The sequence below is a fragment of the Rattus rattus genome, chromosome X (assembly GCF_011064425.1).
Source record: "Rattus rattus isolate New Zealand chromosome X, Rrattus_CSIRO_v1, whole genome shotgun sequence".
Lineage (NCBI taxonomy): Eukaryota > Metazoa > Chordata > Mammalia > Rodentia > Muridae > Rattus > Rattus rattus.
In genome coordinates this window covers 98,072,905-98,144,993 of record NC_046172.1, presented here as the reverse complement: position 1 = coordinate 98,144,993, position 72,089 = coordinate 98,072,905, and the positions used below count along the sequence as shown (strand labels likewise).

Sequence of the window (72,089 nt, the reverse complement as noted above, 5' to 3'; positions counted from 1 at the left end):
AGGCCTTTCAGGTCACATCCTGCTTGGGTCCTTCAAATCCTGTGTCTGAACTACATGGTGTCTTTTGCAAGAAGAACTTACCATCAACTTCTTTGAGGAAGCCAAGGGTAATACCAATATCCCATGTCATTCTGGGACTCTCTTGGACTCCTCTTATCAACAACACAGCAAGGACTCTCTCTCTCTCTCTCTCTCTCTCTCTCTCTCTCTCTCTCTCCTCCTCTCCTCTCTCTCTCTCTCTCTCTCTCCTCTCTCTCTCTCCTCTCTCTCTCTCTCTCTCTCTCTCTCTCTCTCTCTCTCTCTCTCCTCTCTCTCTCTCCTCTCTCCCTCCTCTCTCCTCTCTCCCTCCTCTCTCCTCTCTCCTCTCTCCCTCCTCTCCCCTCTCTCCTCTCTCCTCTTTCCTCCCTAGGCTCTCTTGTCTCTCCCATTTCAATTTCAGGTAAATAATATGAATCATTTTTATAGTTAGGGATCACAGTGTCAAGGAAATAGCATGACCAAATATCAAGTTGGGGAGGAAAGGGTTTATTTGGCTTACACATCCACATTACGCTTCATCACTGAAGGAAGTCAGGGCAGGAACTCAAACAGGATAGGATCCTGGAGACAGGAGCTGACGCAGAGGCCACAGAGAAATGCTGCTTACTGGCTTGCTTCTCATTACTTCCTCAGCCTGCTTTCTCATAGAACCCAGGACCACCAGCCCTTGGATGGCACCATCCACAATGAGCTGCCCACCCCAACAAACAATAAGAAAATATCCTAAAGGCTTGCCTAAAACACAGCCTTAGGGGGCAGTTTCATAATTGAGGTTCCCATCTCTCAGATGACTCTAGTATGTGTCAAGTTGGCATAAAACTAGCCAGTACAATCGTTTGACTTTTTCAACCACCATTACTGTTATTTTCCTCTTCTTTCCATACCTATTTGTACTGACCAACTTTTCCTCCCTCCAATGAAAGCCCCCCCCCGTTTTCTCCATTCTCCACTTGAAAAATCATTTGTATATTGTTATTCTTCACTCTGGTGCTCTTCCCCACACCCCTTCCCTCTGTGGTACTTTTTGGTTTTCCTGGTTTCTGCAGGTTTTATTCACATCTGAAGATTTGGAGCTAAGAACCACAGAAGAATGAGAACGTGTGCTATGAGACTTTCTGGGTCTGTTTCCTTGCTCAGTGTAATAGTTTCTAGTTCCATCCATAGGCCCCCAGGTTTTGTTTCTGTTTATAGATGAATATTATTCCACAGTGTACATATACCACATTGTTAACACCCATTCATCAGTTGAAAGATGTTTCAATTATTTCCTTTTGCTACTGATGCGAATAGAGTGGCAATGAAAAAGACTGAGGAAATAGGGTGGCAAGCCCTTTGGATGTATGCCAAAGGACTGTATTGCTTCGTCATCACGTATGTGTTTGCCTGCAAGTGTGTATGCATATTACATGCATTCCTTGCCCACAGAGATCAGAAGAGGTGTCAGGTCTTCTGGAACTGCAGTTGTAGAGTGATGTGAGCCTCTCTGTGTCGGTTCTGGGAATTAAATCTAGGCTGTCTGAAAGAGTAAAATAGGTGTTCTTAATCATTGAGCCATTTCTCTGGCCTATTCTCTGCATTGTCTTTATTGGTAATTATATCCTTTATAATATTAAGGAAGAGTTGATTTTCTCACAGAGATGCCAAAACTAAGAGGATCTGAATTCAATCATAATTTGCCATTGAAGTAAAGTGCAGTGTACATGTAGAGATTAACCTTTGACCTGTTAGCTGAGGACTTAGGGAACTTTTCTTCTTAAAGTCCAGCCATGTACTAGGGCTTTGCTTCCAGATAAATGAGTGCACAAGCATATTCATTTCTTAACTGTTATGACTAAGAAATGACAGACATCATTTACACTCATGTTTTCTTACTGAAATTTAGATTCATAATTCTACCTAATTGGGAGGTTACTGGGAAATTGCTACACTATGAAAAGGAAGCATAAATATTTCTCAATAGCACACCAGCAAGCAGTAGGTTACTGTGAGTACTAGCAGTATCCTTCTTATTTCCTTTCTGTTTTCTTACATTTTGACCTGATGACTTTTATTTTTGTTTGTTTTCTATGACTTGCTCATTATATGTATGAATGAAAGCAGCAAAAAGAGTATTGTTGTTTTCTTCTTTATTTTAAAGGAAACATTCAGAATTGTTTCTTATAGGGTATGATAGATGACTTTATTGGGTTAGCAAAGTTCTTTTATTTAGTAAGATTTTAAAATCATTTCTGCCATATATATATACATATATACACACATATATACATATATACTTACACATATATACATATATATACATATATACATATATAATACATATATATACATACACACACACACACATATATATATATATATATATGTATATTCTACCTCCCTTTTCTCCTTGAAAATCTCCCATGTACCCCTCCTAGTTCCCTTTCAAGTTCTTGGCCTCTTGTAACACATATATCTATATAAACGTATTTCTAAATATAACGTGTTCAATGTGGATAATGTTACTTTAATGTATGTTTTCAGGGATGAGTGTTTGGCATCTGCTAGCCAATTGGTGTGTTCTTCCCCCGGGAAGACTATTTCTCTTGCTTTTAGCATCCCTTAGTCACTTGTATTTTTTGGTATAGGATTGATTCCTCCTGAATTTCCCCTTTCAGTAAGATTTTAAATAAGACATATCTGATGAAATGATCATTTTGTCTATTTTGTCTTTAATGTCCCAAAAGGATGAATTCTATTTATAGGTTTGGTCACATTAAGCCAGTTTGGCTTTGCTAAGACAAATTTGACTTTAGTGATGTGTTTTTATTTTTATGTGTAGTTTCTATTTCCTTTTTTCAAATTTTATGTATTTGGCACATTTATAAAGGGGTGTTTTGTCTGCATGTGTGTCTATGCACTAAGTGAGTGTCTTGGGTCCTTGGAGGCCAATAGATGGTGTTATATCCCTGGGATTGGAGATATTGATGATTTTGAACCTCCAAGTGGGTACTGGGAATTGAACCCTGGTCCTCTGGAAGACCAGCTTGTGCTCTAGGTACTGAGCAATATCTCATATGGGCTAGTTGCTAATTTATCTGTGTTCATTCATGACACTTGTCTATAAATTGTCTTTTATGTCAAGCTGTCTTGTTTTAAGCTTAGGATTAAATTAATCTTTTGTTCTCTGGTATCTGGAAATATGAAATGATATTTCAGTAACTCTCCCCTGGTTAGTGGGACATTAGATATCAAAAATAATCTAAGTCCACTATTTCCTTTATATGAAAAATTCAAAAGTGTTTCAAACTTTTGATAATTATAGGACAATTCAGGCTTTCTATACCATATTAAATTGTTTTGGTGAATTATAGTTTTGTATGTAATTAACAACTGAGTCATCAACAATACTGGAATAGGATGATTTATTCTATTACTTTTTAAGTTTCTTTTTTAAAACAAATGTTAAGTATATTTAAACAAATTATACTGATAAAGTTTGCATAAAGGGCTGGGGAGATGTTTCAGAGAGTAAGAGCACTGGATGCGTTTACACAAGACATGCATTCTTTTCCCAGCTCCCAAACGGTGGGTCTCAACCATCTTTAACACCAGTGTCAGGGGATCCAGTGCCTCCTTCTGGACTTGATGGCCATTGCATGAAGATGACGTACAGACATACTTTCAGGCAGGCAGTCATGTAAAATAAAAATCTCGAAGAATTTATATGAACAGCACAGATAAAGATCACTAATTCAAAGTGTATAGTTCAATAGCTTTTGGTGTATGACCTCAGTATTCAGACATTGCAGTAAATTCTATAACATTTGCATCATGCCAAAAGTAAATTAGCAGCCATTCCTATTTTTTCGGTCCCATATGCCTATCACTCTACACATTATCTCTGTGATTTATCTACTGCAGACATGTCATGTAAATGCTATTATATAGCATGTTGCCTTTTGGGCTGGACAGATTTCACTTATAATGAAACTTGCAAAATACATCTGAGTCGTAGTATGAATCAATACTTCATTCCTTTCATAAGTGATTAATATTCCATTGTCCATTGTTTGCATTTACTACATTTTGTTTATCTGCTCATCAAATGATGAACGTTTGAGTCATTTTCAGTTGTTTATTAGAAATAACTATGCCTTCTATAAACAAGTTTTCACTTGAATGCTTGTTTGCAGTGCTCAAAGGTGTGCATACAGATTTGTATTCTGTATCAGTACCATATTAAATTGACCTATGTAGGTTTTTGTAGCAAGATTTTTTTTTTTGGTTTTGTTTTTTTTTGGAGCTGGGACCGAACCAGGGCCTTAAGCTTCCTAGGCAAGCGCTCTACCACTGAGCTAAATCCCCAACCCCTGTAGCAAGTTTTAAAATCAGAGATATGTGTCTTCCAATGTTGTTTTACATTTTTGTTTACTCTTTGGTAACTCAAATCTGCTGTGGTACCACTTCTGTGACTTTTCCATTTAAAGTATTTTCTTACTGCTAGATTTCATAAGATCTCTTTCTCTTAACTTCTTTAAAATAATTTGTACCTAATTTTCAGAGCACAATATCCTCTAATTCTTTGACCATATTTGACGTGGCTTGTTGTAACAGTTTTAGCAAGTATGTCTAGCATTTGTCTTCGTTAGGAATAGTTCCAATAATTTCTTTTTGTCTTGAATATGGGCTATACAGCTTTTTCTGTTGTTTCTTTGCACCTTGCATATATTATTCACCCCAAAATGGACACGTTAGCTAATATTAATGAATGTGTCAACACCGGAAATTAGATTTCTATCCAGCTATAGTATTTGTCTGTTTTGATTTTTCCTGTCCTTGCTGACTCTTTCTGAAGAGTGTGTATTCTTTGCTGTATGTAGTCTCTAAAGTCTCTTCTCACTGAGCTATAAACTGACAGACAGAAATTTCCTTAAGTTCCTGGAACCAATTATTCAGCCAGTTGTTACTGAGCATCTCTGTTTGCATTTTGCTGGAACGCTTAAACATTACTCAGACAGAAATCAGACGATATTGCTCAAATTTTTTACTTCTTATTTGTGACTTTTTCAATTCCTATGAATGTGCTGTAACTTTTCAAATCCCTTGTGGGGACATCACGAATTTTCAGCTCAATATTTGCCCCAACAATTTTCAACCTTCTTGGGCAACCTAAAATGCAAACAACTACTCCGGAATGCTTTCATTTGACTTCCTTGGGGGAAAAGTTTTAGCTGTAGGCAAGCCCTGAACATGGTCCAATAAATAATGCAATTTTCAACGGGGTGTTCTGGAGAACTACCAGTCACATAAAGCCAGGGCATTTCTTGGGGAATGAGGCTTTAAAGTACTTTCAGTCCTATGTTGTTTACTCAGTGGTTGCCAGGCTGTTGGTTTCCAACATGACAGCTAACTATTAAAAAAGGGGTGGGAATAGAAATACTGTAAGTAAAAAAGTACTTTTCACAGGAGCCAACTTGAAACCCTCTCCTGAACGGCTGTCCATCTGTGATTTTGCAAGAGATCTGAAAATGCTGATTTTCATTTTTGACAGTTTTCTTATTGCTTTACAGATAATTTTTTCATGGTGTTCCCATCTAGTTATGTTTTCTAAATATTTTTCTACATTGTATCTTTGATTATTTTAGTCCTTTAATTATGGAGTTTTTATTGGATGTTTTTCTTTTTTATGGGACATTTTTAAATTTGCACTTCAAATGTTATTCCGTTTCCTGATTTCCTGTCCATAAGCCCCCTATCCCATCCCCACTCATCCTTCTTTTGTGAGGGTGTTCTGCCATCCAACCACCCACCCCTTTTGGCCTCCCCTCCCTGACATTCCCCTACACTGGGGGGGGGGTACAGCCTTGGCAGAACCAAGGGTTTCTCCTCCCATTAGTGCCCAACAAGCACATCCTCTGCTGCATATGCACCTGGAGCCATGGTTCTGTTCATGTGTAGTCTTTGGGTAGTGGTTTAGTCCCTGGGAGCTCTGGTTGGTTGGTAGTGTTGTACTTGTGGGGTTGCAAGCCCCTTCAGCTCTTTCGATCCTTTCTCTAACTCCCCCAATGGGGACACCATTCTCAGTTCAATGGTTGGCTGCAACCATTTGCCTCTGTATTTGTCATGCTCTGGCAGAGCGTCTCAGGAGACATCCATATCAGGCTCCTGTCAGCATGTACTTCTTGGCATCAGCAGTAGTGTCTGGGTTAGGTGACTGTATGTATATGAGCTGGATTCTCAGGTGGAGCAGTCTCTAGGTGGCCATTCCTTCAGCCTCAGCTCCAAATTTTGTCTCCATATCTCCTCCTCTTAATATTTTTGTTCCCCTTTCTAAGAAGGACTGAAGCATTCACACTTTGGCCATCCTTCTTCTCAAGCTTCATGAGGTCTGTGGATTGTATTTTGAGTAATCCCAGCTATTGGGCTAATATCCACTTATCAGTGAGTTCATACCATGTGTGGTTTTTTTTTTTTTTTTTGATTGGGTACTTCACTCAGGATGAGGTTTTCTAGTTCCACCCATTTGTCTATGGATTTCATGAAGTCATTGTTTTTAATAGCTGAGTATGTTATCCCCTTTCCTGGTTCCCTTCCATAAACCCCCTATCCTCTCTCCCCTTTCTTCTATGAAGGTGTTCCCCCACCCATCCACCCACCCCTTCTCACCTCCTGGCCCTGACATTCCCCGACACTGTGGGGTCCAGCCTTGGCAGGACAAAGATTAATTGTGCATCTTTTAAATAGCTGAGGTTTGCAATCTTTCAAAGGCCGATTCTGAACTGAGGGACAGGTATGCACTGTTTTGTACTTAAGAGTGTCTTTGTGAAACAGTTATATTTTTAGTATTGAAATATATTTTTTATTCTCTTGCATTGAATATTTTATTAATTAAATTGCATTCAATATAAAAATTCATTAGTTATTTTAATCTATTTTGCACGTTGCTATTTACCTTTAAAAATTGGCTTTGTAAAGTTTAATTCACATCCCTTTGCAAAGTGTACTTTGAAAAATACAATTAGATAAGGCTTAAAATATTCCCACTCATGTTAGTGCATTATGGTAATCTTAGCACTTGGGAGACTGAAGCAGGAGGATGGCCGTGAGTCTGAGGCAAGTAGTCTTGGTTTGGTAACCTTAAACCCTTCCATCCAAATGTTTGCACCCGTGGAAATGCCATTACACTGAAGATATATTTGTTTTCATTATCCTTAAATGATTCATTTTGATCTTTTGCATTCAGACTCTTACACCTTCGTGAACCAGTGGTACCCATGAATCTATATTCCCAGTTCCATTATTTTTCTTTTCAAAAAAGTTGTTATAATGGACTGTTTGAACACACTTTTTTTTATTAACTTGAGTGTTTCTTATTTACATTTCCAGTGTTATTCCCTTTCCCGGTTTCCAGACAAACATCCCCCTCCCCCCTCCCCTTCTTTATGGCTGTTCCCCTCCCCATCCTCCCCCCATTGCCGCCCTCCCCCCAACAATCTAGTTCACTGGGGGTTCAGTCTTAGCAGGACCCAGGGCTTCCCCTTCCACTGGTGCTCTTACTAGGATATTCACTGCTACCTATGAGGTCAGAGTCCAGGGTCAGTCCATGTATAGTCTTTGGGTAGTGGCTTAGTCCCTGGAAGCTCTGGTTGCTTGGCATTGTTGTTGATATGGGGTCTTGAGCCCCTTCAAGCTCTTCCAGTTCTTTCTCTGATTCCTTCAACGGGGGTCCCGTTCTCAGTTCAGTGGTTTGCTGCTGGCATTCGCCTCTGTACTTGCTGTATTCTGGCTGTGTCTCTCAGGAGAGATCTACATCCAGCTCCTGTCGGCGTGCACTTCTTTGCTTCATCCATCTTGTCTAATTGGATGGCTGTATATGTATGGGCCACATGTGGGCAGGCTCTGAATGGGTGTTCCTTCTGTGTCTGTTTTAATCTTTGCCTCTCTATTCCTGCCAAAGGTATTCTTGTTCCCCTTTTTAAAGAAGAGTGAAGCATTCACATTTTGATCATCCGTCTTGGGTTTCATTTGTTCTAGGCATCTAGGGTAATTCAAGCATTTGGGCTAATAGCCACTTATCAATGAGTGCATACCATGTATGTCTTTCTGTGATTGGGTTAGCTCACTCAGGATGATTTTCCAGTTCAACCATTTGCCTCGAATTTCATAAAAGTCGTTGTTTTTGATAGCTGAGTAATATTCCATTGTGTAGATGTACCACATTTTCTGTATCCATTCCTCTGTTGAAGGGCATCTGGGTTCTTTCCAGCTTCTGGCTATTATAAATAAGGCTACGATGAACATAGTGGAGCCGTGTCTTTTTTATATGTTGGGGCATCTTTTGGGTATATGCCCAAGAGAGGTATAGCTGGATCCTCAGGCAGTTCAATGTCCAATTTTCTGAGAACCTCAGACTGATTTCAGAATGGTTGTACCAGTCTGCAATCCCGCCAACAATGGAGGAGTTGAACACACGTTCTTTTGGATCTGATAAGTATAACTTTCCTTGCTGAGTTAGAGATCGATCTACATTATCAATGTACTAATAGTTTTTAAAAGTATTTTCCCATTGCTAATATGCTGTGTTATCTTTTTTGGTGTAAGAAAACCCTGGAGTTATTCTTATAATTGTTGGTTTGGGCTCATTGTATTGAGGGGTTCAATCTACGACTGGCATCTTGATTTAGACCTATGGTGGCACCTTGTGACAGTAAAACATAGGGAAAAAGTCCATTTACCTCATGGCATGGGATACAGTAAAGAAAAAGAAAATTAAGAAACCAAGCCTCACAATCCCCTTTAACATAACCCTCCCCTCTGATTAGAAAACAACTTGTCTAAATCCACCACTTAAAGTTTCTACTACTTTTAACATTACCAAGTCTGAAAGCAACTTTTAAAACTGGGAACAACTTCAGATTGCAACTATAGCAGATACACAATAAATTGTTTATTTTTGCATTGCCTAGCAAGTATATTGGTTGATGGTGCTTTTGGCTGTTAAAAACAGTAGCAATAAATATTCACCTGCAATTAGTTTAATACACATGATTTTGTTATTCAGTTAAGCATCTTGGAGTAGATTTTAGAGTCACATGGTAAAGGTATGTTTAACTTTGTGGAAATAGCTCATGGGTTCCCTAAAAGATATATAACATTTACCATTTCCATCAGTGCTTTGTAAGAATTCTAGCTGCTCTATATGGGTTCTTGTGTCAGTTTTATCAGTCTTCCCAGCTTTTCCTGTTCTGATACTTTTTAAAAATTGTATCCTTATCTCTATCTTAAAATTTGATTAGTACTGAGAATTAGGATTTTTGTGTGTTTATTGGCTATACATATTTTGCAAGCACAGTTATTGAAACCTTCTGTCTACATTTCTATAGTCTACCTAACGCCATATGTAATTTATTATTAACTGTATATATTCTTTATACATATAAATAAGAGTTGATTATCTGAAGCAGAAATTTCTGGTTTCTTTGGAGACTCAGTTGTGCCATGCAATGATTTTCTGGAAACTGTCTAGTGAAAGGTTGTTTTACTTAAGCAGACACATGGGAGAATACTTTGCTGAGAGCAGAGACAAGGTGTTTGGCTGCAAGCTTTCTGGATGTTTAGCTGGAGTAGATGCTTGAGAGAACACGTGATGTTTACAAAGGGTATAAATAGAACCCAGCAGACAGTAGACGATGCTCTGTGGTACTGGTTGACCTTTCCACTGTTTGCTGATGGTTGTTTGTTGTGACTTTGTAGGGAGAAATGCATCAAAGAACTTCTAGTGGTGTTCCAGCAGCTTCTGGCTGCTTCTACCAACTCACGCCAATTGGCAGAGCCTCAAGGATTCTTCCAGATCGAACTGGCATTGTTGATTACTGAATGGTGTTTTTGAGTGGATCAAGCTGATGCTGCTGATTCCTGTGAACTGAACTGCTGATATCCTCACAACAGAGACGGGATGTGCTCCGAAGAACTAGTTCTAAACTGGTCCACATCCTCTGCTGCCCTATTAATCTTCCTTTCCACTACCTCTGGTGGGTGGTGGACTAGAAGCAAGGTTAAAACATCTAAGTATACTTCAAGTAGATTTTACAAAAATATAAGCCTACAAATATCAGTCTTATGTATTTAAGATATCAGTAATCACACACATTGTTACATGACATTTTGTCTCTTTTTGATAATAATAAACAGATATTCTTATATTTATTGTTATTTATTAGTCATTGCCTTTTTGGAGAGTATTTTAAACATTCTGTCTTACATATGATATGTTGTCCCAAGATCTGTGTATTAAGTATTAAATGCCACGTCTAGTACTTTGAATGAGACTAGCCCCTTAAGATCATATGTTTGCATGACCAATACACAATTAATAAACTTTGAGAAGGATTAGGAAGTGTGGTCTTGTTTGGGTAGCTATATTTTTGTTGATGGAAGTGTGTTAATGGGGGTAGGCTTTGAAGTTTCAAAAAAGCCATACCAAGTCAGTCTCTCTCTCTCTCTCTCTCTCTCTCTCTCTCTCTCTCTCTCTCTCTCTCTCTCTCTCTCTCTCTCTCTGTGTGTGTGTGTGTGTGTGTGTGTGTGTGTGTGTTGCCTACAGATCAGGAAGGAAAGCTTTCAGCCATGCTCCAGCACCGTGGCTGTCTGGTTTTTCTACATGGTGATTATGAACTAACTCTCTAAAAATCTAAGTCAATCTCCAATTAAAGGCTTCCTTTTATAAAGTGGTCTTGGTCATGGTTTCGCTTCACAGCAATAGAAACAGTAACTAAGACACTTCCACAGTAGTATTCAGAGTTGAAGTCTTTGGGAAGTCATGATCTCTTCAATGGATTAGTCTGTTGATGGAGTCACAGCTTATTATACTATTGAAAGACGGGAGAAGTCTTGGTAGGTTGGGCCTCCTGGCTTCAGGGGAAGTGATTGGGAATTCCCCTTTCTTTCTTTTCTGCTTCCTGGTTACCATGAGCTTGGAAACTTCCATCTACTACCTGTTCTTCAGCAGGAATTTCCGCCTTGCCTCATGACCAGAAGCACTGAAACAAAATAGAGCATGGTAGTAAAACTTTAAATCATGTACTAAAATCAATGTAACTTTGTCCCTCAAGTCGATTGGGTTTTTAGGTATTTTTTTTTTATTTGTAGTGAAATGCAATAATGATTAATAAAATAACTTTTCTTATTCACAGATCTGCAGACTTACAGCTACCTTCTCTATTTTCATGATTTTATATTTACACCTACAGGATACCTAAAATGTCCCTAGTAATATCAAGTTTGTCTTGATTTTCATGTTTTTCTGTTTAAACTTATCTATTAACATCACTGAAAATATATTTCAGGGATTTTGAGGTAATTCAGCAGGTAAAGGCTGGCTCTTGTCATTGTCTTTCACAACACAAGTTCAATCCCCAAGATAGGAAAGAAGCAACTTCTTCAAGTTGTCCTGTGACCTGCACACACTTGTAGCATGATTTACACACACACACACACACACACACACACACACACACACACACACACACACACAAACACACAGATGTGTGGAAGGAAGCTGTATTTCTCTTCATTGTCATCAGCGTGATAAATAAGGAACTAGAATGTATGTATTTTGGATTTTTAAATTCCACTGGTATATTTGCTATTCTTAAAAAAGCACACTGTCTTAATATACAGCTTTATGGATTTGGACATCTGATTGTGTGAAGTCCAGCATTGCTATATTTCTTCTTTTGCTACAAGAATTCCAATTTCCACAAAAGTATTTACTGAGAATTTTATTGGGATTACTTTTGTGGGAGACAAGTGCCATTATTATAGTAAAATAATAGTACATTAATTGATTAATTATTTTGTATTTTCTGAAATAAAGTATAATTATTTATCCTAGACTGTCCTTGAACATGCTATGCATGCCTTTTTGATCTCAAACATAACTTTTTCCTGTTTTAGCATTTTTAATGCTGAAAATATGAAGATGTATTGCTATATTCAGTCTTGAACTTTCACATTTTTATAGTTGTAGAATTTTGCGTATTGTTCCTTTTGTTTGTTAGTAAGTGCTTGCTAGAATTTTTACATTTTAAAAATTTGTGTGTGTGTGTGTGTGTGTGTGTGTGTGTGTGTGTGTGTGTGTGTGTGTTATAACATAGTTGTGGAGTAAGAGGATAATGTTAAGAAAGACAGTCAGTAGTCAGGGTTCCAGAATTGAACTCAGGGCATCAACATGGGGAGAAAGGACCCTTACTTGATAAGCCATCTTGCTTGCTCAATTTTCTTATTTTCAATGTCACTGCCAATACACGTATTACTTTTTTTTACTACATCTGCTTTTGAATTAAATCAGTGCAAATAATTTTGTCTTGATTTACTTTGAAGACTGTGCTAAATGACCAAAGCATTCTACAAATGACATCTTTTTCTCTCCATAAGTGACAAGGTGAATGGAAGAGACTCTTCATTTTCCCTTAATGAGCACACCCATCAGGTCTACTGTGGGCAGAGAGAGCTCGTTCCTCCTCAGAATCAGCATGGTTTAAATAAATAAAATGTTATCATTTGATTGCTACTGGTACATGGAAATACACTTTTTAAAAGATCAATCTTGGGTTGGGGATTTAGCTCAGTGGTAGAGCGCTTGCCTAGGAACCTCAAGGCCCTGGGTTTGGTCCCCAGCTCCGGAAAAAAAAAAAAAAGCTCAATCTTAGAGTAGTACCAAATCATAAAATGATGGGCTCATATTTGCTGCCTTGACTTCAGTAGAACCAGAAAAACTTCTACTAGCCTGACTGTGCTTTCCCTCTCTAGTCTCTTCTTTTGCCGGTTTTTTAATTTTCATGGTCAAAAAGAAGCAGGCAGAGATCCTGCTAATGCTATATGAGTCCAGTTTAGTTTTCTGCCAGCCCACAGTATCAAAGCAAATCAGTCATTTCTTCTACAGAAAACAGGAGTCACATTATCCTCTTGATATCATTAAAGCTTGGCACTTAATGTTCACTATGTTTCCGACCATAAACTTTAAATGGTCTTCTGTGGTTGTGGTGCTCTCCTCTCTTGGTCTGTGAGCAAACAATAGTTTGCTGTAGGTATCACCTTTATCATGAGGCAAAACTATCAGTTGAGAAATACAAAAGCTTTGAGGGGACTTTCCTTTACAAACATAGTGCAAAAGAGCCAATTCAAACACCCTTATCTAGCCAGGTGGTGGCTGCTTTATCATTTTATATATTTAAATTAAATTACATTTATTTGCAGTCTGGCCATTTGAGGCAAGATCTATTTTATAGTACTGGTTGACCCAGAGTCCACTTTCTATACTAGGCTGACCTTGAACTTGAAATCATCTTCTTTCTCTTTAGCTGAAATACTGGAAATGCTCAGCTACATTTACTTTATGGTAGTATCAAATATAAAAATTATATTATGAAGTACTGTTCAATAATTCCTCTTCCACTTATGGATTCTAGGTATCATATTCAGGTCAGTGTGATGTTCATATAAGTATAAATTGTCTATGTACTCAAAGACTGATCTTTTATTTGGGGTAAATATATTCAAAATCCTTTTATCTAAACATTTTAAATGTGCGATATATTATTGTCATTTATACTGACTCTGCTGTGCAATAGCACACCAAAACACATTGCTCATATCTAGCCATAGCTTAGTACCCACTGATTAACGTCAATTCTCCCATGTTTCCTGTCTCCATCTTCTTGTAAGCACTATTCTACTCTCAACATCTATGTGGTCCCTTATTTTACGTTCCATATATGAGCAAAATTGCACAATATTTGTCTCTCTAGGTCACACTTAATTCTCTCAACATAACAACCTCCACTTCTACTCATATTATTGCAAATGAGATGATTTCACTCTTCATTATTGTTGAATAGTATTCTATTCTTTATATGTGTCATTTTTCTTTATTTTGCCTTATCATTTTTCTTTATTATATTAGACACATAAGTTGCTTCAATTTTTGACTATTCTGAATAATGTCAGAGTAGGCAATATGCTGATTTTATTTCCTCTAAATAAGTACCTAGTAGTATTTTGCTGTATCATGTGGTGTTTTTATTTATTTATTTTTAGGAACATCAATATTCTTTTTAACATCTATCCAATTGTATCAAGTTTCCGTTCCTTCTACCCTCTGAAGCAGTTCCTTTTTCTCTGCGTTTTCACAATCAATTGTGTCTTTGTAATAACAGCAGTCCTCACTGGACTGAAATCACATCGCATTGTGGGTTCGAGTGTGTGTGCAGACATCTTCAGATGCATATTCTTATGTGCTCAAGTGTGTGGAGGCAGGAGGTCAGTGTGGAGTGGCTTTCTTATTCCTCTCCACCTTATATTGAAAATGGGCTCTGTTCCTCAAATTAAAGCTTGCTGATTCAGCTAGAGTGCCTGCCAAGCCAGCCTCAGAGATTATCCCAGCTCTGAGATTACAGGCACATGCTGCTATTTCCAACTTTTGTATGTGTGGGCTGATGACTGAAAACAGGTCCTCAGGCTTGCACTAAATGTACTTTGGTAACGTAGGTATCTCCCTTCCCCTGCATTGTGATTTCTATTCCCTTGGTTTCTAGCTATATTATAATTTCAATTGGCACTATTATGGACTTCCTCTGTCTTATGTGTTTTTCTTCTTTATCATTTTTGCTTCAGTTGAGTTTTGTTTTGTGTTTATTATACAACTAAGAGAAAGCTTTAATTTTAAATTTTAGTTTAGTTTTTGTTGTGTGAGTCACTAAGTTCAATATGGAAATTAGAGACTATTTCTTGGGAGTCAGTTCTCTCCTTGTATCTTGTGGGATCCAGGGAATAAATTCAGGTCATCTCATCTGTGTGCAAGTGTGCCTTCCTACTAAACTGCCTTACTGGCCCTAGTAAAGTTAAAGTGAAAGGAACTTTACATTGATCTTAATGATCATAGTCTCTTATCAGTTCTCCTAATTCAGTATTAGATGGCGACCTGAGCCTAAGTTTTTCAGGAGTTTATTTCTAGTCTGTTGTCCTTGTCCCATCACTAAAGAACCATTTAAGCCATGTATTTTTCACAAATTCTCTGTTAGTATATTGTTTAGTATCCATAAGTTGGAGATCTAAAACATATGGATCCTACAACCCAGTCACTGGGTTGAGGTAGTCCCAGATGCCTTGTTTACAGTTAACAGCCTGGGAAAAAGCACTCTAGAAATTTGCCCACATGTGTGTGAATCAATTTGGAGGCAACAATTCCAGGTTATATAGAGCCCATAGCAGCTATGTAAGTTATTTCTTTTTGTGTTCTTGTGATCAGAATAATTAAAGAAACGTCTTACAGAGGATATTTTTATTTGGACTTACATTTTCATGGCGATGGTAGTTTATCATGGCTATACTAGTGTGGTGGTGAGAACTAGTCCATTCCTGTTGGTAGGGGGCAGATATACACTTTAAAGGCTTGTCCTTAGTAACAGTCTTTTCCATGTTAGAGTCTACCACTTGAAGATTACACAATATTTAATATTATATTTAATATATAATCACAGTCTGTGGAATAAGCATTTAAGTTTGAGGCCATGGGTGGCAATTTAGATGAAAACAATAACTTTCTCTCTGTGACCCCCCCATAGGTCCAGTTAGTCTAACTTCAGGGATCACCATAATCTGAACAATTCCAACGTGGGTTACAAACAAGAAAAACTTTTTTGAGACTCACTGCAAACACTTATCTGCTAGCAGCCCCTATTTAAAAAAATAAAGTTACACAGTTCCAACATACAGTAATGCAGAATAAATAGTACAATTCTAAGAAGAAAGCATGGTGAAATAGAATAAAAAGTAGCAGAACAAACATTAAATCCCAAAGCTCCATGTATTACATTCAGAATACATGATAGCATTACTTGAGATTCAAGGGGTTTGTGTCCTGCTCCAATGGCCCTGTCTCCTGCAACCCATAAATGCTTTCTTTTTGACCAATTCCCCTTACTGTCAACTGCTTGCCTTAATAGACATCCCATGCTCCTGATATCTCATCTCCATTGCAATTTAGGTTTCATCCTCAAAGCTTCATGTATCGCACTCTCTGAAGCAGTCTATGGAAACTAACCCTGCTTAGCCTCTTAGAACCTTCTGTTTTTTTAAATTTTTTTGCATAATGCATCAACAATTATGACTTTTGCATTCTGCCTTTGTGCAAAACTAGTGAAATATGGATAATTCTATATTCTGTAGTTATCTAAGATATAGCCAGGTGTCTTTGAAACATATCTCTAGTGACTTCCAAATGCCTGAGTGTCCAGACCCAGAAATATACTTCCTTGACTAAACTTTTATTTTAGGATTATCATTCTTTTTGCTCTATCTTTTTCAAGCAAAATGCAGCAAGTTTGTCTTGGAAACATTGAGGGATGAGGTTGGTCTTTCCTTCGAGGTATATTTTTAATTACCACCAGTGGAAAATATATCACTCCTCTTTGATGGAGTTAATATCTTTAATATTTACAATGATTTGCCTACAGCTGATATATCTACAACAGCCATCAAAATTATTCCCTTACCACATTTTATTTTTTCATATTTTTGCTTCCCCCTTTCCTTCTAATTTTCAGTGTAGATCCGGATGAACGTAGAGCAATAACCGTATCACAGTCTGTTATGCTAACTTGGGACCCATCTCAAGGGGAGGCTACAAGTCCTGCCACTATTATTCATGCTATGGTGTACTTACAGACAGAAGCCTAGCATGGCTGTCTTCTGAGAGGCTCAACAAGCAGCTGAGAGATTCAGATGAAAATACCTACCTCCAACCAATGGATCAAAGCAGGGGACCCCCTAAGTTTGAATTATGGAAAAGCTCAAGAAGCTGAGGAGGGTGACCCTAGAGGATAACCAGCAGTCTCAACTAATCTGGACCTCTGAGATCTCACAGTCACTGAGCCACCAACCAGGCAGCATACACTAGCTGGTCTAAGGCCTCTCAGACACACGTACAGCGGAGGACTGGCTGGTCTGGCCTCAGTGTGAGAAGACACTCCTAACCCTGGAGAGACTTGATGCTCCATGGAAGTGGGGCATCCTCTTGATAACAGTAGGTAGGAGGACTGGGATGAGGAATTCTGGGAGGGGAACCACAGGGGAAGGCAAAGTCTGGTCTGTAAAAAGTAAAAGTAATAAAATAAAAACAAAACAAAGGAAAAATTCTCCCCCCAGCAAGTAACTTGATTCTTACTTTGCAGTGTGCCTTCCTTGGATTTTCAGGTCCCAGACAACATGCCAACATACTCTTTGTCAGAATGTACCAAGTATGCCTCTTAAACCAATTTCCAATATAGTATTTATTTCAATCTGAACCTTCACAAGTACTGTCTTTGTTTCTCTACATATCTACCAGAATTTTGGGTTGAAAAAAAAAGCTCATTAAATAGAGATTAGCACAGTTGAGAGCTTCTCCACCCCACCTGTCCAAACTCTTCATCATTCCGTCTACAAATCAGTTCCAAGAACAACATAATCCTATTTATCACACCAGTGCCCAACTTCTGATCCCGACTCTCTAAATTAGTTCATTTCGTGTTGCTGTAACCAAAATAGTTGACAGAGACAAACACCCTAATGGAGAAAGACTTATTTGGGCCTGTGGTGACAAAAGGTATTTAAGAATCTATTTTCATTATTTTGAATTATAAATGTGTGTGTAAGTGTGTGCAAGGGAGTATGGGTAAACTTGGATCCCATGGTATTGAATTCCTTGGAATGAGAGTTATAGGTGGTTGTTAATTACTCAGAGCCTCTCCAGCCCCAGAAAAGGGTATTTCAATTCACTGTGGCAGAGAATGCATAGAGCAGTACCGTCCTCGCCCATAGCAGCAGGATCATATGGAAAAGCATTTTTCAGCGACTGTGAACCAGGCGGTAAAACTGGAGCCTTACATCAGGGACAGACAGAATCTTTGAAGTCCGGTGTCCTATAGTGTGCTTTTGGCAGCCAGCACCCACCTTTAAAAAAGCTTGACAGCCTTGGAAGAGCAGCAACAACTGGAGACTGAACAGTCAACATAAGAGCCTGTAGGGTCAGTTCACATTCAGACAGTAACAGCTAACACCGTCATCTGTACCTTAAAACAAGCCTTTCTTCCTGCCACACTTGAGAGCGATCCTCTGATTCAGTTCATCCTGATGTGGCAGCATCATACATACTCAGGCTTACAGAGCTTAACTTTAACCCTTTCCTCTTTCTGGAGCCCAACACAATCAATAGTAAGCCTCTTGAATTTCCTTCCCCCGACTCTCTCTTGACTTCTCCTTTCTATTACCATGGTAAAATAATTGGCTTTCTTCTCCTGCAGCATTTTGCCAGGTTTTGAGCTATTTTTTTTTCAAATGGCCCCCTTTCCATTCTTGTATTTCCAAGCACTAAGTTTTGGGGCTATGGGGACGTATTATTAGGAAGTGCATACACAGAGTGCATGGGGCCACAGCTTCTATTCTTGGCATCCTTCCCCTCTGAAGCACAGCCCCAAGGACAATTTTCTATTTTTCTAATGCATCCTAAGATGCATTAAATAACATTATTTATCCACTTAAAGCCTTCCACAAGAAGGCATTGACCCATTTCCCTATTTATTCCCTATCACGCTCTGCAAGGACATTTGCTTCTGTCAAATTGCATCAACTGCCATTTTCTGTATATATCCCAGGCTTTTCTTCTGGGTGTTGTGTTTGGGAATTTCCACTCTGTCACAAGAGCATCAGAGAGTAAGCTGTATCCTTGGCAGTAACAAAAATAACAGCTATCCTTAGGGATGCACGAGATATCCTGGCTCCAAGGCAGATCACATCATGTACTCTTCTGTTTTCCTCCCCCAGATTATTTATCCTTAAAATCAGGTCAAGCTGAACTGTGCCACTTCTTTGAAAGGAAAGCCACCTAACGAGGCCTTGAAATTTGGCAGGGAACCCAAGATTGAGAGGAGTGGCCCTTAACTTAGAGGCATGCAAAATTTTAATAATCTCCAGGTGGGAAAACATTGTCATCAGAATTGGGGAACCTTCCAGGGAGAATGTGTATAATCCAGCCAAGACTGGATTATAAGTGCGTGTTCAGGCTTCTAAATAGTAACATAATGTTGTGGTTCTCAACAAAATTACTTTAGTGTGATTTTAGTTTATGGACTCTAAGGAAGAATCAAAAAGTCCAGTTTCAGTTCCAACTTGAGACCTGATCTGAAATGAGGACATGTGTTCTAAAGGTGTGTGCTCTGTCAAACAGCGTTCCTTTGTCTCGCCATCATGTTGAGCTTCATTCTACCTACATCTCCTTTCTCCTAACACCATTCCCTGATTGGGGCCTCTGAAATCTTACTACTTCTCTTAAGGAGGACTGTCGCTAGTTATCATTGAGCATTTCATACATGTCTGATATGCACAAAGTATCTAAATTATCTAATGTTTACCTCATCCCTGGGCTAAATGTGCTTTTGTTTTTACACTTTTAAGTACCAGAAGCTCAAATACTGGAAAACTTACTTGTTCACAGCTATATTGTTTAGAAAGTGATTGGGTTTTATAAAGTCTTGATCCTTAAAGGTGTTAAAAGAATAACCCCGCAGAACATGTTCCTGCTAAGCAGACGTGATTCTCCTGATAATTTAAATATAATCTATTTAAGCCATTCATTCTAAATTTTTTCTTAGCACCCCCCATGATTATTTTCGCTTTCCCAAAGTGGGCTTATTTTAGTGCTGGGAAAGCTTATTGCTTCATTTATGTGAAAAATTATTTTGAAAGAAAACTTCAAGGAAAGAAATTTAAGTGGAAATTCTACATGGAAAAAAATTTCATCCTCAATGTTCCTCATACTGAAAGTCCTGTTGCTAGCTGGGCAGCAGCAGCACAGGTCTTTATTCCCAGCACTCAGGAGGCACAGGCAAGCAGATAAAAAGCAAACAAACAAAAAAAAAAAAACAAAGAAACAAAGAAAATCCTCCTGTTGTATTCTTGAGCCATAATAACCTAAATTCAATGTTGCTTCTTGATTTTGAAGGCTCTGAGGATTTGTAATATATAGATAGGTGTAGCATGTATCTGAGTATGGTAGCTATATGTATCCACATGACTAGAAAATTTATTGCCAAAATTAAGTCTTAAAATGTGTATATATCGTATGTTAAATGCTTTACTCTATGTTTTAAAAATAAAGATACAATAAATCTATAAATGATACAGAGAACCATTTAAGGACATTCAAATTGAGACTGGATGAAAATATAATAACATCGTACCTGCTGTTAATCGCAATTGGAGTACAAAATTCATAAAAACTTCACTAGAGAAAACATTAGAATTATATCAGCAATGATCTTAAGTAAATCTTTTTTATGTGGTGGCTGTTAAGGAACTAGTTATGAATTTATCATCTTTTACTGGGAAGCTTTCTTCTAAAATATAAATACCCTAGATGTGTATTTCATTTTTTTCTTTTTCTCCTCCCATGCCCATGTATGTTCATGTGTCATATGGACATATTGAGGACACTTGAGGATGTGAAAGGACAATTTCAGTTGTCAGCCCAAGCCTTTTGTCCTGCTTGATGAGTTTTTCTTTGATGTTCCCCACTATGGGCTAGGCTGTGACACACAGCTTCCTTAGATCCTCATATCTGCACTAGTGATGTTTACCACAACCTCATTTAGGATTACAGTACATAGCCTCTGGGGATTCCAACACAGACCCTCTGAACCATTTCCCTAAGCTAACTATTATTATTTATAATTTACACCCCAGAGTAAACCATGGCCACTTGATTATTATGAAAATAAAAACACAAGCACTCTGGTACTAGACTTCTGCCCTTGCCTACTACACTGTAGTGTATAATCTGACCTATCTCCTTATGTGCTGTTTATGGAAGAGTAACAGTCTTTGAAGGGTGCTGAGGTTTGAATGTGTGTGTTCTGGAAATCTCATGTCGAATTTTAAATAACTTAGTGACACTGTGAAAAAGCAGAACCTTTAAGAAATGATTAAGAGAAAAGGACTCCACACATACTTGTGGTATTGGTTAAAGTGGAAAGCGGTAGCCGCAGCCTCCTGTTGTTTATTTTCCTTATATCATATGATAACACCTACAAAATGCTGTTGCCAGATGCTAGATGCTTGTGCATATTGGACTTCCCCGCTTCTAAGATGTTAAGGTGTAGTCTTCTTTGTATATTGTAAGGCTAAGTGTTGGTCCCTATCATCTAGTTGCCCCAGAGACGAGAGAGTCCAAAGCTAGACCTAAGTGATGCTATGTGACATTGCCCCTAAGTAATTTCTAATTGGCAAATAAAGATGCAGACTGCTAATAGCTGGGAAGAAGGACATAATCAGGGTTTAGAATTCCTGGGCTTGGCGTCAGAGGAAAACCATGAAGAGGAGTGAGAAGATGGTGAAGGAGGAAGTGGAAGACCCTATGGGTTAGGAGTCTACAAAAACATGGCCAAGGGCTGGCCAATGGGAGATAAGAGCAGTCCAGAGGAAACAGTAGTAACTGGATTCTTGATAGGAAATGGATTTCAATACCAAGAAGGGTAGATATCTGCACTAGTTCTGGTGATGATTAAGGCCTATTGTAAATATAAAAGGTTATGAGTATCATTTATCCAGGAACTAGATGGTCAAAGGCAGGGTGGAATCCCTGGATTGGTATTAACATTTTCTACAACAATAAGACATAGTATTACCCTATGATACTTCTGCCGACAGTCAATTACCCTGCCCATGGTATTATGTAGCACAACACAAAATAGACTGAAAATGAGATAAAGTAAATTCTCCTTTAAGGTTTTAACAGGAGTTTGAATTCAATGGAATGTGTGTTCATTCTAGGGCATTCTGTTTCCCATTGTGAAGTAGAAAAAGTGTTTGACTGCCTCTGCCTTAATCTCTCACTAGGAATCATAGCCCCCCGATAGTTGATGGACATTTATCTTTATCTTGGTCTTTCTTCAGCTCTTCAAGCCAATCTATGACGTTTCCAGGTAGAACTGACCCGCTTCCTCCTGCGAAGAGGACTCGCCTACTCTTACATTTTCCTGCATTCGCAGCATATTTCCCTTTTAGTTGTGTAATCAGTGCTAAGGAAGGCAAAACCCAGCATTTCCCAAAGGTTTCTATAAATTTCTAATTAATAGACATTATGTTTAGGAATAGGCACCACGTGAAATAAAGGATTGATTTTCTTTTCACTAAATTAAATAAAATATTTTAACGTCTCGGTACCTCAGTGGCATGCACCTAAATATGGTATCTATTTCATTGATTTGTTGCAAATGTGAGTATAAATCATGCTTTACTATACCTTTCTCATAGTTGTGCAATATCGGCAGCCATTGTAACTAAATTATCCTAATTGTTTTGTTATAAACCAGGGCAGAGCCATTAAGGTTAAATTGTGCTCGAGTTTACAATTTACTGGTGGGGCAGAGACACCAAATCTGAGGATGCAGTGCATCCCTAGTTGTGTTTTGTGGATGATTTTTTTCAGGAACTTTTGAAGATATTGTACAACTGTTATTTTACTTTATTACCTATAATCTTACTTGTGAGTAGATGTGCTAGATTTATAGAGTTTTAGGGCAGCCTGGGTTATATAACAAGACCCAGTGTCAAAACAAACAAATAAAAACCAAGCCCAACCCTTGTTCCTAGAGATAATGATTAAGTATATTTTAGTATTTGTTTTTGAAGAATTTCATTTTTATTTTTTGGAGAGAAAAGGTTTATTCAAGAGTACACTTCCAGTTTACCACGAAAGGATGGTGAGGACAGGAACCCGAACAGGGCAAAAACCTATAGGCAGGAGCTGATGCATGAACCATGGAGGGTTCTGGTTACTAGCTTGTTCAACATGGTTTGCTCAGCCTGACTTCACAATCTTGGATGATGGCAGAGTCCCAGTGTAACCAACATGGGTAAGCAGTATCTACTCAGAGCTACTTAACTTTTTCCTCATTTTTTTGAGCTTTAATCTGTAAAAGCAAGACAAAAATCTACTCAAAATATAACATTTTGCTAAACAGTATGAGCTATGAGCGTCTATTCCTTAAGTTCAGATAGTTTCATGAATCCTTGCTAAAGATATCACTTTAGACAATTTCCTCAACCACTTTATGTCTCACTTTTCTCAAAATAAGGGTATTAAAATTAGTTTTTATTTCATATAGTTCTAAAATGGACGAATATGGTATTCTTGGATTTTGACACATGAGATGTGCTGTTCAATTATATGTCTTATGGTAATTTAAAAAGTCTCTATAAATATATTCTAATTTCCTTCTAATTTGGTTCTTATTCTACAAAATGCAGTCAGTGAATTAAAGAACCTTTTACATAGAAACAAGTTTTCCCATTGAGGGCAATACTCAACCATAGATTCTTGAGGATAGGTCCCTAATTAGTTGTATTTGATTGTCTTTCCCCCAGGCTCTATGAAGTGGAAAAATAAGATGAAATGAGTCCTATTGTCATTTCTTATAAAGGAATTCACTATATTGCACGGATTATTTTCTCATTTTTGGATAAAAAAATCCCCTCTCTTGAGGAACAACACAATGGAAACCTGGCACATCCTGTGATCCCAGCATTGGAGAAGTCCAAATAGGAGGAGTGTGTCAGAGGTCAGTGGAGACAATGTCTCAAAACTAAAAATGAATAACAAAAGATAAAACCACAAACAAAAGGGATATGGCATAATGCTTTGCTGTGTGATTTCAGAGCTTTCCATACAAACAGGAATAGGGTCATGCCTGATGAAACCCCCTAAGATAAATATTTCATGCCAGTACCTTAACTCTCCAAACATTATAGCATAGCCTAGCTTACCTTAAGTGTTCTCAGAACACCTATACAGGCAATAGGCAGAAGAACCCTATTTCACATAAAATGTTGACTCTTCCTTAATTACTTAAATTCTGCATTTTAAGTGAAAATCATAGCAATGCCTAAGACTTGGGAACAATTTGCACTTGGAAAAACTGTGCCACACCTATGTCAAGAACCATGGCTGTTTTACATTTTTTCCTGCCTGGTTAAAATCAAGGATTTAAAGAAGCACCATGCTAAGGGCTGTGATCACTCTGCCGTTCACTTAAAGTGGAAACATCAAAGCCACACTTCTTGTTTCTACTGGCTCCCTATCAGCACAAACACACATCTCTTCCAGCTGTCCTGTAACATGGTTTTGGTTTTCAGTTGACAAATTTCCAGAGCAGCTGCCACTTTGACATTAAACATAGCAACTATTTTGCTCAAACCCTTGACAAGAAGATTCATGGTGATGGTGTCAGTGACCTCCAGTTGTCACTTGAGGAGTTTTTATGTACTTCCTGAACAGCAAAATGACTTACTGTGCTTTTAGGAGTTAGACAATTAAGGCAAAAGACTATTGATTCTGTCTTAAACTCTTGGAAGCTAATCTTAGCAGTAAAAAAAGAATGAAGAGAAGACAAGGACTTGTTCTGCATTCAAGTTTCCTAAGGCATTTAAAATGTCTGTGAAGATTAATGTGCCAGAAAAACACAAAATATTGGGTTCCATGGGAAAATTTCTTCCTCCACTGTTTTCTCCTTTTTCATTCTTCCAATAATTACAGGGATATAACTTTTCATGTGGAAGACAAACGACCTCGCAGTGTGTTTGATATTAAGGCGAATACAGTATTATTATGACCTCAGTTTTGCATTAAATCACACTAAAATTCTACTAGCCTCCCCTGAACTCCCAGTGTTTGAGGTCAAAACCCATTGCTTCTTGATGAAACATTAATGAGCAATATTTTCTTAGAAATTTCTAGATTTTCAAAAATTCTTTAGATGAGTACCTTGTGTGTAAAATACAACATTAGGTAATATAGGAAGAAACCTCTCAGGTTTGAAATGACTTGCTTTATACATGCTTTCCACTGGGTGTCAGCAATGCATGCCTATCAACCCATGGTGGCCAAGTGCAAATGGACGGTAGTTCTTGGGTGATTTTGAACTAGACATTTGGGAAAATGTTTTTATTAGAATTCCAATCATTAGCTATCTATAAGTAATTAATTTATTCTATGGGTAAGTATGCCTCATAGTCATCACAATATAGTAAAATATACAATCAATGACACTTATAATTTCCAATATAAACTGTCAAAAATATAAAGAAGGTTTCTTAAAGGTATAATCAAACTGTTATCCTAAGACTTAAAAATAGTACTTACAGTAAATAATGTGCGGTGTGGGGTGTGTGTGTGTGTGTGTGTGTGTGTGTGTGTGTGTGTGTGTATGTGTGTTTGTGAGTATGTGTGTGTATGGGTGTGTGTGTGTGTGTGTGTGTGAGTGTGTGTGTGTGTGTGTGTGTGTGTGGTGTGTGTGTGTGTGTGTGTGTGTGTGTGTGTGGTGTGTGTGTGTGTGTGTGTGTGTGTGAGTGTGTGTGGTGTGTATGTGTGTGTGAGTGTGTGTGTATATGTGTCTGTGTTGTGTGTGTGAGTGTGTGTGCGCAATGTATTGTGCATAAGTAGTTCGGTAAATATAAAATAATATGATTCCCTGAGCCTTTATCTCAAAAGAGTTCATGTTGTCTTTAATCCCTCCTTTGGTACCGACCTCCACCCACATGCTCAGTTGGAGCTCCCTCCTCATTTTTCTATTTCCCATTTCATATCACCTTTGTCCTCCTGTTTCCCTAGAAAAGTACATGGGAAACATGACAATATGGTATTTTTCACTATTTAATATTGATCTTTCTTTCATTTTGAGAGAGATGTGTCTGATCAGGTTTAGGGTGGTCACAGCAGAGAGAAAGCATTCTTCAGAAATATGTTTATGGTAGTGAAAGACGAATAGTTTGAATCCTTAATATGAAAAGTTTTGGGGCTAAAGTTGGAGGAGCCCTTTGGTTCTTGAAAAATTAGGCGTTGTTGAAGAGGACTTTTTAACCTAATTTCCTTGTACTTAATTATAAGAGAGCTTTTGTTTCTTCATCTTTGGGAACAGGGGGACTTGTGGTGGATGACAGTATGTGAAGACCATAGTAGATAGAAATTAATATTGTTATTCCTTTCCCTGCTCAGCCAGTAAAGTAGAATGAACATTTCATGTGAAGTGAAAAGTAGAGTTGAAGGAACTGTTTTTATGAGGCATGCTAAAAACTTTCTGTCCTGGCAGTTGTTATGATAAAAAGATTATGAAATGTGACTTACTTGGAGCCAGGTTTAAATCATTTAAAAGATCGTGCCTTGAAACCATTTGAGAAGCTATATCCTATCACCTTTGACCAGTGTACTGTGGATTAATTTTTATCTTTTCCACATGTAGACAAACATGGACTTCATCTTATATAGGGCATGCTTGACATGTTTCACTAGGGAAGCAAGATAAAATGGCCGAGTAAGCAGAATGGTATGTGGGTTATTACCTAGTAGCTTTGAAACATAAATATTATATCTTTGTTTTCATCTATTCCCTAGGCTATAAATGATAATACTGTTTTAGTGATGTTCCGTACAGACTGTTTTATCAACTCTGGGATATACAACATGTCATGATTTTTCCAAGTGTGCAAGTTTTGAGGAACCATGAAGAGAACATATAGCAGCAATCCACGAAAAACTCTTTTTTCCCGATTGGTTTGTTATGAAAATTTCCCCTTCTTTTTGTTTAATTTTTTTCACACTCCAGATTCTATTACCCTCCTGGTCCACCCTCTGACTACTCCACATCCTATACCTCCTCCCTGCTTCCCTGACTCCACGAGTATGTCCCTACCTACCCCACTCCCCACCACATCAGACCTTAAATTCATTGGGGCCTCCAGTCTCTTGAAGTTTATGTGCATCTTCTCTGACTGAACACAGAACCAGCAGTCCTCTGATGTATATGTGTTGGGGGCCTCATAGGACAGTAATGATAGGTCCGTTTTGTGAACCCCCCATAGCTTAAGTAATGGTGTCATGTCTTGGGGCCTCCTCTTGAGCTGGATCCCACTTTGGGTCTGTCACCGGACCTTCTTTTCCCCAGGCTTCTCTCCATTTCCATCCCTGAAGTTCTTTCAGACAGCAACAATGATGGGTCAGAGTTTTGACTATGGGATGGCACCCCATCCCTCATTCGATGCCCTGTCTCTCTGCTGGAGGTGGGCTCAATGTCTTCCCTCTCCCCACTTAGGTCATTTCATCTAAGGTCCCTTTCTTTGAAAACTGAGTGTCTCTCACCTCCCAGGATTTCTGGTACATTCTGGAGGGTCCCCTCCCTTCTACCTCCCAAGGTTGCCTATTTCTTTCTTCTGGCCCTCAGGGCTTTTGTCCTGTTCCCCTGATCATGTTCCCCAATTCCTTTCCATGTCCCCCTTTCCACCCAGGTCACCTTCCTCCCCCTTCCTGTTATTGCTTTCTTCTCCTCCCAAAGTGGGACTAAGGGTGTCTTATTTGGGCCCTTCAATTTGCTGAACTTTTTGAGTACTTTGGACTGTATCTTGGGTATTCTGTATTTTTTCTTTGGCTAATATCCACCTATTAGTCAGTATATACCATTCATGTTCTTTTGGGTCTGAGTTACCTCACTCAAGATGATATTTTCAGGTTCCATCCATCTATCTGTCAATTTCATGAAGTCTTTGTTTTTAATAGCTGAGTAGTACTCCGTTCTGTGAATTAACTACATTTTTTGTATACATTCTGTTGTGGGACATCTGGGTTGTTTCCAGCTTCTGGCTATCACAAATGAGGCCACTATGTACATAGTGGAATATGTACCTCTGTGGCATGGTGAGGCATCTTTTAGGTATATTCCCAAGAGTGGTATTGCTGGGTCTTCAGGTAAATCTCTTTTCTATTTTTTGAGGAAGCTCCAGATTGATTTCCAGAGTGGTTGTACCAGCTTGCAATCCCACCAGCAATAGAGGAGTATTCCTCTTTCTTTTTATCCTCGCCAACATGTTGTTACCTGAGGTTTTTATCTTAGCCATTCTGATACATGTAAGGTGGAATCTCATATTAGCTATATAATTTTTCAACGTCTTCCTTCGCCAGACTGTGGAATTCAGTGTCCCTTATTTTTTTTTAACATTGAGAAGCTTCTGCATCCTTCCTTTCTTTGATTACACACATCTGTAAAAAAATTTCAAATACTAACTTTAGGCTATGTCTTAAGTGTACTTGCAGAACTTTTTTATTTTAATTAAATTATTATCTAAACAATTCTATGGTTTACTTGTTCATGAGGTGAAAAATCTTCAGAATCAAAGTTTTTATTTAAATTTCATATGTTGGAGGATTTTTTTGTTTTAGACTTTCCTTTATTGTTAATTTCAAACTTACTTTTATATAATATCAAATAATTGACTTGGATTTCAAGCTTTCAAAAATATAGCACTACTTCCATAAACTAATAGTACTCCGCATTCCAATATAGACATACATGCACATCCATGATCTTGGCTAATGTTTTCAAAGTAGCAAGGAAATTGAATCTACCCACTTGTCATTCAGTAAGTAAATAGATACTCAATATATTGAATGAAAAATATCTATTTTCAATTTAAAAAAGAAAGAAAATATTGTCCATGAGATTTCTTCTCATCATGAAGAGAAACCAGATTAGAAAGAAAATGGTACAAATGGGGACTGTTCTAAGGGCTTCACAAAGAGAAAAGGTACTTTTCCCTCTCATATGCAGACTCTAGATTTGAACTGGTAAATATCGGTAGGTAGGTGGAAGTAAATGTGAGTGAAAACTAAGGAATTAAAAAAACAGCATAGTTGGGGAGGAGAGACTTTGAGGGAGAGCAATGGGAAGAACAATAGAATGAACTTGGAAGTGGAGACAGGATGTGGGTGGTAACGTGGGGAAAGTGGGAGGCTGAGGAAGAAGATTTTAGGTGGAAAGGGGAGAAGCATCTCATCCAAAATGAGGTATTTATGAAAGTGCCTCATGGAAATGGGCTACTTTATAAGGTAATTTCAAAATAAAAATATTACAGAAAACCAAATTTTATTAGCTCTTTAAACATTCCAAGGCAAAGTTTAGGCAGATTATATAGTTTATCTCACTGAGAGCATCCATTATGTCAAGTCAGTTGTTGATGTTACTAAATCCTTATATGAATTGATTTTCAGTCAATATTATTATGGTAAGTATACAGAGAAAAAGGTTGCTATCTCCAACTGTATGATTTGTTTGCTTTTTCTTTTTTAAATTTCCAGTTTTGGCTTTATGCATTTTGATGTTCTCCTGTAAATTTTATTTACTAGTTCTATATCTTCTTGATAAATTCCTTTTACGACTCTAAAAGATTCCTTTTACTCTCTGGTAACAATCTGTGTCTGATTATTTTCTTTGCCGAAATATTAGTATGGTCTTTCTAATTTTATTATGCTTGCTCTTTTTATAATGACTTTTTCTTTCTTTTCTATATATTTTATTAGTGATTTATAAATTTTGTGTAGTGTGTTTTTATCATTTTCACCCTCCAGTTTTGCAACTCTTCCTAGTCCCATTCACTTTCCCTTTTACTCCCTTCCCAGCCGTGAATGGCAACTTCTGGTGTCCTAATAAATATGCCTGTGCGTGTGAACTTCCACTGGAGGAATGTTGATGCCTTAGGTGATTCACTCTTAGAGAAAGCTGACCCTCCCTTCCCCACAAGTTAACTATTGCCAAAACTAAGGATAGAGCCTCCTGTTCATCTCCTTTGTCCTGAGCCGTTACCTCTAACTGACGTAAGAACCTACTAATTAGGAATTCCAATTTAGACTGAAGCTGGCAGCTCTGTAGGACTTCTGAAGAACTCCAACACTAGATTGGGCCTGCTAAGGTATCTAGTCTTTTGGACGGAACACCTGCTAGAGTCATGGTGTCAGGAGAAAGTCATTGTTAGACTGGATGTATTACTAACAGATGAAATACAAACCTCTATTGAAAAAAAATAAAGCTATTAAATTTTTATGTAAATGGATGAAATCTCAGACCATGATAATGTTATATTTTTTCACTCACTGTGGATATTTGGTTTGAATCTTTAGAAATATTTCTCTCATTTGAAATAGTCTGTGTTCAGGCATTACTATGAAGTCATATAAAGATGTTTTTAAAAGGGAGGAAGTAGAAAACATTGGTATAAGTAGCTAAAAGAGAATTATAAAACAGGGGGGGATAGATTGGAATGGGGGAGAGGACAGCAGAGTAGAAAAGCAAGCTGGGAGAAACAAATAATACTAAAGGTTTTTTAAATGTCTTAGGGGAACCTACCACTCTAGAAATTTCCTAAATTATATTTCCTAAAATATATCTACATACATACATACATACATACATACATACATACATACATACATACATACGAAAGCGTTAAAATGGGATCATCCTATTATGGGATAATAATACCTATACTTGATACCAGAGGCTAACAAATAAAAAATCAGTGCCAGAAATAAATTACTTTTTCGGAGATGTTGGCCAGTGAGGGTCCATGCCCCATATTCAATTAGCTTGGGCATTCACTTGACATTTACTTTAGAATTTTTTCATATGTCTAGATAGTAACCCTTTGGGTGGAGTAAACTTGATGATGGGAGCTTAGTGTCCCTTCCTTTCCTTTCAAGGGCACTTGAAAGGAAACAAGAGGGCAGGCACAGGTTAAATAGTCCTCATAATGAATTTTTTAAAAATAAATCTTATAAATGATGTCTGTATTTAGAGTGAATTTTTGGAGACAGAATATATGTGTTATTCTATTTTGTATTTTTATTCAGTTGATTTAAACCTAATGTGCAGAGAATGTGAGAACTTGGAATATCCTAAATGGAATGTCTTCATCAAACCCATCCTCTCAGGTCAGGCAGAAATATTGTAAGAGCCAGAGAGGATGGATGACTTCAAGAAAACAGTGTCTTCTGAATATAAGAGGACTGATGCATATACAAACTCATAGAGACTGTGGTAGCATCTGTAAGGCATACAGAAATTCAAGCCAGACAAGAACTCAGTGCTGAGAGGAGGAAGTAGACACAATCTCCCATCCCTAACCAAGAAGCTATCTCTAGGTGATATCTACTTGCAAAGGAAAAGGTAGTTTCTCCAATGGAGTCTTACTGGGCAAACAAACCAAAATTAAGAAAGGATCCATGCCCAGCAGTAGCTGGCCAGCATAAAACAAATTCCATGGTAATTTGCCTGCTTGTCTCATTTTGCTTTGTTTGTGTAATTTCTTAAAACCTTAGTGGTCTTTTGCTTATGTATTATGGTTTGCAACTTTGTGTCTTTATGGTGTGGGGTGAGGGTGGGGAGAGCACATATGCAATTCTCTTGCCTTTTCATTGTTGTATTGTTTGACTAAACTATTTTTAATATTCATGTTGGTTCCTGAAAATGAGAAAGAGGGTATAGAATTGGAAAATGGGGAGGTGGAAAGGATCTAGGCAGAGAGAAGTGAGGGGAAACTCTGATCAGGATATATTGTATGAAAAAATTATTTTCCATTAAAGAAGAAAGAAGATTTTTGTGTGAAGTTTATCCTATTGTCATTTGCAATCTAATCGCCTCACTTATTTATTATTTAACATATTCTTATTTAATTATTTTATGATTGTCTTAAGCAGTTAAATCAGTAACAGAAATTTAAGGAAAATTCTATCCAACCTACTAAGTTATTATAGCACCCGAGTCTATTCACTCTTCTAGTTCTATCTACTCTTTTTTATTTAATATTTTGTTGGATAGTTTATGTGTTTACATTTCTAATGTTATCCTCTTCGTCCCTCTTCCATTACCCCTCTCCCTGCTTCTAGGAGGATGCTCCGACTCCCACCCACTCACTCCAACCCCAATGCCCTGGCATTCCCCTACACTGGGGAAATGAGCTTTCACAGAACCAAGGGCTTCTTCTCCTATTGATGACAGACAATGCCATCCTCTGCTACATATGTGGCTGGAGCCATGGGACCCTTCATGCATACTCATGGTTTAGTCCCTGGAGCTTTGGAGGTTCTGATTGGTAGAGATTGTTGTTCTTCCTATGGATTACAAACCCTTTCAACTCCTTCAGTCCTTTCTCTAAGTCCTCCATTGGGGTCCCCTTGCTCAGTCCAATGGTTAGCTGCAAGCATCCTCATCTGTATCAGTAGGGCTCTGGCAGAGCCTCTCAGGAGACATTCAAATCAGGCTCCTTTCAGCAAGCACTTCTTGACATCAGCAATAGTGACTGGGTTTGGTAGCTGTATATGGGATGGATTCCCCAGGTAGAGCAGTCTCTGGATAGCCTTTCCTTCAGTGCCTGCTCCATTCTTTGTCCCTATGTTTCTTTCGATAAGTACTTTGTTCCCCCTTCTTAGAAAGACTAAAGTACACACATTTCAGTCTTCCTTCTTTTTGAGCTTCATATGATCTGTGAATTGTTTCTTGGTGTCTGAAAGCAGACATTCATGGTAGCCATAGATAGCAAATAAAAAAGACTTTACAGTATTTTGGAAAGCAACAAGACAAAAGAGCAATGAAAAATACCCAGGAGATTTGATTTATAAATTTGACAATTTACATGATTTAAAGTGGAGATTCCTTTGGGGTGCATGTTTCACTTACTTTTCATTTCTTTCTATTACTTATTCTATTTACACTCCAGTGTTTCCCCATTCCCCTGTCTTCTCTTGAAGAGTTCTTCCTCTATACCCCCTCTGAGAGTGTGCCCTTTGTGGAATTCCCCCCACCCTATGGCATCAAAGTCTCTAGAGGACAAGGCCCATCTTCTCCCAGTGAGGCCAAAGCAGACCTCTGCTACATGTGTGCCAGGGGCCTTTCACCAGCCTCTACATGATCTTTGGTTGGTGGCTTAGTCTCCAGGAGCACCCATGGTTCCAGATTACCTGATACTGTTGTTCATCCTATGGGGCTGCCATTCCCTTCATTTCCTTCAATCCTCCCTCTAACTCTTCTATAGGGGTTCCCGACCTCAGTCCAATGCTTGGCTATGAGTATCTGCATCTGTTTCAGGCAGCTGCTTATAGAAACTCTAAGAGACAGCCATACCAGGCTACCGCCTGCAAGCACAACATAGCATCAGTAGTGTCAGGGTTTGGTACCTGCACATGGTATGGATCCCAAGTTGGGGTGGGACAGCCTTTCCTTCAGTCTCTGCTCCATTTTTGTCTCTACATTTCTTTCAGACAGGAAAATTTTGGGTTGAAAGCTTTGTAGGTGGGTTGGTGTCCCCATCCGTCCACTGGAGCCCCTGTCTAACCAGTGGAGGTGGTCTCTTCAGTTTATATATCCTCGCTGTTGGGCATGTTGGCTAATTTCACCAACATTGGGTCCTGGGAACCTCCTCAATCCCAGGTCTTTGGGACTTTCTAGAGATTCCATTCATTCTCCTCACCCTCTTGGCTTCTCTCCTGTCTGCCCCTCATACCTGATCCTAACCCTGCTTTCTTTTCTCCTCCCCTTCTCTCACTCAGGCCCTTCCTTCTGTTTCTGATGACTATTTTGTTTCCCCCTTCTAAGTGGGAATTTCCTTCTTGTTTAGCTTTTTTTGGTTCTGTGGGGTGTATCATGAGTATTAAATACTTTATGGCTAATATCCACTTATCAGTGAGTACATACCATGCATGTCCTTTGGGGTGTGGTTTACCTCGCTCAGAATGATATTTTCTAGTTCCATCTATGTGCCTGCAAAATCCGACACACCAATGGCACAGGCTGTAAGATCAACAACTGATAAAATGTTGTTTTCCAAATTACAAATCACCTATAAAACCAAGAATCATATACAAAATAAAATGTATCCAATTGAAGGGCTAGAAAAATGGCTCCATGATTAAGTGTGCATTACTGCTGCAGATGATAAATTTTTGAGTCCTAGCACCCACTATTGTCTTATTGTTGTGTTTTGTAAACACCTTTTAAAAAAACCTGGGCCTTATTACATAGCTTCACATCTTCTTGGCCTTCTGGGTCATTATCACTTGTCTGGAACCTATAATCCTCCTTCTTCTTTTGCCTTCCAAGTGCTGATATTACAGGCGTGCACCACTATACCCAGTTGTTAGGTTCATTTCTCTTTTTAAAGATTTATTTTTATTATTTTAATTATGTACATGTATGTGGATCTATGCATGTGCATATATGAGCATATGAGCTGTAGGTCCTGGAAGAACTTAGAGCCCTCACTTCTCTTTTAAATTACAGGTGCTAGATGGTTGTGAGATGCTGAAGATTGGTCCTGAGAACCAAATTAGGATCCTCTGGCAAGAGCAGCATGAGCCATTCCCTGCTGAGCCGTCTCTCCTGCCTCAGTTGTCCGTTATTTAAAAATACTCTCCAGGTACTAAGAGGAAGTATGTATAAAGTGTACAATGATGATGTCATATGCAACAAGGCAGGTCCAGGATAAGGTGTAGCTTATCATTGGATGAGAAGGAAGGGTAGGCGGGGGGAAAAGTCTAGGGAAAGAGGAGGAGGAGGAGCAGGAGAAATCAAGATGGAGACGACGACGAAGCAGGATGATCTAGATCCAGGTGGACTAGGTCAATTGCATCTTGTCTAGGTGGGCCATTTATAACTTTATTAATTGGCAGTGAATTCATTGTGTGGATGTATTGTGGATTGAGGAATTAACATGTTTATCTAAATGCTAAATTACAAGTTTCTGGAACTTTCATTTCCTGGGCTAAGGAGGACAGTGTGTGAAAGAAATGGCTGAGAGACAGTTGGAGCATGCTGATCTGGTTCGGTTGTTCCCGAGGAGTGAGAACTTGCCCACAGAAGGAGGTGTGTGTGTGTGTGTGTGTGTGTGTGTGTGTGTGTGTGTGTGTGTGTGTGTGTGGCAAGGCATGTGCGTGCATGTCGCATGCCAGGCATGGTAACTACTGGGGACTGCGTGAAGAGGGCGGCTAAAAGGGAGACAGACACACAGGAAAGGGCAGCTTATATACTGCATTGGTAGAGTAGCAGCTGCAGTGAGCAGATCTGACTAGCAGGAACTGATAAAAAATGTTCCTTTCTAATTTTTACCACAATAGGATAAAGTCTTTAAATGATTCCTGAGAATGGTGATTCACCTTATAGAGAATAACATAAAAATTGCTCCACCTGGGGATCCAGCCCATATACAAACAGCCAACAAACCCAGACAATATTGCTGAGGCCAAAAAAGTGCACGCTGATAGGAGCCTGATATAGCTGTCTCCAGAGAGCCTCTGCCAGAGCATGACAAATACAGAAGCGAATGCTCACAGCCAACCAGTGAACAGCGAAAGGTTCCCAATGGAGGAGTTAGAGAAAGGATCGAAGGAGCTGAAGGGTTTGCAACCCCACAAGAACTCCCAGGGACTAAACTCAGAGCTCCCAGGGACTAAACCACTATCCAAAGAGACCCATGGCTCCAGCTGCATATGTAGCAGAGCATGGCCTTGTTGGGCACCAAAGAGAGGAGAAGCCCTTGGTTCTCCCAAGGCTGGACCACCCAGTGTAGGGGAATGTCAGGGTGGGGAGGGGGGAAGGGGTGAGTGGTTGGATGCTGCGGGAAAGGGGATAACATTTGAAATGTAAATTAAAAATATCCAAGAAAAATTGAAAATTTTAATTATAAAAGTCTACTAATTGAAATGGAATAACCCTTAAAAAGACTCATGGCTTTGTTGGGCACCAATGGAAGGAGAAGCCCTTAGTCCTGCCAAGACTGGACACCCAAGTGTAGGGAAATGTCGGGGATGGGGTGAGAAGGGGGAGTGGATGGGGAGGGGAACACTCTTATAGAAGAAGAGGAAGAGGATGGGATAGGGGCCTTATGTTCGGGAAACCGGGAAAGGGACTAACATTAGAAATGTAAATTTAAAAAAAATCCAATAAAAGAAAAGACTCAACAACAGTTGTGGCAGGGGGAGAGAAGAAAGAATTTGAGAATATAAAGAAATCTGAAATTTGCCAAGTATAGTTGTTGTCAGTGCATTTACTATTAAACCTCATATATGTTGTCTAAAATCTACTTGTATTCCACTGCCTTCAGGAGAATTCAAACTTCTTGCCAAGTAGTTGATATTATTTGGCCTGTTTTCCCTCATTCAAAATTTAATCTACCCCACAGCTGTCAAGGACATAAAATCTAATGTTTGACACTGGAATCCTATAAATAAGTCACTCCACACCATTTGTTTACTTTACACTAGAAAATTCACAACCCTGAGAAGAGATAGGAATGAGACATAAGAAAACTAAAGTACATGAAGCCACGCATTCACATGTTCTTTTGTTTTCTAGGTAAAACCTCTTCATGGCCAGAAGATCTGTTAGTTTACTTCCAGTGCCCTTAACTTTTGATATTGTTAACTAATAAATTTCATTTGTTTCATGCATTTTGGATTAACCTTCTTACCATCTGGTTCATTCATTCATCCTTCACTGGGACGAATGCAACTCACCTGATATTTTGCCAGTTAATGATGGATCGTTTTCTTTGCTCATGGCTATTCTCCACATAAAGAACTCAAGACTAAATTCAGAAGAAATCATGGTCTAATTACTGAGGTTGAGTTGTGAGGTGGCTGAGCTTTGAACTTTCATAAGAACCTGAGTTCTATCCTGGAACCCACCTGATAGAAAGAGTGAACAGATTCCCACAAGATACCTCTAGATACCTCTTGGCATGGAACCCCATTCAAACAAAGAAACGAGCAAATAAATAAAATGGAACTATTTTAAAACACATTTGTTGTGTTGAAATTCAGAAGGTAACACAAAGCAAAAGTGAATACACCCTTAGCAACCAATGTAAATCAGCCGAGACAGTCTGCATAGACGAAATGAGGAGAACGAAGGGAATATTCTTGAAAATATATGGTTGCAAACTGTACAACATTGATGAAAGACTCATCCAGAAGGCTCAAAAAGCCCCAATGAAGATAAAGAAGGTTCACATCCAAAACAGAGTCAAGCTCTTGAAAAGCAAGGAGAGGGAATCTTGAAAAGGATAAGAAAGAATTGGCATTTTTCTTGGAAAAAGGTATGTGAGCTAACAAGAAGCCACGTGACACAGAGTTGTTAAAGAAGACTCTGTCCAGGAAGAAATCCATAATGGACAAAATTCATTCAAAAGATAAATGAAAGTTAAAACAATAGGTAAGACATTACTAACTGAGGAAAAACATCTGAGATTATTATTTCCTTGCATACCTGCTCTATACAAAATAATATACATAGGATATACATAGAGTAGAACAGAACAGCTACACAGAAATAAACAGTAATAATAACAATAATCATGATAAGTAAACAATAACTATATCAGTAAATATTAATATAATTAATGTAGTTAAACAAAATTAAAATAGCTCTCGTGGCTGTTTGTGATCTTTAAAAACCTTTTATGATTTAAGTTAACTATAGTATAAAAGTAGAATTATAGAATTATAAAACTTCATTTTCCGCCATTATGTTTCTATGAATGTAATTTGAAAATAGCATCATAGAAGACATAGAAAGGGAACTCAAAAGAGTGTTTTGTTTCTGATTGAATTCATTCATAACTAAAATAGATCATACTAAAAGCAGCACACTGGTTAAAACATAAACAACAATACTGGGAGAATAGATCAGAGGAAAAAGGAACACAGAAAAGCAATCATAGACTGGCACATGTAAGTTATCAGCAATTACTTTACATGTATATGGACTGAAAACTCAGTTAAATGGCTGGATTAACAGAGTGGATAAACACAGCATGATCCCACAGTAAGTGTCTAAGACATCTAAGATTCATAGACACTAATTGTTTGAAAAAAACACAAGAGAGTACAAAAATAATAGAATGGTTGTATTTATCAGAAAAGATAGGCTTTGTGGTGGGTCAAATATTGCCCTCAAAGACACACCCAAAAATTGTGGTATTAATTAGAAATTTTATTTCTAATTAATTTAGAAATAATTAATTAGAAATTTTAATAATAATTAGAAATAATTTTAGAAATAATTTTAGAAATAATTAATTAGAAATTTTATTTCTAATTAATTCTAAATGATTGTGGTATTAATTAGAAATTTCATCTTTGGAGATGTAATCAAGTCAAAATGAAATCATAACAGATACAATGGATAAATTCACTCTGCTATGATAAGGCATAGAAAGTATATTAGGGAAAATGAAAAAATTAAAGAATTTTAAGTAAAATGTAACTCCTTTTAATAATACTATAGCAATACTGAGTCATTTATTGTAATCAATATGGCAAGTTAAATCAATATATTAATAATAGGAGATATTAATTGTATGCATCATTTTTATATTATATCATATAGCTATACTATATAGTTATAAATGTATATATTAATATTATATACTATTATTGATCTATAACATCATATATAGATCATAGATTATAGATCAATAATATAATATATAACTACTTATTAATTGCAATTATAGTTATGATCATATAATATATATTATATATTGCTAGTAATGTTTAACATTACATTACATAGTATATATTAATTATATGATATACATAATTAAATATTAACTGTAATGGTTATTATATTGTATGATAATAATATCTCACATTATTAATGTATTAATTCAGTATTTCATATTAATATATAACATTATTAATACATTAATAATAGGATTGGAGTTGGAGAAAACCTGATAGAGTCTGTTCTGGAATTGACTAGCTACAGGTTAAGGCAGGTCATTTGTGTTCCCTAGTCATTACTTTCTCATTTGCAAAACAGTCCATCTATCAAATATGTTTTGGGAAATTTAAATTGATAATGATAGTTTTTGTATTTTATAACTTCAAGGCTCTTCTATTCAAGGATCTGATTTTAAACATAAGCTTATTTATTCTACACCAGTTTTATGTTGGCAAAAGTTAAAAAATAAATAGTATACTGTTCCCATAAACCCACATCCACCAAGTTTCTTGAGTTAATATTATGTCAGTATGGTACATTCCTTTCACTGTGACTACTTGGATTTCTTTCTTAAAGAAATTATACTATATATAAAAAACTATCTTCTTTTTGTCCTTAGCAGTGCTTTTGGAATAAACCAAGATGATCTGACCACTGTATGAAATACATTGGAATGTTGTTTCTTATGTTTGACTTAGTACCCGAGACAGGAGATTATTGAAACATAAACAGCAACCCTAGTAAATGACTCTCTACTGGAATGAGTGATTAGCATAGGGCATAGTATTCCAGTTGTACTGGTTCTTTTAAAAACAAATTCCCCTGTTGTTATGATACCACTGATCCAGAGTAGTGCGTACATAGGCATTTGAGAGTCAGTGCCCTGGAGTTTTTCCACTGTTTTTTTTTTTTTTTTTTTTTTTCTCATTGTATCTAAAGCATTAAGTGATGTTCCCTGAAGCACTACCTTTGCCCTAGATTTTGTTTTTTTTTTGGTGGCTTAGGAGTGAAATTAATTTCTTCATGACTTCCGAATAACAGTCTACAGATTTCCAGCTAATGGTGAATATATTCACATAGTAAACAAAGATCTTTGTCTTGTAACTAGCAGTAAAATTATGCATGGGATTCACATCCAGAGTCAGTCTTGTCATTCAGAGACAGTTTCCCTGTCACACAGCAGTAGAGGACCTGTGGGGAGTTAAATGGTGAGCAAAATATTGAAAACATAGAACCCATATATACTGTGCAAGCAAGTTCTCGTCCATTCAATGCCTGGGAGCAAATAACTTCCTAGCTATCCATCCGGACCATTCTTCAAAGATTGTGTGTCAAACAGCTTTGGAAAGTATAAACAAGAGGCAAGCCAATCTAAACTAAGGCCTTAGGGAACTTCATTCCCAAATAGTCATGGTCATGGCTTTTAGGGAAGTGAAGTTAGTTCTTATTGGAGAATAGAGCAATCCAAGTGCCAGAACAATTCCCCGAAGGATAGAGCCAAGGACATAAATTTTTCTCTAATGACACACTACACTAGAATCACTTTCCCCCTTGGACTCTTCCTTTCTTGGTTTCTGGATTTACAGTAAAACTTCAAATGAAAAAAAAAAAGTTAAGGGCTAGTTTTTCTGAGAATTCGCCAATATTGCGGTATTTGTATATTTTCCCCTTTACAATGTCTCACATTGAGAATCTCAGCACCCATGCTCACACGGGCAACCATAAGTAAATTCACAAAGACATCAAAATGGGAGAGGAGAGTTGTAGTGAAGATGGGGTTCAGAGGGACTGGGAGGAGTGATAAGAGATAGTGATGAGGTGAAAATAACCAAACACATTATGTTCACACACTATCTATCTATCTATCTATCTATCTATCTATCTATCTATCTATCTATCTATCTATCTATCCATCCATCCACTCGCCCACCCACCCATCCATCCAGCTATATATATTACACTGTACACACACACAAACACACACACACACACACACACACACACACACACACACACACACACACACACACACACATCAAAATTGCCAGAGAACCTTGAGTTTAGCTTTGCAGCACCTATGCCTGGAACCCCAGTGTTGTGGGAGGCAAAGACTCAAGGATCCCTGTGGTTTGAGTCCACCAGACTAGTTCCCAGCTCAGTGAGAGGTGTTGTTTCAGGTGAATTATTAAGAGAAGGGGATGGGGGAATGGGAGGAAGAGGGGTGAGAAGTGGGGACTGGGTGGAGATGAGGGTCAATATTGGGATATAATGCATAAATTAATAAATTAGTGAAAATAAATGAAATAAAATAAATAAAATCACTGAAATCCTAAAAGAGCCAATAGAAGATGGCCTCTGAAGTTGTCCTTTGGTACACTAGAGACAGAAGGAGGGAGGGGAGGGAGAGAGAGAGAGAGAGAGAGAGAGAGAGAGAGAGAGAGAGAGAGAGAGAGAAAGAGGGAGAGAGAGAGAGAGTCACCTTGGTTTGTTTTGTTGTCTTGGCAGCAGCTTCTAAAAAGGCATATTTGAAACACCTGCCAGTTTGAAGACTCAGGTGAACCCCTTGCTGACTGTTGTTTGGTTTTGTGGATTCATGTTTACTCATTTTGCCATGCTGACAAGAGATGAAACAAGTTATCTTTACCATCTGATGCCTTAACAGCCTCCGTGTACTGTTCGGTTGTGGAATAATGATTCAGGAGAATAAATCCACAGAAAACTTGCTTGTAGTTGACTTTAACAAGATCTTTGAAAAATCTTTAGTAGACTTTTTGTGTTCATTTGAAGTAACACATTCACCGCTATCTCGATGGTCCTCTAGGTAGATTACAGTAGGTTTATCTTGTCCTATCTAGCAATACACTCAAATTCCTAGAATGGCAAGGGAAATTTTGAAATTCTACAAGTTTATAACAGTTGCAAAGATTTGATACAAATTTTCCCCAAAACGAAGGTCTAAAAGAAGCTTAACTTCTATTAATGTTTTTTCTTGCATTCTCATGGATAATAGAAAATGTGAGGAAATGAATTGAATTGATTTGCTAATCAAAATAGATGTATGTTAAGGATATTTCAAATTGGTATGTAGAGAAGGAAAAGAACCCTAACAGTTGTTTTGTGACACTTTCTTAATATATGGAGCATGTTAGTCAAGTGTTTGCTGATACATAAAAACATCTTATTTTTATAATTACAGAAATATCAAGCCAGATATGGAGGTGCATGTCTGCATTTTCTGTCCTTGGAAGGTACAGGCAGTAGGATCAGGAGTTCACAAGACTACACAAGGACTTTTGGGTCAGCCTCAGCGACAGGAGATCCTGCCTCAAAAACAAACCAAAGAAAGAAAAAAAGCAAACTGAAACAAAAACCAACAAACACTAAAAGGAATGAAGCCAAAATATTATGAAATGATTTATATTGAAAAGCTTTCTATTAGATTATCACTATAGGTTTCTAGTCTAGGAATACATTTATGTGTCCAATTGATACATAAAATTAAATGCTTTCAAAGATTTCACACTCTGACCTGTGCCACTTTTATAGTTAAAAGGTTTTAAGCATTGACTGTCCTAAGGTGCTCTATGCAATGAAAATAATATTCCTTTATTCATTGCTAAAACTTTCTGGAGATTCTAACAATTGCTACTTAAGTCTTTATTTACCTGTAGTGTTGGTCCTTCTGTAAAGTATTTTAATTAAATTCATCAAAATGACTCAAGTACTTATTTTATGCAAATTATATTTCTTTAAATATTTTTGATTATGTTTTGTATTTCTTTATATACCTTTCTTTGCTTATCAGCAGTCTACAAATATGGGCAGCGTGTAACCAAATCACTTAAAGAGTAATTTCTGATGCTAAAACATCCCCCACATCTGTAACTTCATGCCTTAAATGTCATAAGTATCTTTAAATGTCCTTAAAGTTCATAAACCTTACAATGTAGGGTAGCATGACCAAATGTGAGGGATCATGCTAAGCTTGACACCAGTAAAAGAGTTGGTATGCCCAATCCCAAAAGATTACTTTAAAATAAAATGTGTTGTGAATGGGTAGTGTCTGTACATGCTGTATCAGGTGACTTTACTGCAGTGTTGATTTGAACAGTGTGTTCGAAACACACAGCGTTGGACTTTCATGCCGTGTATATATTATACCATGAGTCAGGAGATAATAGCTCATATCTGTTTAGAGTCTGTTGTAAGTTATGACGGAGACCTGTGGTTCTCAACTTTACTGTGACCCTTTAATACAAACCCTCACCTTGTGTTGATCCTCAGCCATAAAATCATTTCCTTGTGCTATTGTTATGAATTATAATATCTGATACACAATCCACATGGAGGTCATGATCCACAGGTTGAGAAGCCAGTAGCTATGGCCATGGTACTGTTACAGAAACAGGATTATAGCTGTCGCAACCATTCTACTTTTTTAGATGTAAATATGTTTGTGTATCAGTTAAATAAAATAAATATTCTGGCCAAGTGTTGCCACTGATTCTCAGTCTTCTTAATTCTTTGGTCCTTTAATACAGTTCTTTATTTTGTGGTGACCCCCAACCATAGAATTATTTTCATTGATATCTCCTAACAGTAAGTTTGCTACCGTTGTGAATCATAATGCAAATGTGTGATATATAGCATATCTGATACATGACTCTCCCAAGAGGAGAACCCTGAATTAGGGTAATTTTACTACACACATGGAATTTTCTACTCATAGAAGCATAATGGCTTAATTACAGAAAATAAAGGCTTTTAAAATACTTTCTGCCATGATTGCTAGACCTATATGTATGCAATTAGTATCTCATTTTCTGTTTCCTGTGTAAAAACACAATGTTATCTTTCTGCTTTCCTGACAGCCATTAGGGCCTTACACTCCAGTTGCCATCTGTGTCTTGATGGATTATGACCTTTTGGAATTGTAAACATATCTCTCTCCCATAAGTTGCTTTTCTTTTATAGTATTTTATCACAGCAACAAAAATGTAACCAACATATCTGTGAATTGGGGTCATGTGAAAACTTCTCCGGTAAAATGAGGTCATAGTTGGGGAAATTTTGAAAATACTGATTATAGGAGAGAAAATATTTTTTTCAACTTTAGGAGTAACTTTACCCTAAGAACTTCCTCTTCCATACTTTTTTCATTTTTCATTTTTATTGGTTATTTTATTTACATTTCAAATGGTAACCTCCTTCCCAGTTTCCCCTCTACAAGTCCCCCATTTCCTCCCTCCTCCCGCTGCTTCTATGAGGGTGCTCCCCTACCTGCCCACTCACTCCAGCCTCAGCACCCTAGCATTCCTCTACCCTGGGTCATCAAGCTTTAACAGGACCAAGGGGCTACCCTCTCAGTCATGCCAGATATCCTCTGCTACATATGCAGCTGGAGCCATGGGTCCTCTGGTGATTTAGTCCCCAGGAGCTCTGGGGGTCTGGTTGGTTGATATTGTTGTTTTTCTTATAGGGTTGCTAACCCCTTTAGTTCCTTCAGTCCTTTCTCTAACCCCTCCATTGGGGTCCTTGTGCTCAGTCTGATGGTTAGCTGCAAACATCCTCATCTGTATCAGTAATGCTCTGGCAGAGCCTCTCAGAAGACACCTATATCAGGCTCCTGTCAACATACACTTCTTGGAATCCACAATAGTGTTGGGGTTTGGTTGTTGCATATGGAATGGATCCCCAGGTGGGGCAGTCTCTGGATGACCTTAACATCCTTAGTCTTCAGGGAAATGCAAATCAAAAGAACCCTGAGATTTCACCTTATACCAGTTAGAATGGCTAAGATCAAAAACTCAGGTGAGAGCAGATGCTGGTGAGGGTCTGATTGGTTGATATTTTTGTTCTTCCCATGGGGCTATTTTCTTCCCCCTTCTGAGTAGGACTGTATCATCCACACTTTGGTGTGATCTTCTTTCTTCTTGGATTTCATATGGTCTGTGACTTGTGTCATGGATATTACGAGCTTCCTTTTGGCTAATATCCACTTATTAATGAGTATATACTGTATGTGTTCTTTTGTAACTCTGTTACCTTACTCATGAAGATATTTTTAAGTTCCATCCATTTGCCTGTGAATTTCACAAAGTCATTTTTTAATAGCACTATGCAGTTTATTAACCAAGTACAATAGCATCTGGTGATATTGGGACAGAACTGGGATCGCAAAGTGAACAGACACTCAGCATCTAATGGGTTGGAAGAAGCCACTACTTACTCTTCACAAATGTCTTCCACCATCAATATAATACTAGCCATTAACCCAGCACACTGAGTGTACCCACGTGAAAAAAAACGTAATGAGAAAAATAACTACTTTAGAAAGACCAACACTTTAAAAAGAGCAAAACACTTTAAGTTTCTCCCTTTGATCCCTAAAACATCTCAAGGTCTGGATCTATCTATATGGTCCTCCATCAGCTTCTAGAATATTTGTCAGTAGGGAAACAGTAAATGACACTGGCCAGTACAGTCTTTGGATATTTAAGAAGGGGTCAGGGAGAAAGTCAGTTCTCTGAACAACTTAGTCAGCCTCGGTCTCATCCACAGGGTCTTGGATTCTTTGTTCTTCCGCACCTCTTGAATGTGCTTGTTCTTTTCTCACAAACGTTCCAGCTTGGCAGCCATTTGTTCCTCCCAGTTATCTTTGTTAGCTTCCATTTTGTGTGTCAGTTTCTACTATGTCATTTTGCAGAAGTTGTTATTCTCCTCGGTGGCTTTCTGGAGCACTTCTTTTTTTCATGCTCCTGCTTCTCAGGAAGCTGCTTCAAAACTTCTGCTTCATGTGACTTGTGTCTTTCTTCTGCAGCTTCTAGTTTCTTCTGAATTTCCTCCAGGGAAAGATCCTTCTTCTATGGAGGACAGGAGGAAGGGGGAAATCAGGGACAGATTCTTTTGACCTAGGGCTGAGAATAAGTTCAAAAGCCTGGCCAGAAGCACGATTCTATGCCCTTTCACCTGAATATCAAGAGCTGCTATGTTGAGCAGAAGACAAGAGACTACCTGTACACTCTACACAGTCCACTGGGAACAAAAGCCCTGCTCTGTCGTCTGAGCCGCCTGGCCACACTCTTGAAATCATTGTTTTTGATAGCTGAGTAGTACTCCATTGTGCAGATGTACCACATTTCCTGTATCCATTCCTCTGTTGAAGGGCATCTGGGTCTTTCCAGCTTCTGGCTATTATAAATAAGGCTGCGATGAACATAGTGGAGCATGTGTCTTTTTATATGTTGGGGCATCTTTTGGGTATATGCCCAAGAGAGGTATAGCTGGATCCTCAGGCAGTTCAATGTCCAATTTTCTGAGGAACCTCCAGACTGATTTCCAGAATGGTTGTACCAGTCTGCAACCCCACCAACAATGGAGGAGAGTTCCTCTTTCTCCACATCCTCACCAGCATTTGCTGTCACCTGAGTTTTTTATCTTAGCCGTTCTCACTGGTGTGAGGTGAAATCTCAGGGTTGTTTTGATTTGCATTTCCCTTATGACTAAAGATGTTGAACATTTCTTTAGGTGTTTCTCAGCCATTCGGCATTCCTCAGCTGTGAATTCTTCGTTTAGCTCTGAACCCCATTTTTTTAATAGGGTTATTTGTCTCCCTGCGGTGTAACTTCTTCAGTTCTTTGTATATTTTGGATATAAGCCCTCTATCTGTTGTAGGATTGGTAAAGATCTTTTCCTAGTCTGTTGGTTGCTGTTTTGTCCTAACAACACTCCTTCTGTTCCTCTGTTCAGAACAACCTCCCTACCCAAGGTAGATTTATTCACAGTGCATTCATGTTCCTGCATGTTTGTGTACTGCAGCAAATACATGCTTGGTAAATCTCTTTTTTCTACTCTTTCTTGTATGCCCTCCTGGTACTTGATAAAGGCATTATCACATTCCTTTTAAACACACATGTATCATCATTATAGCAGTAGACAGGCCTGCAAGAGCATATGAACTTTTCTCGTTAAGCCCCTGACTTCTATCTTTTCTTTTGATCCTATAGCTAAGTTATTCTTTTGTTCTGCATTTAACACATGTTCTCCAGCACTGGTATGACTTGTGTCAATTGCTCAACTTTAAAAAAGATACAGATGTGTGCTTTCACTAGAAGCTAATTAAATTAAAATATTCAGGACTGACAAAAGGAATATGTACTTTTTAAAAGCTTTCCACATGGTTATTATGAGCAGTGAATTTAAAAATACATGATTAAAAGAAGGTTTATATTCGTTTATCCGAGATAGTTTTATGGTGCACATTGTGCTTTTAAAATAGTACTATGTCATTTGCCATGATTAATTAAACATAAAGTTATTGCTATTAAACCTTAAACTTTCATAATTGAGAAGGAATATGAGCAAAGTTTATTTTCAGGAAAAATTTGAAGGTAGATGGCTTTCATTAAAGCACCAACATCAGGTGCATGAATCAGAGACTCGCCATTCATACATTCAGGAGTTCCATAAAAACCCTAAACTGAATACACCATCCTTATACATACACTAACCATCTGCTGCAGACCCGTGCTTACTGCTTCAGTCTCTGGGAGTTTATATGAGCTATGCTCAGTTGATTTATAGAACTTGTTCTCCTGATGTCTTCCATTCTCTTTGGCTCCATTCTCTTTGACACTATTTCTGTTTCCTCATACATGGAATTCTCTGAGCTCTGAAGGGAGAGATTTGATGGAAACCTCCATTTAGGTTTCAAGATTTCTTTCTCTCTTTCTGCATAATGCCTGACTGAGGGTCTTTGCATTTTTTCTCATCTGCTGCAGACGGGAGCTTCTCGGATGATGACTTGGCAAGACACTGATCTATGAGTATAGCAGAATGGCATTAGGAGTCATTTCTTCAATACTTTTAATCCTTAATCCCTGTGCTATCTTCCTTTCTGGTTTTGAGTATACAGACAGTGTCAGTTCCTACTCTGAGTGGGCCATATGTCAAAGGAAATTCTGGTTGGTTACTCCCATAAGTCCTAGCATATTTTTTGCTGGCAGGACAGCAGTCGATGAAAGGTTTTGTGGGTAGGTTAGTATCTGTTTCTGTTTTTGTAGCCTGTAGAGTACCTTCCTATAACAAGATACTAGAATGTCGGTGTGAAGGTTCTAGGTAGGCACCAGGTAGGCATCTCCGTGTTCAATGAGTTGTATAGGGGTTGTCTTCAGCAGTTGAACCTTGCTGTCACCTTGTGGAGAGCAATCTATCGTCTTAGCAACAGTTTGAGTTGTTTGGGGGTTTCCATTGGACATCTTTGGACAACAACCCAGTTGGATGCAATCCAGTCTGGATGCTAGAAGCTTTGGTGACAAGAGATGGTCAGTTGGGACTCTTTCTCCTCCATTATTTGGAAACTATTAGGATCACATTCATATATTTTAGGAACTTTACACTGCATTAGGTTTCCACACAACCCCTCAAAAGCTCCTCTTATCTAATTGTCTCTCCCCAAATTACCTCCCTCACCAATTTCCCCTTCCCCTCCCCACCTGAAGCTCCAGTTTGTTTCTACCCGGACCCCAGTCCATCAACAAACTCTATTCTATTTCCCACTGCTAGCCAAACAAATGCCCCGCCCTAGTCCATTCCTTCATACTTAACCTGTCTGGGTCTACAGATTGCAATTTGGTTATCATTTACTTAATAGTTAATATTTACATGTAAGTGGATATTATTACATTTTTATAAATAGTAAACTGTGCTTTCATAATTACATTTCAAAGAGTTTAACTGGACTGGTGTGTGTTATGGCATAGTAGTCTATTATTTGTGCTGACCACAACGAAAGGATTTGCAAACATAACACAATCCTATTTAACTTTACTGTAACCTGAAATTTATTTTTGTAGAGTTTTATTTACTGTGTGAGCCAGGTTGGTCTGGATCTCTTGATCTCAAGTAATTATCCTCCCTTGACTTTTTTAAAAGTTTTTTAATTTGTTTTATTATGTCAAAAATCTATGTCATGCTGGAAAGCATTGAAAATGCAAAAAAACCTATATAATTATTGATCGCTAACATCACAAAAATTCAGAGAGTGAAAAAATTATGTGCAAATGAGCACACTGTTGGCTAGAGTTTTCCTGCTGGGGGCCCTTGTTGCTTTTGGCCATGCACAAAGGAGTCATTTCCTAGGAAAGAAAAGAAAACACAATTTTAGTTGGTCAGGTAGGGTTAGTTAGGAGGAAAAAAATGGCAATAAGAGAAGCTTTAACTTCTTAGATATGATTATGTTATAAATCTGTGAGGGAAAGTTAAATAGGTAAACTAAAATAGATAACCACAGCATTTGGAAGACTGGGGCAGGATTCTTAGAATTCTGAGATTGTCCTGGCCTCTATAGAAAAGATCCTCTATTAAGGAAAAATAACAGCAAAAAGAATTTATCCCTGGTGTTTGAATGCCTTGGTAGATTTTCAAAGCTGAATAAGCCTAAAAGTAAGTAAAACAATGCAAAAATGTATCCCTGTTTGTCTTTAGATGGTTATGATTATTGCTTTGCCCTTACCTCAAGTTCCATTAGCATAACAGAAAAATATGAACAGCATTTATGGTAAAAGATATCATCATGTTAATTTTATGTGATCCTTAGTTAACAACCAGAGGACCTCGGTTTGAGTCTCAGCACATAAATCAATGCTCACAACTACCCTAAATCCATTTCCAGGACAGCCATGCCCTCCTCTGGCCTCCAAGCACAGCAGGCACATACATGATACACAGACATACATGCAATAAAAACACCCATACACATAAAATAAATCACAATTTTAAATACATAAAAAATGGGGTTGGAGAGATGGCTGAAAATTTAAGAATGCATGCTGTTATTACAGAATACCTGAGTTTACTTTCGAGAACCCATGTCACTAGAATTACAACCTCTTATAACTTCAGTTCCAGGGATTTCACACCTTCTGGAACCCATGGATAGCTAAACCAATGTGCACATACCCCCACACAGATGGGTACATACAACACAAAAAGATAAAAGATAAACACTAAGAAATACATACACTTAATAATACTATCATATCATCTGCAAATAGTGATATTTTGACTTCTTCCTCTCCAGTTTGTATCCGTTTGACCTTTTTTATTGTCTGATTGCTCTGGCTAGGACTTCGAGTACTATATTAAATAAGTTCCCTGAGCTCAGTCTGATGGTTGGCTCTGAGCATTCACAACTGTATTGGTCAGTTGCTGACTGAACTTCCCGTGGAGCAGTTATACCAGGTTCTTTTCATTAGCAGCACATGGTAGCCTCAATGGTCTTTATGATACATGCATTGTATAATGTTTGCCACTGGACTGTTCACAGGAGGTTCTCTTCCCATGGTCTGTCAATGATAAAACAGTGTTTTCCTTTCATTTTGCAATATAGGTAAGTCTAGTCGCAGCTTCATTTAGTGGTCGGGAATTATGTAATAAAATAGAGATCATTGACCTTGTATTTCTTAAATATTTATTTTAATGAGTACATGTTAATTATACACATAAATATACATGTAATAAAATGCTATGATAAAATGCATTATTTTTAATGCTAACATACATTTAAAATTAAAATAAATATATTTTTACTTTTATTTTTATAAACTTTATTCCAATTAGAATTTATTACATACATTTAATTTTTTACCAAGTGAACATATCAATGTTTATTGAAATACTGGAAAAAAATCAATTTCCATTGTGAAATTCATAGCAAGAATCTATATGACAATGTGTATTTCACTGCTACAGTAGGAAAAGGTCAACAAGTAACCAACTCCATACTCTGAAGACCCCATGGATTCAAGTCTAAGGCAGCTGCAGACAAGCCACACTCCATAGGCTCAGACATTACAGACTGTCTCTTACAGAGACCAACTACAGGAAATCCGGCTCTGTTGAAGACCTTCCCTCTTAAGTCTGCCTTTATTAGGAAATCCTAGAATCAATAAGGCAGTTGGCTAAGTTACAAACTGGCTACCAACTGACATCCGATAACTGGCCAGCTCTGAAGGGGCCCTGGATGCAGAGTACCATGTACACCCCTGCTCAAACTGCTTCTGTCCTTGGTATGGATGTGACTATTGCCTGTTTCTCTAACCATTCTCAGGGTAAAAGCTACTAGGTGAATGACAAACCAGTATTTGACAACTTTTAGGTTTAATGTTCAATGGGGGAATACTATATATTTAAAATAAGGAAACATGGATTTTTGTTTGTTTGTTTTCAATGTCAAAACCACTCCAAACAGCCATCCTTATAGTCACATTGACACCCAGGATAGAGCTCTCTCATTAATTACCGATGTCTCTTGTCCTTCTCTGTGTACCTTTAAGCAACTTGGATTTTAGTTGAGAGGAAAAGCCATGTCTCTGTTTGGTTTAATGCTTTGGATCTGAGCTTTGATTAATGACTTTTCCCCTCCTTATAATAACAAGGATAACACTGAGAGTCAATCCCAACACAGCTAGTGCGAACCTTCCTGTGGATGGATATTAGAAGTGATTAATAAATGTAATAAATCTGAAGCAATAAATGAATATTTTTGATAAACAATTTACATTGTTTGGAAAAGAAAAACAGGTAAGACTCTTTATTGTTAAGATGTCTTAAAAACAAGAAAAAGCTATAAGTCACGTGATTGACAATAAACATTAAATAAGCTACAGAAGCATTATGGGAATTTCAAGACTTGTAATCACATGGATGGTTTTAATCATGTACCCCTGAACTATGTTTCACCAACTTGAAGACATGCTATAGTAAACACATATATTGGTTTCTATAGCCTTGGTTCTACCTTATACAAAGGGGATCCCAAGGAACAATAAATTAACATTGTAATTGTCTATAGTTGAGACTATTATATGCAATATAAATAAACTATTCCAAAGCCAGAAACATTTGTGGGAAAAAGTTGAGTTTTTTAATACAGTTTCTACAAGTGATTGTGCTACTGGTAATCTGAACAAATTAAAGACCAAATGAGAGTCTCATTCTTGATTTCAGTGTCTCACAACATACAATAATTAAACTGTTAAAAATAATTACTAGCCAGAAAAAAACATTAAAGAGATTACTGCTTTTACTATCTTGTGTTATCAGAGGTCCCCCCACCGCAACTCCTCCTAGGAACTAAAGGATGTAAACAGTATATTTTATTTGACTTTAAAGTATTACTACTTTATTTTTAGCAGAACATTGATCCATATCTGCATAGCTCCCTTTTAGGACCAGGAAGTAAGGCAAGGTTTCTATGCCTGTGGCATCGAATGCTGATACCGACAGCACTGTTTGGAGACTTTGCTGTCTCTGCCCTCCAGTGTTTTGGTCAACAGCAGACTTTGGTCTATGACTTAAGAGAGATGTGAGTATTTTCCATTCCCTTTTGTAGGAGACTAGCTTTCCTGTCTTCCCAAGCCATATGCAGAATCACTATTTTTGCATCCCAGGTTTAGGGGATGCTCAAGTTACAATTGGAATGAACCTCGAGTCAATCACCTTTGCAGCCCAACCATTCTTTAATTTGGCAATGCTCAACCTGCTTTCACTTTCCGGCTTCTTAGACTGTGACGATTTGACATCCAGGAAAAGATGTCTAGTGGTTTATTGTTAAGTGAAATACAAACCTTGATGCCTAAACAGATGGATGTATACTAACAAGCTTCTTAGTCAAAAATTTTATGAAACCCAACCATGCCAAAGCCACATTTCAGCGACAAGAGCTCTAACTTGCTTGTTGGGAATATTAGTTAAGATTTGTTTGATTTCCCTTAATATTAACTAATGCTTATACAGTAGAGGGATACTGCCTGGTTTTCTAAAATAACAAACACACAGCAAAACAAACTTCAGAACATATTTAAAATGGCAAACTGACATATTTATACATTTTTCTTATTAGCTGTTGGCAGGTCTAAGGCACAGATCTTTAGAAATTATGGTTTCATGGAGCTGCCACTGGTTGTGGCTGAACACAAGTCCTTAAAATAGCTTCGGGGCTCACAGGTCAGAAGGTATTGGACCTTCTGGGGGGACCGACGGGCTGCCAAGGCACAACCCATGTATTCTTGAGTTGTTCAGCTTCAACACAGTAATTTTGGACAAATCCAATTAATAAAACAGATGGATTGCTGAATTTCTTAATAGCAGATTAGTTTAAATATTCAAGGATTGTTCCATACATTTTTATTCTGCTGTGGTATTGAATTCCATCTGTAAGCTCAATCTACATAGGAAGCCTTTGGGGATATGCAGACTTTGGTTCACAGTTTGTAGTACAAATACCCGGATATATCATTTATTTGCTATTAAGAATGTAATTACTATGCTTTTAAAATTCAGTGTTTTTAAGCCAAGTTTGTAATTAGCAGTGCTTGGTGCTTGGAGCAATTCAGAGCATCATCTTTCTCCTCCTCCTCCTCCTCCCTCCTCCTCGTCCTCCTCCTCCTCCTCGTCCTCCTCCTCCTCCTCCTCTCCTCCTCCTCCTCCTCCTTCTCCTCCTCCTCCTCCTCCTTCTCCCTTCTCCTCCACCCTCTCCTCCTACTCATCTCCCTCCAGTCTCTGTTCCTAGAGCAAGCGTCTAGGGGTGGAGACGTAGGCTCTTTCGGCGTGCAGCATTTCAATAAAAAGGTTATTATGGGGCACATCCCCATTTATCTGCTTGCTGATTGCCTGGATTTCTGGTAGTTGAAGAAGTAGCTGCCCAAATTTCTCAATTTGTTTGGGGTAGTTGCAAACTGTGTAGGCTAGCAGGGCAGCGTTCACCTGCTCCTGGACACCTTCCACCAGCTGAAAGTTCTCAAGATCCTTGACATGTGAGCTGAACATCACCAGGAACTTCAGACATAGAAACTCCGCTGATCAAACTGTAGCGAATGGAGTCTCACCGTGGGCTTCTGTGCAAGACTCAGGAAGCTGTTGAATGCAATTTCCGGGTTTGAGATGATGATGGAGTAGTCCACATGTTCTCCAGTAATCAGGCAGATTGTCCGTTCCCTCCCACGTGCCACTTGCTGGTAAATGTAACCAAGGGTCAAGAGCTTCCTCCAGCAGTTCTGAAGCAACTTCATTTGGTCATCAGCCTTCAGTTCCCTGAAGAAGATACTATTTCTGGTCCACTCAACAACGGAGAACAGGATCTGGCCCGCCATTTTGCTCAAAAGCCCAAATGCACTCAGGTTTTCCCGCCTGTTTCAGTTACTCTGCTCTTGCTGTACGTAAGCCATGATTTTTGTTTGAGGCTCATCAGGTTCACACTTCAAAATTTCCAGTATCGGGTGTGGGATGCTTGCTGGGAACCTTGTCATATCGGAGTAGCCAATCATTCATTGACTCAGGTAAGCTGGAGTAGGGGTCTGGATATTCAGACTTGATGGTCCAATTAGGTAAGGGACTATATCATGTAATCATGTAGGCTACTATGAGGTGGCAATGTCATGCTAATGGGAGATGTGACAAAGGGACTTCTGTCACTGTGTCAAGGCTACATGGGTCGGAGACAGGCCTTTGGAGGCAGAATGATCGTAATTATAAGGTCAGGCCTGAGGGCATTGCTTGGATCACCTGAAACATGGCTTCCAGCTTCTTTCCAACGTCCATTCATTTTTTTTTTTTTGAATCAACAGTAAGGACATCATTTTCTCTGTGTTTTGTCAATTTGGCAGTTCTGGTTCTCTATGCATGTGTACCTTTTGGTTTTGGACTGTTCAATTAAAAAAAGCCCTTGCAGCTTTCACAGGTGAGAAGACTGTAATAATACCCAAATACTTCATCACCACACACAGGACATAGCTCTTCCAGATCTTCATCATAAGAGTGATTCACCGTTTTAAATTGAGACACTGCATGTTTTCAGGCATCTGCCCCTATTCCCCATGCAGTCCTGAGACTTTCATCTCCACTTTGGGCAGCAGGACCAGGCGGTGAGGGTGGGAATGGAGCGTTGGAGTCAGTCTGGAAGCCCAGCATATATTTCCCTGTGTTGTTCTTTAAATTTCAAGGAGTGGCAAGTCTCTGATCATGTTGCAGATGCTTTCTAGTCCTACGTATCTACTTGTACTTATCATCTACTTCTGAAGCATATATATATATATATATATATATATATATGTAGTCATTATTCTAAGTTCAGCAATGGAAATGTTGTTGTTGATCTTGTTATTTCCACATATGTAAGAGTATGTGACTTGGTCGCCCCAAGTCTGTCTTTCTGTTCCACCTATTTCCCCTAGAAATAACAAGATTTTACTCCCTTTTATATGTGTGTGTGTATTCGTACATATATAACATATGCAATATATGTACTATAATACACATAATCTATGTAATATAATACATTATATTACACATATTATATAATACAATATATTAAAACATATTATAAAATATATTTGTATTTTGTCTACAAATATTAGTGGATTAGATACTAAATAAAAACTAAATGCATATACTATATTACATATTACATAGCTTTCAGGTTATGTAATAAGTTTTATGTTGCACAATGCACAAAACCACTAGCATCTTGACAGACTTTATGGGAAAGCCAACTAAAATTTCGCTCCAACTAAAATTCCATTATTTAAGGCCTTATATAAACCCATTTTTTTGCTTCTTCTTTGAAACAAAGTTTGAAAGTCTGGCCTGCTGAGTACTCAGTGTCCTGTGTGCTAGGCTCTGCTAGTACCACCTTGACACGTTTCTATTTTAGGGCCTTTGCTTTCATTCTTCTGCTCTGGACCTTCTTTCCTGGGATATGCTCATGGAACATGCCATTGATGTTATCCAGTCTTTACTGCTCTCTCAGGCAGGCTTTGGTTGACTTTAAAAGAATGTTTCAGCCTCTTAGTAGTCTGTCTCTTCACCACAACTCTCTGTTCTTTATGTTTTCCATAGAACTCGTGCTTGTATAACATAGCTTTGAAAGGATATGTCATAAATTGAGTCATAAAGCACTTGCATCCCATAAAAACCTGGGTTCCATGCCAGGCAGTCCCTCGAGGCTCTTCTCAATGAAACTCAAGTTCTGTGAGTAAGGAGAATTGTTTTTCTGTGTGGCTGACAAATATTAGATGATTAGATAATAAATGAATGAATACCTTATTGAATTTAATCTAAATGTGAATTTTTAAAAGTTGATTGTATTTAGAGTTGCCAGCTAAATAGGGAAACATCAGAGAGGAGTTCTTGGGAGATTTTTGGTGGGGAGGAGAGGGAAGAAAGAGGAAGAAAGAGGACAAGAGAGAGAGAGAGAGAGAGAGAGAGAGACAGAGAGAGAGACAGAGACAGAGACAGAGACAGAGACAGAGAGAGACAGAGAAAGGGGGTATAGAGTGGTCGATTGAGATTGGGTCTCGAAGAATTCATATTTAAGGACTTCTCCAGCTCCTTTGGAGCAGTCACCCTATATGTTTACTGGTACAAAGGGCACTGGACAAGCTGTGACAAAAGGATTGTAGAGATGCAGCTTCTCTGTTGTGTATGGAATTGATTATGCAAACTATCACAAATGAGTCTGGGTCACCTCATAAAATGTGAAACTGCAGCATTTATGAGAACGTAGGGTTATGGTTATCATGCAATTATTATGAGTTGGACTGTTTTATGTCCCTTACATGACTTTGATTATATAATAAAGTAGTTATTAAATTTTAATTTTTTGATGTCTGTCAACTTTCCTCAAACTTCACATGGAAAGAATTCAGACAATTATTAAGTTTATCAGCTTTTCCTTGCCACATTTGCTTTTTAAAGCAGTTTGAATATAATTAAGACAATTTTTTCTAGAAATTCTAACTTCTCAGTGGTTAAAGGGTTTAGCAAGCATTTGCTGCTAATCATAATCTTGTCAATTACACTTCGATGGTCCTGTTTTGAAGGGGCAATGTTACATAATAGGTTTATTTATTAGTGGCATGAGGAATGAACAAAATGTAATGAAGTGCATTTGGGATTTGTGAATGCATTGTTATCATGTTCCCTTCTACCTCTTTGTGTTAAGAGTCCAACTTAGGGCTTCAATATAGACAAATGATATCAGTGAGACACACCCCCTGCAGTCTTAGATTTTTAATCCAGTGCTAGAAAGTGAGTTACACTTACTGTGCTTTTGCTAAATTTGCTGTAACTACTTTAATTGTTTCATTTAGAATGGTAAAAAATATATCAGCTATATAAAACTTTTTGGTGAGTTTTAAAATAATATTAAACTTGGTTAGATTAAATATATTTGGCATGTAATTCTCATGCAAATTGTAATATTTATTAATTTTAATTTTTGAGATATTGTCGCTTGGGAATTTTATTTGTGGCAGTTTCAATAAAAATTACTTAAGATTTCTTGTTGAAGATGGCAATTATATCACACATATTTAACACTTCTTGCTCTTGAATTCTTATTAAAATAAGTGAAGGCATATAACAATCTGAGCATATTCTTCATTAGCATTAGAGAGTAGAGAGGCTGCCAACATGTTAAATTTCTAAAAGACATATAAAGAATGCAATGACATACATGTTGCACGGGTACATTATCTGCCGTTATCTTTCTATCTATGCTTGATGAAGTCAAAGAACATAAAAGTTACAAGGAGGTAATTCAGGGACTAGAAAATATAAAAGGAGCTTTTAAAAATGTTTTAAAGGCAGGGTTTCCTACTGTGACACAGGTAGCCTGGATATCTCTATGTATTCCGTGTCAGTCTTGAACTCATGTTATTTCTCTTGCTTCATGCTGAGATTACAGGCATGGGTTGCCATGCCTTGTTGTTGGGATAACCTACGCGCACCATAACTGTATCAACTGGCTGTGAATTTGTGTCCCTGTGTTCTCAATTGTTAATTGCTAGGCTGGCAATGCCAGGTGTGGGCTGGATATGTAATGTGTGTCACTTTTCACCTGCCTGAAAAGAGGATTTTCATATTAAAAAGTAAACTGCCCTAAGAGTCCCCAAGCCTCATCCAATGTTTGGCCATGGGTCTCTGCATCTGTCTGAGTCGGCTGCTGGATGGAACCTCTATGAGAACAGCCAGGCTAGGCTCCTCTCTGCAAGCATAATGGTGAGGTAGCACAATAGTGTCAGGGATTGGTGCTTGCCCATGGGATGGGTCTCATGTTGGATCCATTATCAGTTGTCCATTCCTTCAGTCGCTGCTCCATCCCCTGTCCCTGAATTTCTTGCAGACAGGATAGATTTTGGGTCAAAATTTTTGTGGGTGAGTTGGTGTCCCTTTTGTTCCACTGGTGAAGAGGTGGCCTCTTCAGCTTCCATATTTCTATTGCTGTGTGACTCAGCTAAGATCACCCCTATGGACTCTTGTGAGCTTCCTTATCCCAGGTCTCTGGGATGTCCTAGAGATGAGCTCTGTGGGAGAAGATGTGGCCCACCCTACAGACTTGATGTACCAGGTGGGGGACTTCTACTCTATCAGAAAGGAAGGGAGGAGGTGGGAGAAGGAACTGTAGGAGAGGAGGACCAGAAGTTGGGCAGCAGTTAAGACGTAAATTGATTAAAAACTAAAAACAAAAACTAACTCTTTTCCAGAGGACTCAGATTCAAACTTAGCATCAACATAGTAGTTTACAACTCCCTGTAACTTTTATTCCAAGGAATCCAACCCTCTCATACAGACATTTATTCGGGCAGAACACAAATGTACATGAAAATGAAAATAAATAATTTTTTTAAAGAATTAAAAAAAAACAAGCTGCAATGGGGGAAGTCATGGAGGTCACATTGCCATCAAACTCACATCTCCTCCTTCGATCACTGAACACACTGTCAGAGCTGGTCTTTGACAGACAAACAGATACTTTATAGGTAGAGAGATAAATGGATTGATAGTTGAATATCTACTGTCTTAAAGTTTTATTTCTGTAAAGAGACACTATGATCTTGGCAACTCTTATAAGGAAATCATTTACTTAGGGGTGTCTTACAGTTTCAAAGGCTTAGTCTATTATTGTCATGGTGGAAGCATGGTAGTGTGCAGGCAGACATAATGCTGGAGAAGGAACTGAGGGCTCTGTATCCTGATCCACTGGCAGAAGGAGACTGCCCTATTGAGCATGGCTTGAGTGCATATGAGACCTCAAACCCCACATCCTTCAACAAAGAAACACCTACTCCAACAAGGAAATACCTACTCCAATTAGGCCATACCTACAATAGTGCCATTCCCTATGGGTCTACGGGACCCAGTTACATTCAAACTACCACTTCTGCCTAGTTATAGTCATCCATATATTTGTAGATGATATATAGGCCAATAGACACACAAATGGACAGATGTAAAGATAGATAGATGTTAGAGAGGCAGTTGCATAAAAATATACATTCATTCATATATGCACACATACATAGAAGATAAACAGGCAGATAGATGTAATAAAAATCTAAACACTAAAGACATGGGGCCTTTACTTCACATGCACACTCTGAGCATAGTTTACTATCTTCAATTAAGACATAAAGATTGGACATTCAAACTGCAAAGTCTTCTACAAACACAACCACAAAATACAGTGTTCATTTGATGTGCATAGATTTGATTAATAACTATGCTTTCCTTTGTTTTCAGGGATTACATCCTGAAAGCTCTTCCTCACACATTGTAATTGCTTCAGGTATTACTGTGAACTAACTGATACTTAAAATCCACTGGACAGAAATGCTGCAGAAAGTATTTGTGCTGCTGAAGATATTTAGCCATACACCCTCAGCCCTTAAAAAGATACATCTTTTTAAGACACATATGTAAGAAAGAACCTTCCAAGTGATGTCAAATGCAACTGCCATCAGGGGGAAAACACCAAAGTATAGGAAATGGTTTTGCACATAAATATATATATATATATTCATGTGAATATTTGGTTAAAATGATTGCATTTGTAAAATAGAATTACATAGTGGTATGCCTTTGAAACTATAGGAAAAGGATATGCATACATTGTCATTTCAGAATAGAGTAGAAAATATGAAACATTTAAGCAGTGGGTTGCTGGTTTTAATGCCAGTCGATGAACTACCATAACAACAAAATACCAAGATGTCCTCTTCTAAACTTAAAAGAAAACAATGCCAAGAAAAGAACAACAACAATCAAAAGTAACCATGTCATCTGTGGCGTCTTCAGGAGAATGTGCAGCAACCTGAACACTGTACCATGAGGATGGTTGGGTGGGCACCTATTACTTTGACAGCCTTTCAGGTTTGTATTTAACCATCCATGTCTGGGCACTAAGGTTGGGACCACTCCATTGACAATGAAGATGTTGACTGCTATTCTAGCATCTCCTTGCTGCTCTGGAGACCTCAAACCTGACAGAAGAAATGTTATATTGACTAGCAGGAGAATGCTCAAGGCATCTTTGTCCACATTGTGTAAATGTGATGTCTCTTTGAGTAAAGTGAGACCTGCTTGGCCAGAAGATAAAACCTGAGCCCATTTGGATAAAGACATAAGTATAGGGACCCCATATAAATGAGAAAGAACTGTGTGAAGTTCTCTTCACTAGAGGTGGAGCTTGAAGATCCCATTAGCAAGAAAGAGTATGTGTGACAATGGACAATGTGCACATTATTGAAGGCCTCATATTCAGACCCCGAATGCCCCCCAACATTAGTCAGAGATATATGATCAGTGGGTCAGACATGAGATATTTGAGTCCTGCAGAAGGGCATGGGGAAGAAATGAGACCCCAAAAGCCATGGAGAAAATCTAAGACCCTCAGGATCAAACGGGAAATATTTGAATGCTTCTTGGGGAGAGAGTGGAAATTTGAGACCCCATTATAAAGCTAAACTAAGGTTTCCTTAAGTAGAGACGAAAATTTGCATATTCTTTCCTTTACATGAGATCAGTGTCCTATCCCGCCTCATTCATTGGAGCATATCCAAGAGACTACAACATCTGTCCACTCTAGTGAATGTCGTGCCAGGTCATCAAAAATCTGGATGACAGTCCCATGCTGCTTCTCCTCACGAATATGTTCAATTGCTAAGTCTAGGTATGAATGGTGGGGAACACACCATTTCGGCTTCTGCCTTGAGGCAGTGAGCTCCTGTTCTTGGCTGTACTTGCTATGCTTGTGCTCTGCTACTTTAACCCTGGGTGGTCTGGATTCCCTTCAGGTGAATTGAAATACTCTAGGACCTAAAGTTTGGGTGGGGAATGACTGAGGTCCCTGACTCAGAGGAGGGCAATTTGAGGTCCTCATTGGCCAAAGAAGCATATTTGAAGACACTTTGGCCAAAATGGGATCTGAGCACCCTTTGTAAAGCAGGTGGAGTAGATTGGAATCCCTTTGGTCACAACAGAATGATCTGAGGCCCAATTAAATAGAGTTAATAAGTCCACTCCCATGGCGACATATTTAGAAGGTCTGAGAACCCTTTGGATATTGGTGGACTGTAGCTTGCTATTAGAAGTGGCAGGACTGAGATCCTTTTGGTGAGAAGAGGAATAGTTTGAGTATAATTAGGGAAGGCCGATTCAGTGAAAGAGGACACTCAGACTTCTTTGTGAAGGTTGATCTATATCGAATTTCTCTGGGGGCAGAAGAGGAATTGTTGGTTCCCCTCTGGGGACAGGTTATAGATTAAAGATGCTCTAAAGTAGAAGGAAGGAGCTCCCTATGATTGTATGGAAAAGTCTCAGCCTTTCTTAGTCTTGTGTCTGCAGCTCTATTCGGAATAAGAAGTACTTAGAGCACTTTAGGTAGAGGGATCTGATTTGTCACCAATTAGGTCACATGAAGTAGGTCTAGGGCCATACAGGTCAGAAAAAGCGCATGTTATTCAACAAACTGTATAGCATGTTCTTCTAGCTAAAAATTGTGAGCTCCTTTTGACCAGAAAGGGAACACCTACCATGCATTTAATCAGAGGGACTTATCTGATGCCTCAGAGGTACATCTGAAGCAACCAGCAGTAGAAGTCATAGATTTGACAGATGGTTGATAACAAGAAAAAGTTTTAAACTCCTTTTGTTTATATGGGAAACATTAGGGGAAAACATGAGGTAGACTTGTAGATTAAAAGAGTTGAAGATGCCATGGTAAGAGTAGGACACTAGTTCCCTTCTTGAGATGGGCTGCTTTAGAGGTTACATACTTGGATAGAAGGGGTAAGTTGGAGGTTTCCTAAGGCAGAACTTGAAGTTCAGACTCTCTCTTGATTAGAGAACAAATTTCTGGATTCTCTTTTGTCACAAGGAGCATCTCTAGGCCCCCTTTTGGCACTAATAGAAGGTTTCCCTCCATTTGGACAGTAAGAGCATGATTTTAGCCCTCCTTGGAAGAAAGAGGGTGGCTAACGTTTTTGGATGATGGTGAAGGTTTGACACCCCCCTGGGGACTATTTCCATCTAGAAATAACTCAAAGTATTTTTTGATTGCAAAAGATGTTTCAATGGCTCCTTTGGGTATCATGGGCATTCCTGAGTCTATTCCTGGTAGAAACAGTGTTCCTTTAAATCCCAATGAGAGTGGTGGAATTACTGAGGCTCTCATCATGAGAGGGAGTTTTTCCCATGCCCTTTTTTATACAAATGGAAGACACTCTCTCCCCTTTTAGTTTCTTATCTTTTTTAGAAAATGAAGAATGTCTGAGTACTCTTTTAGATGAAGAGGATGGTCAGTAACCCTCATGTTCTAAATGAGAAGCATGGGTGTTTACTTGGTCAGAAAGGGCCCTTTTCAATTTGATTTTACCATCTATGGATGCCTTGAGGAGATGGGGGGTTTTTGAGGCCCTCCTTATGAGATTGTGAGTATCTGGGGTCTCCTTTGTTAGAAACAGATATGATGATGCCCCTGCTCATCTCATTTTATAAGCTTTACACTGCTTTGTCAGATGTGGAAGCACTTCTCTCCATTTTGGAAGTATGGCAAAGTTCTGAGCCCTCATCTGATGGCACAGATTTGAAGCCTGCTTGGTCTAAAGAGACATGTCTTGATCTTGTTTTCTTCAATTTAGAATGATTGGAACCACCTTGTGGAGAGGGAGAATGTCTGATCTGAAACTTGATTCTGATGATTTGGATCGGGGACTGGGGAGATGCTCCTTTGAGGAGTAGTCCTGGGACTTGAGTCCTTTTTGGCATTCTTGGAAGATGCGAACCTACTTTTGGAAGAAGGGATACATTTTAAGACATCAAGTTCTGAGAAGGAATATCTGATATCCCTTCAGGAAATGGGACATATCTCACTATCTTTTGTGTAGAATTGAAAAGTCTAGGACTTTTGTTGGAATTAGGGGAATGTCTCAGGCATTCTTCATGAGAAGAAATAGGAATAAAGTCACCATGTGCACAAAAGGATAGTCCTGGAAACTTTCTTGAAAAGGAAGGTCCCACAGTCTCTTGGGTAGATGGCATAGGTTCAAGAGGCCCTTGGGCTGGTTGAGAAAGTTCTAGAGTTTCCTGGGGAGATGTTTGTGTTCCCAGAATCCTTTGTTCAGATACTGAAGTGCCCAGACCACCTTCATTAGATTTCAAAATCCCCAGAGCACCTCTCAAAGATTGCAAAGATTCTAGAGTCCCTGACACAAATTCTGAAATCTTAAAAACAGATTGAGTAGATAGGAGAGGTTCTGCTGACTCTGGACTAAGTGGTGAAGGAAGTGGAAATACAAGAGAATTCTGTGCAGGTGACAAAAGTTCAATAATCTCTTGGGTGATAAATGCTATTTCTAGACTGCTTTGTGTACACAGCAATGTTTCTAGTGTCTTCAGAGCAGATTCAGAGAGTCCAAGATCTTCTGGATAAGATGGTGAACTTTCTAAAGCCTTTTGGTCCAAACAGGAGCATGGGGACTCCTGGGATGACAAGCCAGGATCTGAAGACCCTTGGACAGATGAAGCCTTTATTGAGATCCTTGTGGTGATATACACAGTCCCAGTGCCTCTTGTGAACTCAATGAGTTTTCTACATATCTTTTCTGGAGATTTTAATGTTCTGTACTTGAAGATACTTCATAATGACCTTGTTCTGAGGGGAAAGGTATCACATTCCCAGATGTAGATCAGAGACTAGCCCTAACCCTAACCCTAACCCTAACCCCAACCCTGGGTTATTTTGTGCAGACCCCATAGATCCTGGAGTTGGGGCAAAGGTCCTATAGTCTATTTTCCATACATGGACTGTACAAGAATAGCTTGTGCAAATAAGAAATGCCCACTGCCCTGAACAGAGGGGGAAGATCCTGGAGTCACTTGTTTAGATTGGAACATTTTAAGAGTCTTTTCTGCTGATAGGCAAGGTCCGATAGTCTTTTGATCAGATGAAGAAGGTGATAGAGTCACTAGTGGTAAATCAGAAACAGCTAGATGGCTGGCAGCAAATTCAAAAATGCCGGATATCCACTGGGGAGATGGAGATATTCATATGCTTCTGAAGGTGCTGGTAAAGGTGTTGAATGCAGTAGAGCTCTCTCAGCAGATTCTGATGTATGCATCATTGCCTGCACTGCAATGGAAAGTTTCAGAGGTTCCTGGGCTGATTGCAAAGGCGCTAAATGCCCTTGACCAGATGGGAAATTTTCTATGACTCCTTTGCATAGAAGGTGAATGTCCCTCAAGGTCTGCAGACGATTGTGGCAAAACTCCTATTGTCCCTGGTTGAGGTCGAGAAAATTTGACATTCTCCCTAACACATGACAAATACCAGAAGGTATGCTGGGTGTGCTTATATTGTTCCCAATTCCTTGTGCAATATATTGATGTTTCCAGAGTCCTTTGGTTGGAGAAAAAAAGAAGTATGCACAGGCAAAGTTACCTCTGTAGCCCTGGAAAGTTCCTTGGGATTTTGAGAGAATAGCAAAGGTCCTAGAAACCCTGGAGTAGACACTGGATACTCCCAAGCACCTAGCACAGAAGGAGAATGTCCTAAATCTGGTTGGGAAGACAAAAATGGTTCTTGAGTTTTTGGAGTTAGGAAACCTTCAGTAGCCCTTGGGGAATATGGTGAAGATTATATAGCATGTTGTGCAGATGACGAACATCTCAGAGCTGCCTGGGAAAACATTGGATGATTCAAAGACATTCAAGCAGATGACAGTTTTGGTACAGTCCCTTGTTCAGATATGGACAGTTTTCGAGACCCTTGGGAAGATTGACAATGTCCTAAAGCCCCTTGGGAAGATGAACAAGATCCAAGAATTACTTGTTTAGACAAGGAAATTTCCAGAGGACTCTATACGATGGCAAAGGCCCTGGAAGTAGCTGAGTCATTTGAGTAAACCCAGGACATACTGGAGTTAGTGGCAGAGATGCTTCAGTCTGCTCTTTAGACCTGGCTTGCCTTAAAATGGCTTGTGCAGATAAGAAATGCCTCGCACTTCCATGAGCAGATCAGGAAGATCCTAGAGTCACTTATTTAGATTTGGACACTTTCAGAGTCTCTTCTGCTGAATAGCAAGATCCCACAGTCTCTTAATCAGTTTGAGAAGATGTTGGGGTTATTTGTGGTGATACAGAAAGACCCAATGCCTTGGAGCAGATTAGAAAGTGCCTGAAGTCCTTCAGGTACATGGAAAACTTTCATGGTTCTGAAACTGCAAGGGAAGGTGCTGAAGGCAGTAGAGCCCTACACCCAACCCCATCAGATCCTGATGTCTGCATCATTGGCTGGGCTGAGATGGAAAGTTTCAGAGGCTCCTGGGCAGATAACAAAGGTGCTAGATACCCTCGACCAGATGGGAAAGTTTCTGCACCTCCTTGGGTAGATGATGAATGTCTATCAGGCTCTGGAGGTGATGGTAGCAAAGTTCCTAGAGATGCTGAAGCAGATTGAGAAGATGCCACACCCTCCTTCACTCATGGCAAATGGCATAAAGTACTCTGTGATTTTTTTGTATTGACTTAATATCCCTGTGGAATATACTGAAGGTTCTAGATTTCTTTGGTTGGAGAAAAAAGAACTTTGCACAGGCAAAGTTGGCTTTTTTGCCCTGGTAAGTTCCTTGGACTTTTGAGAAGAAAGCAATGCTCCTAGAACCCCTGGACCAGGGACAAGATGCTCCTGAGCACCTAGTACAGGTGGGCAGTGTCCTACATCTGATGGTGAAGTACAGAAGGATTCTTGAGACTTCTGACTAGGTAAGAAAGGAGCAGTGTCACTTGGGGAAGATGGGGATCTTTGTACACCATGTTGGGAAGACAGAGCCTGGCAAGAAGTTGGAGGTTGTAAAGTCTTTTGAGCAGAAGAAATTTGTACAATCCCTTGTTTAGATGTTAACAATTTTCTTTGGCAGCAGGAGACGGCACAAGCCCCCTTTTTGCAAAAAAGGGAAGGTTGAAATTGTCTTCCTAAGATGAGAAAGTTGTGAAGTCTATATCAGAAGGACTAACTCTTAACCTATTTTTTTCTAGAAACTGGATGTCTGCAGTCCACTTTGGTAGATGGAAAATGTTGAATATTTCCCCCCAAGACAGGGCACATGAAAGAAACACTCTTGTGTAGATGGGGTAATTGGAAATCATCCTGTTCAGATATGGTAGATGCTAAGGCATCTTTCTCAGATGGGGAAGATCTTAATGTATGTTGTACATGTGTAGAAGTCTTGACTATGGCATTAGAACATGGGGAAGGTACTAGAGCCACCTGTGTAGATATAGCCTCTCCTAGAGCATCGTGGATATATGTGAGGTCTGAGGGCCTTATGTGCAGGTAGGGAAGTTTCTAGACCTTGTTGTGTACTTGTCAAAGTTCCAAGAAAAGTTTCTTCAGCTGGAGAAGGGGATACCACCTTTTTTTTTTTTATAGAAGTGTCATATTTCCTTGCCAGCTTGATGGACAAAACAAGTTCTAAGGACCCTTTGGGAGATAAAGTAGAAACCAGAGCCTTTGGGGTCTTGAGTTCTGGGGATACTTGTGAGTGTAGCGTGGGACTGACAACCCTTGTGCATATTTGGAAGTGTATAGTATGTTGTGTATTTTAGGAAAGATGGCTGATCTTCCTGGGAGATGGGAAGTTCCTGTAACCTCCAGAAGTTTGGGAGGTCCCTATGGATTCTTGTGCTGGGTAGGGAATCCAGGGATTCCCTATGCTACATGTGTATGCCACAGACACTTTACCTGTCCATATCACATCTCACCATCCCTTGTCCACATATGACTGGATCCAGAACCTCCTGTAAGGATGGAATATGTCTTAGAACATCTTTTGTGTATGTGTCACATCCACAAGCCATTTCTAAAGATAGGACTGTGGCTATAACTCCTTTTGTAGATTTATCCTTTCCCACAGTCCCTTTATGAGGTAGCGTAGTACTCAGAGAATCTTGTACATGGAAGTAACTGCTCACCTGTAAGGAATCCCAATAAATCAGTTGTATTGTTTCACCCAATTGGACTTCAGTGGTATCTGGAGTTTGGTCTGTCATTTGTTCCTTACTTGGAGGATGTTTGTTCATGTCAACCCAGGAGTAGTATTTTTTTCTTTATTGGTTATTTTTTATTTACATTTTAAATGTTATCTGCTTTCCTGGTTTCCCCTTCAGAAACCCTCTATCACATCCTCCCACCCTCTGCTTCTATGAGGGTACTCCCTCACTTACCCATCCACTCCCTCCCACCTCCCCCTCTGATATTCCCCTACACTGGGGCCTTGAACATTGACAGGACCAAGGGCCTCTCCTCCCATTGATGCCTGACAAAGCCATCCTTTGCTATGTATGCAGATGGAGTCATAAGTCTATCGCTGTGTACTCTTGGAATGGTGGTTTAGTCCCTGGGAGCTCTGGGAGTTCTGGTTGGTTGATATTGTTGTTCTTCTTATGGGTTTGCAAACCCCTTCCACTACTTCAGTCCCTTTCTCTAACTCTCCATTGCAGACCCCATTTTCAGTCCAATGGTTGGCTGCGAGTATCTGCCTCTGTACTTGTCATGCTCTGGCAGAGCCTCTCAGGAGACAGCTATATCGGGTTCCTGTCAGCATGTATTTCTTGGCATCTGCAATATTGTTCGGGTTTTGTGTCTGTATATGGGATGGATCCCCCAGATGGGGCTGTCTCTGCATGGCCTTTCCTTCAGTCTTTTTGTCTAGGAGTATATTTTTCACACAGCTTCTGACAACTCACTAACTTCTAAGTTCTATGTCACAATGCTGAATGTTTTCATGTCCTCTTTCTATTTTCACTTATTGACTATAGATATATTCGCATGTATCTTGCTTTCTCTGACAGTGTATCCACATTTTCTGTGAAGACATTGTCTCTTGACATAGCTCCTAGAAGGTTTTTATGATTCAGCCTGCTTGCTTTCTTGACCTCTAACTCAAAGTCATGACTTCCTGTCTTTGCTAGCTTTTTCAGGTATAAGCTTTCCCCTTGCCTGCCTTTTTGTTTTGCTCTAAAACTCTAATAAAATTGCTCTTGCATTCCTTTTTGAGTTTTAAAATCCTTTTATCTATAAGAATAAGAGCCCAGAAAAAGGAATCCTGGAAACAGCAGTGGGGCTTTGTTATGGCACATTAAGGAAAGCCATTTCGTACTTGAGAAGCACGGTTATGGTTATATTTTTATTTTTATTTTTCTTTCTTTAATTCTCTTCAGTCTACTTTGTTACATGGCTATTGTACATCTGAGTAGCCTCTTTGGCCTTGGATGGCTATGTGACATTTTAAATGGCCCAAAGATCATAAAATTCCTGTTTAGCAGAGGCTTTCTGGTAAAGAACAGAGGCACTATTGTCCCATAATGTAAGAGTTCATCCAAGTGGCTCCACCAATCATCTGGACAGGAACATCCTTCAGGAAAGTGGTTCATCCTCAAACTTTAAGAAATAGTATAAGGTCTTCCTAAAACAAAGACCAACACAATGGTATCTGTGGCCATTGTCCAATCTCATCTCAAGAGAGTGTTTTCCTCTTGCTACTTAATACCACATGTATCACCAAAGGGTACTTTATTATAATCTACAATAAACTCGATGTTCTACAAAATATTCCAAATTTAGGGCAGAAAAAGACCCCTAGTCACAATAGGAGAACACCGTGTGTCCTCTTTTCAGGAGCTGCCAGACTTCCCTAGTCAATATTTGATTTCAGTTCTTATATTTTGAACTTAAGAGTGCCTCCTTGATTTGTTCACTTTAATTCTATTGCTTGCTTTTTTTCTTAACAGAGTTTGTTTGCATTTCTGTGTATATATTCATTAATAACTGGACATTTTATACCATATATTATAGCAATTAAGAATTGTGATCAACATTTTGGGCTGGAAGTGCCTTATTTTTTTCTGTGTCTTTTTTTTCTTGATAGTCTAGCCAGTCTTCGTGCCATGACCGCATTTCCACTCCACTAGTTTAGACAAGGCTTCTTAGAACTCATTTCTAGGGTCAACGAAGTTTAATTTTTTGCCAGTAATCTATTATAGCTGCTGTAAAGTCAGTGTCATTGGTTTTTAAGTAGCTTATGATTCACTGCTTTCAAAATTTTAATTCCTTGATGGAAAATGGTACACATCTGGATCCTGATGCAGTTGTGGCAGAGACATGACATTTACCAATTCATCTCCCACAAAGTATCATACAATACAACGAAGGACCTAATTTTTTTTTTAAATACCGTATTTTCTTGATATAAAATTTGGCTCATGGTAACTCTTGGAAGACAAGGACTAAAAAGCTGTCTGCCTTTCAGTTAGAGGTATTTTCTAGGTATCTGAATTAGCCTTCATTACACTCATTACAGTTTCCATATTCCTGATATTTCATTCCTTACCTGGGACATGAGAAGCAGGAAACAGCTGGGTAACTTGAGGCTCTTTCAAACTATGGTAAAGAACACAACTAGAAGTGTAAAACAGTGAAATTATCTGGAGAAACCAACAGAAATCCTAAAGTTCTTAGTCTTGATTTCGAGAAGAAAGTCAAGACTAATAAGATGATTTGCTAATGGGCAAAGGGCATTAGCATGAAGCCTGGTGGTCTGAGTTGTATTCCTGAGACCATGTGAAGGAGAAAACTGACTTCCTTATTTTTTAATAAAAAAAAGCTTCTCTTTGAAAGATCCTCAAACTTCAAGGAAAAATGAAATAATTATTAAATTAGAAATACGCAAATATGGATAATACTTATATTTAGATAAAGTTAAAATACCTTTTTGCTTATTTTGAATGCAAATATTCTTTCATGCACAATATTCTGATCATTGTTCTCCCTCTCTCTTCTCCTTTCGGATCCTCCCTCTACCCCTCCACCCATTTCCACGCCTTCTTTTTATCTTGGTAGAAAACAAACAGGCAAATAAAAACAAACCATAATAGAACAAAACAAAACAAAAATACAAAGAAACACAGTCACCCACTATAAACACAAAATCAAAGCCATAATATACAAATAAAGGCAGTAAAGTAAAAAAGAATTCTCCAAAAAAATACCATTGATTCATTTCTATTATCCATCCACACTGGAAATGGAACTGCTTTTTTTCCAACTCTTTCAATCCTTCCTCTAATTCCCCCCAAGGTGGTCCTGTTCTCACTTCAGTGGTTTGCTGCTAGCACTGACCTCTGTATTGGACATGCTCTGGATGTGTCTCTCAGGAGAGATCTATGTCCAGTCCCTTTCCACATGCATTTTCTAGCTTCATCAATCTTACCTAGTTTTGGTGGCTGTATACATGGGCCACATGTGGGTCAGGCTCTGAATGGCCGTTCCTTCAGTCGCTGCTCTAAATTTGCCTCCATATCCCCTCCTATGGATATTTTTCACCCTTTTAAAAAGGAGTGTGAGCATCTGTATTTTGGTCATCCTTCTACTTGAGCTTCCTGTGGGACCGACCCTTAAGTATGGTTTGTATATACAGTAAGACTCCACTAGAGAAAATTAATTTTTCCACAGGGTATCAATTGCATACAGATTCTTGGTTAGGGATAGAAGACCATGTTCACTTTCCCCTCTCATTTGTAGGACCCCATCTGACTTTGATCTGTGTAGGCCCTGGGCCTGCTGCCACAACCTGTGAGTTTATATATATGTCAGTCCATTAACGTTTAGAAGGCCTTGTTTTTTTGGTGTCATCTGTACCCTTTTATAGTTTGCTTTTGTTTCCTCTTCTAAATGAACAGATTTTAAAAGTTCACACACACACACACACACACACACACACACACACTCACACACACGAAGGCACACAATCCATACTTGAATGGGTGACATGTATTAAACTCATAATAGAAATGATGAAATAAAGAAGTATTAGAAGGAAGAGGAAGAGGAGAAATTTGGATGTTCTAATGGCTATGGGAGATATGATTGTCTCAAAAAATGGTCCAAACAACCATGGTGGCATCTTTGGATTCAGTATTGATTAGAATATGTCTATAAAGCATTCATGAAACATAGGCACTCATTTAAGTGTCTATCTGTGCAAATTTTTAGTAGATTTGTAGAATTGTGCTACCATCACCTCTATCCAGTTTTAGAACAACTCCATTCACCCACTCTCGTGCCTAGTTGCTATTATTCTCTATTCCTTCAATCGGCACCAAACATTGATTAAGTCTCAAAAATCCTATAAAATATAAAAATCTGAGTGGAACTCTGTCATGTATAGTTTCCTTAAATATATATTATACTTATTGCTTAAAAATATTAAACTGGGGCTGGACAGATGGCTTAGATGATTAAGAACACTGTCTTCCAGAGGTTCTGAGTTCAATTCTCAGCAACTACATGGTGGCTCACGACCATCTATAATGAGATATGATGCCCTTTTCTGGTGTGTCTGAAGACAGCTACACTGTACTCATATACATTAAATAAATAAATCTTTAAAAAATATGAAACTAAAGAAAACCTCCAATGCTACATATTTTAAGGATATAAGAGTGTAAAGAGACACTACTCTGGCAATAAGGTACTGGATGGTACCTCTATGACAAAGAACAAATTAACGGGAGAAAAGTTCTATCAAATTTTGTCTAGTCATAGCTTTATGTGGCATATACATTTCAATATAAAGACATATCAACAGGAGAAAATAGTTATTTTATATTTAAGTTCTGTCAAACATGGACAGTAAATAGACAAAAGGAATATGGTCCTTAGATAGAGTCAACATTCCTATAGCAATCAGTAGAGTAAAGGGGGAAAATACATATTTTTTAATCAAAATTTCTGTGACAAGGGAAATTTCAAAGACCACTGGAAGGCCAGTTTTGTTTGTTTGTTTGTTGGCTTCCTTTTAGCTACCATGTTGCATTTATTTCCATCATGAATATGATGTAGCTCTTATGAAATAAAGCCTCTTTTCGAGAAGGTAGATCATCGGAGGTTGACATTGTAGGTTGTATAGCTATTTTCTGAAGAAAGAAATTCTGTTTTTTTGAGAAAGAATGCATAGTTAGTGAAGTCAGGTGTTCTGTAAAATTAAATATGCTTTCATTTAACCTGTCTAGATCCGGCACCATAGTGTCCCCAGACATCTGTTTGATAGTTTTCATCTCAGTCAGCAAAGATTCTCACCCACTTTGCTCTATCCCATATCACACTGCCGATGGCTATTCTCTGAGTTTGGCAACAATCTCTCTACCCACCTAGTTTCCAAGACAGGTTGCCACCATGCCAGACATACACATTCCAATTCCATGGCAGTCCAGTGTCTCCAGCCACCACATACTCTCTTGAGTTCAATTAAATCACCACATGAAAGAACACAC

At 38.5% G+C, this 72,089-nt stretch overlaps 2 pseudogenes; both read right to left on the bottom strand.

The window, feature by feature from the left end:
- Positions 1-44,958: 44,958 nt before the first annotated feature.
- Positions 44,959-47,680, bottom strand: LOC116888100 (annotated as a pseudogene).
- A 5,311-nt stretch (positions 47,681-52,991) lies between these two features.
- Positions 52,992-66,839, bottom strand: LOC116888098 (annotated as a pseudogene).
- Positions 66,840-72,089: the final 5,250 nt, after the last annotated feature.